This window comes from Tachypleus tridentatus, chromosome 13, assembly GCF_004210375.1.
Source record: "Tachypleus tridentatus isolate NWPU-2018 chromosome 13, ASM421037v1, whole genome shotgun sequence".
NCBI classification, from domain to species: domain Eukaryota; kingdom Metazoa; phylum Arthropoda; class Merostomata; order Xiphosura; family Limulidae; genus Tachypleus; species Tachypleus tridentatus.
Window position 1 is genome coordinate 274,790,660 of NC_134837.1, and position 72,089 is coordinate 274,862,748.

The 72,089-nt window shown below is 35.1% G+C and overlaps 2 long non-coding RNA genes across 3 annotated transcripts; one reads left to right on the forward strand and one right to left on the reverse strand.

The window, feature by feature from the left end:
- Positions 1-1,913: 1,913 nt before the first annotated feature.
- On the reverse strand, positions 1,914-2,631 carry LOC143239777 (uncharacterized). The gene is made up of 2 exons (XR_013021364.1): positions 2,403-2,631; positions 1,914-2,109 (listed from the first exon to the last, which is right to left on the reverse strand). It is a non-coding gene; the product is annotated as an uncharacterized LOC143239777 (long non-coding RNA).
- A 20,542-nt stretch (positions 2,632-23,173) lies between these two features.
- LOC143237536 (uncharacterized) lies at positions 23,174-38,382 on the forward strand. Of its 2 annotated transcripts, XR_013020127.1 has the most exons (3): positions 23,174-23,577; positions 28,048-28,123; positions 28,396-29,484. It is a non-coding gene; the product is annotated as an uncharacterized LOC143237536 (long non-coding RNA). The 2 variants fall into 2 exon arrangements; XR_013020126.1 differs by lacking the exons at positions 28,048-28,123; positions 28,396-29,484 and adding an exon at positions 37,488-38,382.
- The last annotated feature ends 33,707 nt before the right edge of the window (positions 38,383-72,089 follow it).

The following is a 72,089-nucleotide window of genomic DNA, read 5'->3' on the forward strand; positions in this document are numbered from 1 at the left end:
TTCACATATATGTTTCAAGAAATCATTCTCTTCTTTAAGGTCGATTCTTGACAGTGTTTCGAACTCTTTGGCTGACATGCTGTACATAACTAATTTTTCTTAGTGGTCAATGTGGAGCCCAAGACGTTACCAAAGATGTGGGAAATGGCTTGTGTCCATAAAAACTTTAAACACAATACAATAATACTACGAAATACTTGACAACTATAGTTACCTAATAAACGGTAAGATTAATCTTTCACTGAATATCAAAATCAATACTCATGAATAAACTAACTTTCATTTAAACAAAACTGTTTCTTAAATAAATTTGTCCCGACGAAAGTTTCGAAATTATTCAACTGAAACTTAGGTTTAACGTTGAAATTATGCCTCTTTTTAGAGTAAATTGGTAGACATTACGAAAAACCATGAGGTTTTAAAAGTCTCGTTGTAAAAAAGGGTTTCATATGCTCAATAATTACAATGGTCAACACATTCAAGAAACATTGATATTTTTTGTCACAGAATTCATTTGACTGACGTACAATAACGTTCTCCATTTTTAAACTGTTTTGACCACTTTTGTATTTACATGTTTTAACGCTCTGGCGTAGTATTTATCTGTTATTTACAGATGAAAAAGTTGTTCTAAATGTCTGTTCATAGATCCTACACAGTCTCCTGTGTATATATGTTTCTGCTTAACAACAAACAAATCAACTAACTACTCACAGGACCAATGGTTAACAATTTTGTTGGAAGAAAGTCTTCTTTTATGAGCTAGAAACATCAAACAGGAGCAGCACCAATGAAAATAGGTATAACAGATGAAAGATAAAGACCACTATTGACACACAGTCAATAGTGTTCACCACTTGTTCACCAAAGTGTTAGTAATTAAAAACTTTGTAAAGTGTTCTTTTTTCCTTGAAAAGTCCTAAATTACAGACAAAGAAATCTCAAAGTAATAACATGTTTTTGGAATTATTTTGAAGTCTTTGATGGGAGATTTCAGTTATAGAAGTTTGAAGTCTTGGATGTGAAGCAAATTTGATGTGCTTTATGTTGGTTTGAAATTAAGGCCATTTCAAGTAGTGTAAATATACAATGTTGGACGTTTTTATGTTGAAGCAACCCTTTTGCTATGGGTGTCCATTACTACACATGTCATAAGGATTTTCTTAGTGAGTTACTTTCCCAAAATTCAGGTCCTTTGTAAAGGTCAGTTTTATATTACTGTATATAGTAGCATGAGCACACATGCACCGTGTCATTGTAACTTCTATACTGTTATCCAGGCACAGTTGAAAGATCAATATAATAAAATAATAAATATATAAACAGAGAGTGGACAAGAAAAGTGGCCCCCTTGAAAATGCTGTTAATTTGTTATATATTTTATTAGACAACAGAAAAATGTGTAAAATGCACTTCATGAGATCTGTTCAAATATGATATCAAATAAATTAACAACATTTTCAAGGGAGGGGCACTTTTCTGTCCTCCCCTTGTATATAAATGTATAATGTTATCAAATTTAAGCTATTTTATATGAGTTATAGTTTGCAGTTATTTCAGAATGAAAAAAAGCATTCTTTATATTAATTTCCTAATTGTTTATAGTGGTCAAATCTATCAAGCCCATACAGAGTTTCATCAGTAAAAATAACAGACAAAACATTAAGTTTTGTACAAAATTGTACAAAAATGTTTCATAATTATTTGGAGGTTATAAAAATTTTGTATGTGAAATTTTAACATTTTCTAATGCATACAAGTATTTTTAATCATAAAATCAAAATTACTATGCATGTTGGATAGTCAACATGCAAAAAGAAAATAGTTACAAGAAAAGCATTACTTAAAAAAAAGTATTAAAACTAAATAACAATTTGATATTTTGTGTATGAAAGTTCTAACAGAGTCTGAAGTAGATAATAATATTTATTCAACTTTAACATGTGAATCTATATAATACTTTCCCCAGAGTGACATAAAAACAGCAAAAAATACAGCAGCACCAATGTCGAAAAGATGAGTTATTCTGACAAAAGTGCATGTCTGTCCTGATATTCCATATCTACATCACATAAAATGGTGTTCTTGTAGTCTTCACAAATGTCCTTACTGTAAAAAAATTCAATTTTGTTTCAAGTTTATATAATAAACACAGTACAGCTGTACATTTATATCAATCATAATATACAACTATCAATTTCAATGATAATGACACATAAAATAACTGATTAACTGAAGTTATGTTTAAATCAATTTATCACAAAAATTATTAAAATATTTTAATGGTTCAAAACACATCAACCAATAAAAATTAATGGTTCCAATTATTATTCTTTACAATTATTCCAGCTACAAATAGCTTGTGTGAAAATAATTAATTAGTTCAGCGATTAATCACTTACCACATTCCATCAATCACATAGCTCTAAGTAACTGATTTATCTGAGGTATAAATTAGAAAATGATCAAACATGAGTTATAAAAATAATAAACTGTTTGGTAACTCTTTTTTTCTCCCCCTTATTCAAACCTGTGAGCATCACCCATCAAGGTGAAGCATACAGAAAACACAACACTCCTACTACTGAAGCTGGAATCAGCATACAGGTGTAATATCCAAACCAAACAAAGTACAGGGCAATCTTAACAACAAAATACTCCCTGAAAAAATTGAAAGGAACAAACACTGAAGTGATTCTTATCAAACAAAATATAGTGCATACAATAACTTATGAGAAACTCAAAAATATTCATCCATAATAATTTTTTTATAAAGATTTGTCTCAATTTTAAACTTTGACTAGTATATGAGCAAGGTGATTTTCATGCTAAAATTAATACAATTTATATATCTTTAATATTACAGTTTCCAAATTCCATTTGCAAAGCTTCTAGAATCTTCTAATTGAATATCAACTTATTTTTTGGTAAATATTTATATGTTATGCATTATTTTCTTTACACTTACACTACATGAGCTTAGGCCATTTGTTTAACCTTGTAACCAAAAAAAATATGAAATAATATTTTTCCTTTCTAAAATCCCTGCAGATTACAATAAAAGCTTATCATTATTTATCCTGACTATCATCAGGCTTGCATCAGTTAAATACGACAACTTCCAATATACTAAGCCTATGTAACAACCCAGGAATCACCTTGTATACACTTAGTTCAAATTACAGCATAAAATTATGTAATACACACGATCTTCATACTATATACACATATTGCAAAAAAATTAATCTATTTCTTCATTTATATTTTCTAACGTTACCTAATAAGTATTTTTTTCATTTATAACAAACCAAATTTGTACATAAAAATAACAAAAATCTAGTACTTAATTGTGAATGCTGTAATTCTTTTTGTTGTCAAAGATTTAAAGTGTTGAGATATGCTAACACAAATTTTCAATATGATGTTTTTGGTTTTTTTCCAAAATTAGTTATTAATTTCAAACACAATTTAGAGCACAAATAATAATAAACACAAAGCATACAATGTCCTATAATTATTACAATTTAACTGTTTTTCTAACCAAACATTGTGGATCAAAACAATTTCCTTAGCTGGTTAAAGAATGTCGTCGGTGTTTAAGTAATAAAAGTTCATACCCTGGAAAGTTAAGTTCTCTATCACCTCTTCCTCCTCTCCGTACTTATATTCTTGGCTGATTGATATTTATGACTGTGAACTGAATATTATTTGGTCCTTTTCAGGGCAATGTCCATGTATTTTGGCTCGTATACAGTTATTATTTTATTCTATTAGCAGAATGTCAAGTTTGCTGGTGGAATTGTTTTTTAAATACATAAATAAATAAACTATATATTTTTTATTATTATTTAAAGTTTATATTTTTATTATTATTTAAAGTTTATATTTTTTATTATTATTTAAAGTTTATATTTTTATTATTATTTAAAGTTTACATTTTTTATTATTTAAAGTTTTTATATTTTTTATTACTATTTAAAGTTATATATATATATATTTATTTTTATTTATTTTTATATTTGAAATATAAGTTAACTGGGGAGAGATATTTAGGACTAGCTTCATCATGTATGAGGTACCTGTCTAGTTCGCATAGTAATTCGTTTTTCATCCAATTCTTATTAAAGTACATTATTGTAATATGTAGGAGTCTATCTGGTATGGTTGGTAGGTTCTAAGTATTTGTGAATGAGTTGAGATGATATAGTTCTTGGAACTCTGTATGCAGTTGTTAGGAGTGTATTTTGGATTGTTTGTAGTTTGGTTATAATTATTTTATTGCTCACAGTTATCCATGCTGTAGCTACATAATCTATTACAGGTCTAATATATGTTTTATAGATTTTTAGTATGTTATCTGTAGATGCTCCACTGTTTTTATCAGTTAGACTCCTAGCATAGTTAGTTCTTCGCCAGACTTTATTTTTAATTTCGCTCACATCATTGATCCAAGTTAGTTTTGAATCACAGGTCAGACCTAAAAATTTTGCCGATGAGGCAATCTGGAGTAGAGTGCCATTCATATATAATTCTGGCTGTTGTTTTTTGTGTTTTGTTAATTTCGTAAAGACTACGAGTTGTGTTTTTGCTGTGTTTATTTTTATTTTATATTTCTGACAGTATTCACTTATTCTATTTAGTTGCGGTTGTATGTTAGTGGCTGCTATCGTGGGTGTTGCGGCACTTTACCAGACTGCCACATCATCTGCGAACTGTGAAGAGAATCCATTATTTGGTTCCTTCAGTGGCATATTGTTTACATACATGATGAAGAGTATAGGGCTAACCACCCCTCCCTGAGGGACACCAGCTTGTGGAGTAAAGTATTCAGAAAAAGTTCCTTCAACATTTACTCTACATTTTCTATTTTTCAAAAAGTTAGATAACCAGCGAATAATTCCTCGCGGTAGTTCCATTTCATTCATTCGGAACCTTAGACCATCGTGCCAAACAGTGTCGAATGCTTTCTCGATATCAAGTAAGCAAGCGACTGTACATTCTTTTTTATTGAAGCTATCTATTATGGTTTCGGTTAATCTGATTAGGTTGTCTGTCGTTTGTCTAAATTTTCTGAATCCATTTTGTTCTTTTGGTAATTTTCATGTTATCTCCAAGAATTTGGAGAGCCTATTACTGATTATTCTTTCAAGAATTTTGCCTACACAACTGGTCAGGCTGATTGGTCGGTAGCTATTAGGTTTATTCGCTGGCTTTCCTTCCTTATAGAACATTAATATATTTGCAAGCTTCCAAGAAACTGGGATGTATCCTGAGGATAGTGATAGGTTAAAAAGTGAATTTAGGTGGTCAAACAATTTCGGAGTGCCCTTTTTAGGAGGATAGCTTGTATTTCGTCTTCACCTGGTGCTTTGTTTTTTGTGTTTTTTATTGCTTCTAGTAATTCTTGAAGGGATATTTCATTTGTTAGTAATGTGCTTGCATAATCTGTATCGGATCTTGTATTTGTATCAGTTATGTTTACTGGAAAAATTGGTTCAAATTGATGTTTATTGTTTACTCTGTGATTAGTGACTTTAGTGTAGAAATATGTATTCATATCCGGATCAGTGCGAGTTTTAAATGTATTTTGAAGTTGATCTTTGAAAGCTTCGGCTATTTCTTTACTTGTGTGTGCTGTAGTATTATTATGTTCTGTCTGTGTTTTCATTTGTGAGTCTTTTGAGATGTGACCAGAATTTTTTCGGGTCAGTTTTATCATTTAGTTTAGTGCAGTAATTGTCCCATTTATTTTGTTTTTCTTGTTTTATTTGTGTTCTGATGTGATTTCTAATGTTGTTTATTTGCGTTTTAGCTAGTTAAAGTAAACTTAGTGATAGCAGATTTAAATCTATGTTCCGAAAAACTTCAAAACCATCCTGTGAACGAGATGGCATTATACATAAAACAGAATATTAAATATTTATTTTCTGATGGTTATCAATAATGTAATATCAAATGTCAAAGACAGAAAGATATGTTGTATCTTGTGGCGAAATATTATTATGAAATGTTTGTGTATAAGGAAGGGGACACACAAAGAAATCAAGTCAGCCTTCAAAAACATGGTTGTAAAGTGTCGTCTGAAGAAAATACAGAAATATCCAAATTCTCTTTGTTAACCTGAAGATGACATAAGAAGTTTGAAGCCTTTTTGTCTACTTTATTTTAATAAAAGTTTTAATACCCACACTGGCCGTATTGAAATACATTGTTACATCAAGTAGGTTTCTCGTGATCACGAAGTACATTCTGTTGAAGACTCCAAAGAAAAAACTTTAACTTTATATGACAGTCTGATGGCAGCAGTAGAAGCTTGGCCAAGTTGTTGCTCTATGAAGTTTGTAGCGATTAGAGGAGCTGGATATATAACAACCAAATTATCATTCTGTTTGTTTGTTTGTTTTGTTTTTTTGGAATTTCACACAAAGTTACTCGAGGGCTATCTTTGCTAGCCGTCCCTAATTTAGTAGTGTAAGGCTAGAGGGAAGGCAGCTAGTCATCACCACCCACCGCCAACTCTTGGGCTACTCTTTTACCAACGAATAGTGGAATTGACCGTAACATTATAATGCCCCCACGGCTGAGAGGGCGAGCATGTTTGGCGCGAACCCGCGACCCTCGGATTACGAAGCGCACGCCTTAACACGCTAGGCCATGCCAAGCCCTTATCATTCTGAATGATGCTTCTTTCCTCAAACAGATAATTAAAGAAAAAACGTAACATAAGTTATGTGGACGCCACTCTACGAACCCAGAATACGTTTCAGAGACGAAGTATCTATGATGATATTTATTAAACATTTATAGAAATATAAAAGAACATTTCAAAAACTGAAATGTCACAGTAACAAAAAATAATAGATTAACGAAAGCTTACATTACTTATATTATTAGTTTGTTAAATGATTTATGCTTAAGTTTTGGATGCTTTTCTTCTCGGTTTATTGGTAATTTAACTGAGAAATGGACATGTTAAGATGCTGGGTGCAAAAGTATCTTAACAGCAAATAAAGAGATAGACATGCATAAAGTGGGAACATGTAGTCGGTTTAGGTTCGAATTTCTGTCACACCAAACATGCTAGCCGTTTCAGAGATGGTGGAGTTATAATGTGACGTGCAATATCACTATTCGTTAGCAAGTTGGCACTGGGAGGTGAGAACTAACTACCCTCTACTCTTATACGATTGAAGAAGGGACGGCTATCGCAGGTAGCCTTTGTGTAACTTTACGAAAAACTGAAAACAAAACAAACATATCACTTTTCCAGTGTAAAAGTACTTTTTTATATAATTGTTTAATTATGCTGATGGTATGAGATGCTAAAGTCTTGGATTTTTTTTTTAATATAGCGTATGACCGGACATAAAGAATTAAGAAACTAAAATAACTACACGATTTTTTAAACAGATTTGAATTTTTTGTAATAAGTATTTAAAAACTTGAATAACTCTGGTAATCAATTAATTTTTCACAATTATTTTTATTTTGTAGTGCAGATTTCTGAATTCAGTACAATTCTATAGTGGGCTAACTGCGCTTTGCCCTCGGCGAGAATACAGTTGAGAAAAGCTCTTTCGATAATGAAATCCAGCTATTATTACATTGTCTACAGAGTACGTCTAGAACGTATTAACAATAAGTAGTATTAGTAAAATTAAAACACTAATGTGATTAACAGCGATACTTCACTTAGAAACAGAAAAGAAAGTTAAATATAAGGCCTTACAGTGAAAACAAGAATAATTATATCTATGGCTATTTTAAGTGAATTAATGTACATTTACATTAGTTTACTGCTTGCTTCAGGGTCTACAGTAGACCACGAAATTATACATGGTTCTACTGTTACAATAATCTGTTCAAAAGATGTTCATAATAAAGAAGGAAAACTGATAAATTGGTACACACCTCTGAATGAAGTAGTGACAAGTAGGGAGAGAATACAAAGGAAAGATGGCGGCGAATTATTGTTGACTGATGTGCAATTTGAAAACGCGGGAATTTACACATGTGGAAATGGTGAAGGTGATTACAAACATAATGTCATTGGTAAATAAAAGTTTTTTATTTTATTTTAGGTCTTATTTTCGTTTATTAAACCTTATTAATTTAACACAAATAACATTTAAATCGAAATCACCCTTCTCGATATTGAATGTACTTCAGCCGTTACCTATGAATTTAATGTCACCCACAATGTGTATTGATTAAAAATGAATTCCCTCTATATTTACTGTTCGGAAAGCATTTGAATTAACTGACAATATTGATTATTAATGTAACCATATGTTTGCGATATTTTTGTTTAAACTCATTTGAATGCGTTGGTCAGTTATACAAAATATGATTCTTCTGTTTAAGCAGTTAACAATGTTAAAAGTAAACATGATGCTCTTCGTAAAATCAACCTCACGAATACAATGTTTTCTTTAAACTTTCTAAACCTAAGAATGTAAGGTATCTCACTTATACAGACCATGCTCGATCTGTCTTTAGATTGTATAATATGGTTCCAGATTGTTAATACAATTGCCGTACGACTCTTATTTTCTGAATTAGCTCTACACTTATATTTACGTATATAAATTAGATATTTTTAACACAAATGTTTGTTATCTTAATACTATAAAGAATTGATGGAGAGTCAGAAGTGAATGAAACCAAATATTTATTATTAAAATCAGATATGTTTGCAGATATTTATCCCACATTTTTCTTAATTTGTTCATTACGGATTTTAAATTAGTGGTACGCCAAAATCGAATTTTACATCTAATATATTCTTTAATCCCAGAACCCATTTGTAGGGTTTGACAATAGTAACGGAATTTTTTTATGCATTATAAAATATGTATAGCATGGGTATTAAATACTTAGGTTTGTGAAGCAAAGAAGGTTTTCCGATAATAAAAGAGTTGAACAACCACTTCAAGCGAAGATATCCTTTGGGCTTATTCCTTTCTAAATGATTTTACACTTCTTATGATTTAGTGTCTGAATTGGACTAAATACGACAAAAAAACAGTAGTTAAAAGTGATTTGAATTGAAACTTTTAATTGTAATCTCATTTGTTAAACAACACATTATCGACCATGTTATTACTGACGAGGCCTCTTGTTATCACTAGAGATTGTAAAAACAGCAAGATTCGTAATGTTGTTTATGAATACCAATGACAGTGAGGAGTGTAGCTCAGTGGTAAAGCGTTAGCTTTGCACGTGGAAGGTTCCGGATTCGACACCTCTACGTGTACATTTTTAAGGCCCGGCATGGCCAGGTTGATTAAGGCGTGCGTAATCTAAGGGTCGCGGGTTCGCATCCCCGTCGCGCTAAACAAGCTCACCCTTTCAGCCGTGGGGGCTTTACAATGTGACGGTCAATCCCATTATTCGTTGGTAAAAGAGTAGCCCAAGAGTTGGCGGTGGGTGGTGAGGACTAGCTGCCTGACCTCTAGTCTTACACTGCAAAATTAGGGACGGCTAACTCAGATAACCCTCGAGTCGCTTTGCGCGAAATTCAAAAACAAAAACAAATAATTGTACATAAAGCTACGTCAGAGAAACAGGGAAAAAAACACCCACATAAACGAGCACAATCATCAACCTTGCGTAATTGAATATAAATACGACTCTGGTCACAACATCCCCTTTCATTCATTTTACATTACATTTACAAGACGTAAAATCCCTCTATAAACAAATAAGCTGGTTCTTTACTACATCCGTTCATGAATGGTATTTCAACTCATTTATTATTGGCACGCTTAAACTTTTATATTCCAAATGCAGCTCTCAAACCATAACTCGTACATTGTAAATAATTATTTTTGTTTTCTCTCTATTTTTTTTTTCGTACAAATCCTTCAAAACTTTCTTAAAAGTTTAATTTGCTTTGGTTCAGACTGGAGAATATTGTGTACATTTAACTACCACAAACACCACAGGAATTAAATAATAATCTGATTAACATTTTTTTTTTCTACAAGTTTTTCAGGTAACGTAAATATCACTTAATAGAATATTCAATAACAAGTGAAAGATACATTTATGTTAAAGCGATTCATTGATGACTGTTGTTTATGGTAAATCATCTTATTTTTGCTGGTATTATTAAAACAAGGCTGATTTGATAAGAATTAGCATAATTCGTTATAATCCAAAGTAAGACTTCGAATCCCCATCACACAAACCTGTTCGCTCATTCAGTAGCTGGGGCCTTGTAAAGTGACAGATAACCCCAGTATTCATTGGTAAAAGAATAGCTAAAGAGTTGGCGGTGGGTGGTGATAACTAGCTGCCTTTCTTCTAATCTTACACTGCTAAATTAATTAGAGCTAGCGCAGATAGCCCTCGTGTAACTTTTCGCGAAATTCAACAGACAAATGTATGTAATATAAGTTCAATGTTTTTCAATAAGTGCAAAGTATATAAATTCATCTCAAAATATAAAAATTTCAAGACTTCCAATTTTGGATCAAAAGTGTTGAAGTAATATACTTTATTAGGAATTTACAGACAGTATAAAGTATTTCACTAATAGTTTCTTTCATCTCACAGAAATTAAAACGTCTTTCTAAAGAAAAGAAAATAGTTTTTATGGCTTGAACGGTAATGTCGATACATATCAGGAAACGATACGTTTTGTTTTATATCATGTAATTCTAATAATATATGAACTATCACATTTTGATATGATAGAGGTTAACAACTTTAAAATTTCTTATTACTACTATCTGTCTATCTCTTAGTACTTTAATTCTCTGATTCGTTAAGGTTATTATTCCATCACTTTTATCTGGTTTCAGAATCTTTCACTGGTCTGTTTTATTAAATGATTATTCGAATGTTATTAATTCACCTAAAAATAGAATTGATAATATGAAATATTCAAGAAATGGAATATCCTCGACAACTGTATTTATCAAATGATAAAATAAATTTCCGTCTTCAATAAACACCAGTTCTACCTTGTTGTCTTCACGTCCTACCAAAATTATTATATTCTGTTTTAACGGATTCTGGCACAATTGTTTGTTTTTTAATTTCGCACAAAGCTGCACGATGGCTATCCGTCCCTAATTTACAGTGTAAGAACAGAGAGAAGGTCATCACCACCGACCTCCAACTCTTGTTTGCAAGACACCTTCAAATCGTATACTGACACATTTTACCGGCGTAATATTCCTAAAAGATCCTGTATTTTCATAACTGACATTAGAATAAATAGTTTTACATTAAACTTTGCCAAATACAAATTTTACAAGAGAAATAACAAAGTAAATTTAACGAACCTTAAGGTTTAACCTAATTGATAGAGATAAATTCTGTGATTAGTTGAATGAGTTGATTCAGTTACTAAGTGTTTAAAGAAATAAAATTTTGCTGTTAAGAAACCGTTTTGAAGAACGCGTTTTATTTTTCTCACGAATCTCGCACTGTGTAAAACTTTCTATTCCTATCGGTGACAGTAAATGAGCTAAAAAAGATTTAACTTTCTCTTGTTTTCTTCACTGTATGTTCCAGCAGAAAACCTCACTTGCCCTCGAGAATACCGAAGATATGCTGACAGGTGTTGTAAGTATATATTACACACAATAAGGTTAATAGTTTCCATCAAACACAAAAAAGATGAAATACTTTTAATATCATGTAGTTTTGATACAATAAATTTGTTTTTTGATAATAAACTCGTTGATAGGACTATAAAAATTAACACTGGATAAATAAATGTTTAGCTTTGTACTTTTAACGCTTTTAGATCCATGTCCTCCTGGTCACTATGACAATGGATTCCAAACTCACTGCCTGCCGTGTCCAGGAGGGACTTACATGGCATCTTTTGCTGCTGACGCCTGTATACCTTGTCCTGGAGATAAAATTACTGATGAAGAAGGAGCTGATAGTAAAGATCTTTGTAGACGTATTGGTTTTCTTTTATTGTTTCTTTGAAAGTTAAAAATGTTTATTTTTGTTGAAACACATTGTTATAATGAGATACATCTTCATAAGTTTCATGGTTTTTATTGTATTAAACAGCTTTGGTTTTTACAGAAAAGCTTTTCCAGGAGGTTTGAACAGTTGTTGTAACGATTTAGTATGTTAATATTTTTTATCAAAACTTATATTTACAGAAAAACATGTATTGGGTTGAGGAATAATTCGTGAGCGTTTTTTCAAGTTAACAAAATATATTTAAAAATGAAACGCTTTCGCAAAATATTTCATGTCATTTGGTAGATAATTTTTTGCTCTAATAGATGGTGTGTTTGATTTTCATATGTCTTTAATTTTTGCTTTCATTTTCAGCTCATTAAATGGAATGTCAAGTGGACAAAATCGAGCGTTTTCGACACCATCTGCTTTTCGCATTTAATTTCTTGCAATTTCGTTTAAACCAATGCATACTATATACCTAGGTATTACATGAAATAAAGTATCGTAATAAATGTTTTGGGTGTAATGTGTTCATGCATTGAAGTATTGTATAGTCTTGCATGTAATGCTTGAATGAAATTATTTAAAAACGCTCACGAATTATTCCTCAACCTAATATATGACAGAGTGGTATTGTTTTGGTAAAATAGTTAACAATTACATATATATATACAGTCAAACATCGATATAAGGCGCTAGTTGGGGTCCAAAAAATTCGACCGCGTTGTATCTGATTGCGCCTTATACCGATATAAGCGGCGGCCTCTGTAGAAACCCCAAAAAATTTGGGGCCTAAGACCCCATCGCGCCCAACTGATTATCGCGCTTTATCGATGCGTTTTATATCGATGTTTACCTGTATTTACTTTTCTAGGATGTGTCAACAGTTGCTGTAACGATTTAGTATGTTAATATTTTTTGTCAAAACTTATATTTAAGTGTTCTACTCAATTTGTTGTTATATAACTAGACAATATGAAAGTACGGTTATAATTAAATGTTAAGTGTTCTACTCAATTTGTTGTTATATAACTAGACAAGATGAAAGTACGGTTATAATTAAATGTTAAGTGTTCTACTCAATTTACTGTTATATAACTAAACAAGATGAAAGTACAGTTATAATTAAATGTTAAGTGTTCCCTCTAGCCTTATACTGATAACTTAGGGATGACTAACGCAGATAGCTGTCGTGTAGCTTTGGGCGAAATTCACAAACAAACAATGTGCCAATAATCAAATGTTTGCAACAAAATGTCTAAATCCACATGATACACATACTACTCTTTATGTAATATAACAACGGGAATGAAAATTTGGTCTACGTGTAGTTGCTTTTAAGTTTAATATTTGTTTTTTTATATTACGTGGTCTATACACCGCTGGGATAGCAGTAAGTCTTCAGATTTACAAAGCTAAAATCAGGGGTTCGATTCCTCTCGGTGGACAGAGCAGATAGACTGATACAACTTTTCTTTTAAAAACACACACACACATAGTTACGTGGTCTGTTCTTTTCACTGAATAATCTAATATCCGACCTGTCAATATCAACAATTGCGCTATTTATTAGGTATTACACAATCATTATTAGAGCTTAATATATTTATTTGTTGTTAGACCCAAAGTTACAACACGATGGATTATGTATGTATTGCACATCCTAGTTATCTAAACCGATTTTTGGCTTTCTAAGCCTTCAACCTTATTGCTTAGCGAATGGAGGGCAGTTTTAATATAACCATACAGCTTGAGGTTGCTGTCTCACGTTACTGCCTCAAAAGTTCCATAAAAATAAATCTGATAATTCATAGTCACTATCTTAAATCTCCGTTTATTGACATCCAGCGAAACATGTAACAAACCGGGTTATCAATGTCAAGCATTATGTACATATTTACTTTAACCTCACTAATACCTTGAGGCATTAGTGAGGTTTACGTTTAAAACAGTAACTTTAAACTGACAATTTTTAAATCCTTGACCTCTGAAGAAACCCCTCTTTGTTTTTGTGCTTTTTTTTACAAACATTTGAATGTCAATGTGAAATAGACGTTATAAAATAATTAGTTAAAACAAATACAATAATTAATAATGTTAATAAAAGTAGCTTTAAAACTGACACTAGTGTTGCTGGAAAGTAAATAATATTCACCAGCTCTAAATTTTGTTAAAGCTGAGAGAGCTACCCATTATTAAAACATAGACTACACTCTTATAGTACGAACAGTCATTGTTCATTATTCCATTGTAAAATAACAGAGAAGTTACGCCCTTTAGATATCACCTGCTCTTTTAGTTTCAAAAATGGTTTTGTATCCATGAAACTAGAGTGAAAGAAAATTAGCTTTGAAGAGCTCGCTATTGTGGAAAAAAAGGGGGAAAATGTTTGAAATTGTGCATACGCTATTTGTTTTTTAAAAAAATAAACTTCAAAAGTTCAGTATACTAGATAAAAGTAGGTAAGAAATATTGTGTATGTGCCCTCATGCTATATAGAGTAAGATTGAAAAATATGCATTAATAATATTATAATAAGATATTTAAAAATGGAATCAACGAAATGGCAAATCTGACAAAGAAGTGTGAGAAGATATCTAACGTAAATAAAAATATAATGCTAGAGGAAAAACTCAGAAGAAACGGGTGGGAGGAGGAGAAACGTTGTTCGTGAAACGGTAAATGAATTTATTAGGTCTGATCCTGAAATAATGCAATATTGGATAAACTTTGAAATAAGCAGTAAGCACAGTAACATAGCTTTTATGGATTCGGAAAATGTGAAGCTTATAATGAAAAATTTATAATTTATTGTAAACTTTGAACGTAAATGTTTGAATGACGATGTGGGCATACAAATTCAGAGAATGCACTTTGTTATTAGTAAAATATATATTTCATAGTGAGGTTTTGTGAATAAACCTGTTTGAAAATGCCAATAAAACCTTGACAATTAAGTTAATCAATTACATTAATATCTTTATGATTACAACTCTTTACCGTAGTTTTTATTAGGTTTTGTAATCTATGAAAATTCATGTTCAAATAATTATAAATCTGAGTGAAGTCACCCCTCTTAGATAACTCCTGAATTTGTTGGAAAACATGTTTCAAGAATTCAAATGGTAATGATGAATTTAGTATCAAAAGTAATCAATCATAAACAATTACTCGCGACGTAACGAAATGTCCCAGACCCGTATGTAGTTATACTGGGAACATAAGCCGATAATGTCTTTAAATATATTTATAATAATTCCACAGACTTATATTATTGTCACCTGTAATTAAACTTAATACAACAGCGACGCAGTACCAGGTAATTCCACAAAGCTACGTGCTGAGGCTGAAATTACTGAAACTTGACACAACATCTCCGGACGACCATGATAGCTGTCTTATTCTAAATGTATTGATAATCCTAAATGAATATTCTTATAATGATTTATTTATATTCCATTATGTTTGTATCTTTTGCCCCCAGTAGCATAATGTCTGCGGACTTACACACTAAAAACCGGGTTTCGATACCCGTGGTGGGCAGAGCATAGATAGCCCATTGTGTAGCTTTGTGCTTAATTCTAAACAAACACTTTGTACCTTTTATATTCATCAAATATTTCTGTAAAAATATCGTTTGTAATTAAAATTGATGAGCAATTTGGAATTCTCTGTTTTCTCTCACGTTATTATAAAGAAACTTATGACATATCAAAATATAACTCACTGCTATTCGAATACACATTTGTTGTCTTATGAAAACATTTAATGTGATTAATAAAAAATTTACACGATGTTATTTTTTAATATATTTCATGTGTATGGAAGTACATTATGCTAACATCACAGTAAATAAACAGAAAAGGGTTTGTAATGGAAATTAAGTGTTTTTATTGTTTGGGAACATATTACATGTGTCAGCAGAAGTTTGGTCTGTTTTATTCTTGCTTGTAGAAAATAGGTCAATCTTCTTTTGAAACATTTAGCATAATAAAATAAAATAAAAATAATTTTAAAAATAATTGTTCTTAGATAATATTACTCTCAACAGCGTTTCAGCTCATAATTATCAATGTTTATTTTTTTGCGTGGAAAAAATTATTCCAATAGCTTGGAATTGCTCTCTATATAGGTTATTTTATGCATAAATTATTTCCAGGAAACAACATGATATGCAAAATAACATTGAGAGAAAAACCTGTGTTCTAATACTAATTAATATACGGCCCGGCATGGTGAGAGAAAAACCTGTGTTCTAATACTAATTAATATACGGCCCGGCATGGTGAGAGAAAAACCTGTGTTCTAATAGTAATTAATATACGGCCCAGCATGGTGAGAGAAAAACCTGTGTTCTAATACTAATTAATATACGGGCCGGCATGGCCAGGTGGGTTAAGACATGTGACACGTAATCTGAGGGTCGCGAGTTCGCATCCCCGCCGCACTAAACCTGCTCGCCTTTTCAGCCGTGGGAGCGTTATAATGTGACGGTCAATCCCACTGTTCGTTGGTAAAAGAATAGTCCAAGAGTTGGCGGTCAGTGGTGATGACCAGCTGCCTTCCCTCTAGTCTTACAATACTAAATTAGGGACAGCTAGCGCAGATAGTCCTCAAGCAGCTTTGCGCGAAATTAAAAAACTAATTAATATAGAGCACGTGGCAGCTAATACCAAATATTTCTTGTTCCGCTTCCAGACCGTGTTTTATTTACGTGTGTTTGTTTTGAACATGAAACTATTGTAACTTATTTAATTGACTTTTTTGTATATTATTCTCATTGATTCCCTTCAGTTTTATTTTTTCACGAACAGGAAGTTTTATTTCTGAAAATGGTAATCACCTCATTAAATATGGATGAAACTTTATATTAATAGATATAACAAATGTGACCTATAAAATAGTCATCCATTCTTGTATTGGATAAGTACTTTAATCGCAGGGATATTTTAAAAACTAGACACTTAACGGACATTTTGAATCGGTGGTGACATACACCGACACGGACCCCACCCAAAGAAAGATGCTTCATAAGTTGTGCATACACTAAACGTACGCATGAACAAACACATAATGGAAATCTTAATAAGCATATTATTTTCTGAATTAAAACATTTCGATCGAATAAGGATCATCTTTGTATGCCTTAATATAATAATAATATTATACAAATATAATTGTACCTGTTTATATATATAAACACACACACACCTATAACTGTGCACTTTCCTTCCGCCTTGGAGTCAGACATGGTTTTATTTTTATCGAACTTTGACTGCAAAACCGTTTTTATTTTCTTTTGTTCTTCCTTCGTTGCTGCTAAAATAAAGCGCTATAGACTTAAGAGCTGTGGGTACGCTGTAAAAGTGACAGTTAAATTTCAATATTCGGTCAAACAATAGTCTCCCAGGAATTGATGTTCTTAATCAGCTGGCTTCCCTTTAGTCTATCAGGTCAAACTTAGGGCGGCTACGCAGAGATGGCTTTTGAAATAACCAATAAAACTTTCGTATAATACTGTATGACTCTATATTCGCAGACAGTATATAAATATACATAAACGTTTGACACTCCGTGTTTCAAGAACTTCTCAGTTAAATGAATAAAGGTGTGGTTTCATTGGAATTTCGTGCAAAGTTACACGAAGGCTGTCTGCACTAGCTGTCCCTACTTTAACAATGAAACACCACAGCTAGTCTTCACTATCCCCACCGCCAACTGTTGGGGTATCCTTTTACTAATGAATAGTGAGATTTACCATTATATTATAACGCTCTCAAAGCTGAAAAGGATTCGAACCAGCAAGTGATAAGTCAAGCGCCCTAACCACTGAGCTGTGTCAATAAATAAAGATGGTATAACTGATTTAGAACTAAATGATGTTTTACAAATAATAAAATGAGCTTTAAGTTGAAGTTAAATAGAATTAAATGTAATTTCAAAAGTTAAAAATTAATGAACATACCGTTACTGGATTATTCTGTATTCCATGTTTAGTTAAAACGATTAAGTACACTGTCGTTAAGTTTCTGTGTTGTTTTTGTATTTAGTTCAAACCGATAAACATAATAATCAGCAACAGAATTTCTGTTTTTCTCTGTAGTGGATCAGTAGTAAGTTTAAAAATTTACAAACCTAAAATCCAGCATTCGACTTCCCACGGTGGATAAAACGCAGATAGTCTGTTTGTTTGTTTGTTTTTGAATTTCGCACAAAGCTACTCGAGGGCTATCTGTGCTAGCCGTCCCTAATTTAGCAGTGTAAGACTAGAGGGAGAGAGAACAGCTAGTCATCACCACCCACTGCCGACTCTTGGGCTACTCTTTCACCAACGAATAGTGGGAGTGACCGTCACCTTATAACACCCCCATGGTTGAAAGGTGAACATGTTTGGTGCAACGGGGATTCGAACCCGCGGCTCTGAGATTACGATTCGAACGCCTTAATCCATCTGGCCAGGCCAGGCCCTTGTACAACTGAAAAAAAATGTAATTTACAAGTATGTGTTGAATTACTCTGCGTGGAACCTAATAACTGTTAAAAATTCGTACAGTAATTTTAAATTTGATAATTATATCGGTGGTGTTTCAAACTTTAATGATCGGACGTTTAGTGACAACTTAGTTGAATTAATCACGGTAAATGTTACGCTCCACCTCCACGAGTAGCACAGCGCTAATTAAATCTTTGGACTAATAACTCAAGAAGTCGGGTTTCGATTCGATACCCATGGTGGATACAGCACAAATAACTCATTGTGTAGCCTTGGACTTAATCACAAAAAAATCTAAAAATTAAATATAAGTAAATGATTATATTTACACTTCAGTGCAAATATTATTCGAGGGCTTATTCTCAAGTTACGGTATGTGTATTAGATCAAAAACGAATTTTAAAATGAAAAGTACAGTGAACTTAACTACAATGTTAGAAACTGGGCTGAGGCGAAAGAGTTTGGAACTTTGGCCATGTCCTTAGAGAATGATCCTTCTCTTCATCCGTTGAACGCACACAGACATTATTTAATGTGTAAATACCGTTGTAATCCTTAACCCCATTGGATACTCTCGTTTGAAAGAACACTTTACTTACAAGGAAGGAAATGGAGTTTCAGTAACTTGTTTAAAAATACACTTTATTTGTATGGCACATATATTTCCACATTTATACGTAAACGTTCAACCTATGTTTCTTTACCAGACGCATAACTAAAATCTATTACCCGTATATCAACTTATGATTTTTTTTTTAATATTGGAAAATAGTCTCTGTGGCATAGACAAAAGTAATAATTTATGCTTTTCTTAAGCAGAAATATACGGTAGCCTAAAAATCTATTGCTATAGCTGCCAAATAGTTAAATAGTATAAACTGATTCAAGCATTCTATATTTTAATAATTTCGTTTTGAATTTACTTTTTGATCAATCATGTAACGTTAAAATTACAGCTTTTACAAAAAGTAAGATTTGTTATCAGGAAAGGTACGACGTTTTGATTACTGGTTCGATCATTCTCAAATACACAAGTTTTAACGGCAAGAAAACATCAATAATATCATTAGTCCACAAAAACTTTGGTCGTAAGTAGTTTCGTAAAATGTTATTATAAAATTGATGGAATTATACCCGATCAGTAATTCAATAGTTAGATAATATAGTATATTCATAAATATGTGGATGCTTTATAATAATATTTGTAAGGATACAGGTTACAACAACACTTAATGCTTAAATTTTACACCGATACTAAGTGGACCCTCAGGGTGTGCGCGTAGGTATTATTACTTATCTACGTGCTTACGTGCATGAGCGTGCGCATCTTTTTATGTGAAAAAAAAAACATATAGAAAGGAAATGTGATTGCCGTAGCTTTAAGAAGGAAGAATCTAGAAACCTGAAATTTTGCATCCATACATGAAGTAGAGCTAATTACATTTCACCTGGTGAAACAGGGATTGTACAAACTAGTGTAATTTATTACCCATCTTATCAAAAAACTTTACCATTAAAACTTGTATATTTTAGAATTATCATATCAGTGATCGAAACGTCATATCTATTCTGAAAAACAACTGTAAAAGTTGTAACTGTAAACAGTATTCTGGATTCTACTTCCTGTTTCTAGCGGCTCATAGAATAAATTTGAGGTTGTTTTGTTGTTTTTTTCAAGTACAAACTTTTAGCTCATATTTCCATCTCTTGACCGATTTGATATCTAATTACAGTCGCTACTATTGAGAATTCTCTCTTGTTAGATTTACGAATACTATGAGCTATTAAAACATAATCACAGGCTATTTCTCTATTGTCTATCAGTTCTTTCCCTGTTAGTTAAGTTTCGAATCCGTTAGGTGTGTGTGTTCCTAACTGCATGTCTGGTTAGAAATCCTAATAATTCTTAATCTTATTTCGCATTTTAAATAATCGTTTACGCGTACTCTGGATAAATTACAGAATCGTTTCGCTGCCATATGTTGTTAAGTAACACTGTAATGCATATTTTCTCGAATATTATTTTGAAGCATATACAAAATTATGAACATAATATTTTAACTAACCACTGAATTATTGATGGGGTCACATTTTGCTAAATTATTTGTGACCAAATTGTTTGTAATCCAATGACATTACTGGGACCCTAATAACAAAAGTAACACTAAAGAAAAAAGGAAATCATAATATTGCATTACATGTGAGGTTTCCTTACATGTTTATTTGCAAATGACTATCAACACAAGAAAACTAAGGATTATAGAATGCCCCATTAAGATCCTGGTTTAACTTTAAAATACGTCGTTATTCTTACTTTAATCTTTGCACCATGTAGTTGTGCAAGAACCAGTTTTCTCTTCACCCCAGCAGCCAGCTATAGTCTTATTTCAAGATGTCCTGTTAACTAAAGATATATTGCGTTGTACAAATAGTTTTTATTAATTTGTAAATCTGCATAATTCTACTTCCTTTGTTGTTCTTGTTTGAAATATCACTCTGTACATTATTTCTGGAATGTACATTTTGCAGATGTTTAAAGACATTAGATCCCCTTGTTAGCACAAAGGTCAATATTACTGTGTGAAATCTTTATTTTTATATGCTTTACATAGAATAACGAGTGGTCTCACACCGGTTGTAACTGATTTACTGTTATGCATTTATGTTAATGTTTATGTTTGTTTCAGTTTGATGCATGTGAATTATATTGTTGTTCTCTAAATTTGTGGAAGATTCTCGAGAGCAAGAATTAACGATATAAGGTTCCCGAAAACACTAGCATGTCATTGGACATTCGATAATAGGTCATCTAAGAACGTCGAAATGTTGTTCTCTGCTTTATTAGTAAAAGTGTTAATACCCATACCAGCCGTCCTGAGATATTTAGATATTGCGAAAGTAAGCACAACTGTATTTGTGAGAAAATGTAATACTCAACAAGCTCTGGTTCGCCTTTTCTCTTTATGATTATCATCAGAAATGGTCCAGTGTGGAAAGTAATCAGAGAATACTGTCTTAGATGAATGATGTTATGTTATGCACCATCGGATGCAAAGAGCAAGACGAAGATGATAAAATTCTTCAAATTTTGCTGATTGCAATATTTATTTTTTTCTTTTAGAATTTCGCTCTCTGTCATATTTTTACTTTAAATATGGCTCGACATGGCCAGGTGGGTTAAGGCGTTCGAATCATAATCAGAGGGTCTGATTTTGTTATTTTTTCTTCAAATTATGCTGTTTGTGTTATTTTATTTTCATCAAATGTATAAGTATTGTAAAATAGTAAGTTGAGTTTTGGTGTTTAGTTAATAAGCACAAAGCTATACAAAGAGCTATCTGTGCTCTGTCCATCTCGGGTATCGAAACTTGCTTTTTTGCAGTACGAGCCCTCAAATATACCACTGTGCCACTGGAGGATCGTAAATAGAAAGTTACAATGAATTTGAATATTATATATCATATTATATATGTATATATATTATATATGTTTTTAATTAATTTTAATTTAAACTTTCAAATGTGTTATGGTTTGATCTTCGAAAAATGGCAAATAAATGTTACAAAATAACTACTTTCTACATATATATCTCTCACGTTCAGTTCTGGACAAATAATATTGTTTACACGACGTTCAAACTACGCTTAAAGTAAAAATCGTACTTATACTTCACGTATTTTTTTTACCACATACACATTGGAACGAATTAAGAGAAACATGTCAAAAAAACAACAACAAAAACTTTGAGTTTAATACAGTTGTTGATCTGTAGAATTATAGATAAGTTATAGCTTCAAATTGTTTACAGGTTGTGATGTCATATTTTCGAACTACTTCGTCCAGGGTATATATATACATATGTAATGTAATTACTGTACATGCGTAAAGTAATTTAAAATATCTGTGCGAAAGGGCTTTATTTTTTTTCTTACTTTTACAACTTTATTCTATATTAAGCGAAAAAAGAAATAATCCCTGATGAAGAGAAAAAAAAGGAAATACATGTACAAGACTGAATGGAAGAATGACCGTTTTTATTATAAAAATATATAAACAGTTGTGAACTTTGTGACCTTCCTAAATTGATACACACTTCAAATGTTGCTTAATACAACTAAGAACACAAGTACATGATACAAGTATACAGTTGTATAAAATGACAAAACCAGATTTATTTTATTCCAACCTTTCTCTTCAAGCTATCTTGAAGGTTATCATCCCTTGTTCACTTGAGCGTTCTGATACTTATTCAGCAAAGGGGCAGAATGAACATTCATATTCATCTAACATACTCCATCTTTGTTATTTTGTAAAAATGACATCACAACTGGCCGATTACGATGAATTCGGTATTGTAGGTTAAACCGCTTTCACACAAAGCAGGTTGAGACCTTTTTGAAATCATAGTCAATGCAACACAAGTGATTAAAAATATAAGTTAATGTCATACACTGCAGGGAGGAGCCATGACACAGTGTTCTGATTCAACAGTTAGCGCGTGCTGTTTTACAAAAGTATGACACAACCCAGAAGTTGTGTCAGGTTTTACCCTTTGATAATTTATAAACACCCAAACTATACTCTTGTCTGTCAATGCCAAGCGCATCAGCGAGGATCAAAAGCAAGGCCGTTGCTATAGAAACACTCCCTGAACCAATGAGGAAGCACAGTTGAATCAGCGTCCGTCAACTAGAAATTTTATCGGCATGCAGCGTAAAGTTTACAACATTTGAGAGTAACGCTCGTAGTGGGGTGTGGGTAAGGGACAATAAAAGGTGAGGTGTTGAATGTACGTCCATAATATTGGTGATGTTTGTGTATCGGAACCAGAGCGTTTTGCTAAGGTCTGCTTGAAACATCATTTGCATGGTGTTCTCTTTCCACGTGGTTTTTAACTAGTCATTGATCAATACGAACATTTTGTAGACTAAAAGCTCTTTGGCGTTTCACATGTGAGGATGCTAAAGCACGTGCATTTCTCCAGTTCAAGTTTGGTGCCTTATCGTTGTAAGACGCCAACAAGGGACAATATTAGCCTTAGTTCAGTATTGAGTTTTGGCAGCAGCTTGGGTCCTGAGCTGACGTCGTCTTGGTCTTCAAGCACCTCAAGCCTCCAGGAAATGAGTTTTCCACCAGAACCACCCAAGGTACGATATTAATCGTTTATTAATCAATGTACATACCGCTGACCCATTCCCTTGAGGACGTACAATAAAACTAAAAATATATATATAATTTATCGTGTGTGAAAATAGACAACAAACTTATAACTTCCATCTTATCTAATAAATATCTATGTCATAACCTGATGAAATACTGTAAAAGAGTTACTGTAATCAGTGTAGAGAACTGGTGAATACGGACACTGGAGTACATGTTACTTTCAGAATGCTTTGTGCGTTGTTAACACTAATAGCTACCAGGAGATGATTTCAAAATTAACCACTTGTTAAGAATATTAAAGGTCTTGAATGGGTAAGGAAGATAACATTATTACATATTTATGATAATAACAAATATACAGTGTTTCGACAGCAATTTGTTGCCACTGGGTGCTTCGACCATGTTCTAGAAGCGTTGTTCATTTGTTACCAGTTCGACGTGTAATGAAGTTTTCTTATAATTTATTCAAAGACTTAAGCAGTTTTCAAACTTTATTAGTCTTAACGCGCGGTTCTTTATCCTTAAATTTATTAACATGTTTTGTTTGTTTGTAGTCAACTTTAAGTGTTTAAAAGTTTTACTTTTAGTGTTATAAGCTCAGTACTAAACTACGGTGGGCAGAGGGATAAAACGTAGTTCTTAAAACGTCTGGTAGGTTAGAAATAAATTGAGTCATAATTCAAAAGTTCTATTAAATATATTGGTTATTAACATTAACTTCCTTTGTCTTGCCGTCTGCAGTCTTAAATTAATACTTATATCAGCGTGTTAAACTGATATAAGTATTAAGTTGAAACTGCAGATGGCAAGATAAAGGAAGTTAACGAGGTCATCCTGTTTTCTGGAACTTTATCTCACTGCTAAAGTACCTCCTAAACATTTCGTTACAAGCTCATCTTCCTGTTTTCTGGAACTTTATCTCACTGCTAAAGTACCTCCTAAACATTTCGTTACAAGCTCATCTTCCTGTTTTCTGGAACTTTATCTCACTGCTAAAGTACCTCCTAAACATTTCGTTACAAGCTCATCTTCCTGTTTTCTGGAACTTTATCTCACTGCTAAAGTTCCTCCTAAACATTTCGTTACAAGCTCATCTTCCTGTTTTCTGGAACTTTATCTCACTGCTAAAGTACCTCCTAAACATTTCGTTACAAGCTCATCTTCCTGTTTTCTGGAACTTTATCTCACTGCTAAAGTACCTCCTAAACATTTCGTTACAAGCTCATCTTCCTGTTTTCTGGAACTTTATCTCACTGCTAAAGTACCTCCTAAACATTTCGTTACAAGCTCATCTTCCTGTTTTCTGGAACTTTATCTCACTGCTAAAGTACCTCCTAAACATTTCGTTACAAGCTCATCTTCCTGTTTTCTGGAACTTTATCTCACTGCTAAAGTACCTCCTAAACATTTCGTTACAAGCTCATCTTCCTGTTTTCTGGAACTTTATCTCACTGCTAAAGTACCTCCTAAACATTTCGTTACAAGCTCATCTTCCTGTTTTCTGGAACTTTATCTCACTGCTAAAGTACCTCCTAAACATTTCGTTACAAGCTCATCTTCCTGTTTTCTGGAACTTTATCTCACTGCTAAAGTACCTCCTAAACATTTCGTTACAAGCTCATCTTCCTGTTTTCTGGAACTTTATCTCACTGCTAAAGTACCTCCTAAACATTTCGTTACAAACTCATCTTCCTGTTTTCTGGAACTTTATCTCACTGCTAAAGTACCTCCTAAATATTTCGTTACAAGCTCATCTTCCTGTTTTCTGGAACTTTATCTCACTGCTAAAGTACCTCCTAAACATTTCGTTACAAGCTCATCTTCCTGTTTTCTGGAACTTTATCTCACTGCTAAAGTACCTCCTAAACATTTCGTTACAAGCTCATCTTCCTGTTTTCTGGAACTTTATCTCACTGCTAAAGTACCTCCTAAACATTTCGTTACAAGCTCATCTTCCTGTTTTCTGGAACTTTATCTCACTGCTAAAGTACCTCCTAAATATTTCGTTACAAGCTCATCTTCCTGTTTTCTGGAACTTTATCTCACTGCTAAAGTACCTCCTAAACATTTCGTTACAAACTCATCTTCCTGTTTTCTGGAACTTTATCTCACTGCTAAAGTACCTCCTAAACATTTCGTTACAAACTCATCTTCCTGTTTTCTGGAACTTTATCTCACTGCTAAAGTACCTCCTAAACATTTCGTTACAAACTCATCTTCCTGTTTTCTGGAACTTTATCTCACTGCTAAAGTACCTCCTAAACATTTCGTTACAAACTCATCTTCCTGTTTTCTGGAACTTTATCTCACTGCTAAAGTACCTCCTAAACATTTCGTTACAAACTCATCTTCCTGTTTTCTGGAACTTTATCTCACTGCTAAAGTACCTCCTAAACATTTCGTTACAAGCTCATCTTCCTGTTTTCTGGAACTTTATCTCACTGCTAAAGTACCTCCTAAACATTTCGTTACAAACTCATCTTCCTGTTTTCTGGAACTTTATCTCACTGCTAAAGTACCTCCTAAACATTTCATTACAAATTCATCTTCCTGTTTTCTGGAACTTTATCTCACTGCTAAAGTACCTCCTAAACATTTCGTTACAAACTCATCTTCCTGTTTTCTGGAACTTTATCTCACTGCTAAAGTACCTCCTAAACATTTCGTTACAAGCTCATCTTCCTGTTTTTTGGAACTTTATCTCACTGCTAAAGTACCTCCTAAACATTTCGTTACAAGCTCATCTTCCTGTTTTCTGGAACTTTATCTCACTGCTAAAGTACCTCCTAAACATTTCGTTACAAACTCATCTTCCTGTTTTCTGGAACTTTATCTCACTGCTAAAGTACCTCCTAAACATTTCGTTACAAACTCATCTTCCTGTTTTCTGGAACTTTATCTCACTGCTAAAGTACCTCCTAAACATTTCGTTACAAACTCATCTTCCTGTTTTCTGGAACTTTATCTCACTGATATATATATACCTTCTAGAACTGTAGCTGTAAAATCATAGTTCGTTTTAAAAATAATTTATTACAATCTTCTCGATAAAAACTTTCTCAAAGTCTAACCATAAGGTTTGCAAAATGACACAAAATTTGAGGCCTCTCTCTTTCACTGGTCTTCTGATACCGAACTTTGAAGACAGGCTACAAAATATACAATTAACACATAAATAACACATGACCATAGTCTTGGGTCTGATGTATCTACATAAGGTTTATGTAATTGGGAGTGTATTTCTTGAAGATAAATTCCTTACAATTATCAAAATATATAAGTAGTTCCTGTTGCTGCATTTTGGAATAGAACGTGTATTTGTTATGAAGAACACTTGTGACATAAGAACATTATTTTATCTTCTTTCGTATGTAAATTGATACGACTAGACAATTTTCCAATATTAAACTTAACACGTTCATATAGCTGGAGTAAAACAAATAAACAGTGCTGGGAAAGAAACTGGTTTTAATCAGTGAGTCAGTTCTCTGAACAGTAAGTCGAACTTATGAATTAGTGCACAGGCTTGTGGTATAGGTTTAAAAAACATGGGCCGCCGTAGTGGAGAAGGGGGACAAGTAACGTGGTTGTGCATCTATATGTGAACTTTTGGAAAGCAACCTATTAAAACGACAGTAAAGAAACCACTACACCTGGCTTGGCTTATAATTTCATGTCGGCCATTGGTTGAAACGTGTGGCTTGTGAGACATGTTAATTTCATTGTTTCACTAGATCAGCGGTTCCAATCCCTTTTAGTCTAAGATCCTCTTGATAGAAAAAAAGAAAATTTGAGGCCTCCCAACTTATAACTACAGCAGGAAGATTAAAAAATAACAATGCTGTGGTAGAAACAACAACATCTCATTTCGACACGCTGTGTCATACAATTAATTTAACATAATTTTCATGGGCTTTTTGTTTGTCTAAAAGTAAAATTAATTCAGCGTTTTTTATTTCACAGATATCCTTTTACTTTTTCTAGCACACTTTGAAAACAAAACATTATATAAATTGTTGGATTATAATCAGATATTTGCTGTCAACAAAAATGTTAACTTCATGTTTGATTTCATGGCTAAGTTCAGTCACTCGTGTGTGTTAAAAAGTACGATTTTGATAGCAGTGAAAAAATTATTTACTGAAAAAAGTGACTCATTATCCATTAAACAACAGGAATGTTGAAGATGATCGCTGTTTAAGGGTTAAAAGAAAACAGAGATTTGGTAACATCAGTTCAACATTGAACTTCTTTATTTGAATTAATTATACATCACCAATTTATATAACATTTAAATATTTACTTGTTTTAATTACTAAATTTTGAAATACGAACAAAAATAATCAGTTAAATACTTATAATTAATGTAAATAAAAATGTTGACACAAAAACAAACAAACATGGTATTATGGTTGGAGGTTATATGTTAAAGTAGACCTCCTTGCTGTTTTTAGGGGTACAAGGATTGCCCAGTGGAATCTTCTTTGGTTCTTCTATCAGATACCTACCTTCACCCTTTATCGTCATGAGGTAAGAAACGTATGTCACTACAGAAATGACACACACGAATCCAATTACTGCTTTTATAATCAGAACAAAAAGTTTTTTACGCTTCTAAGCTATCGAAAATGAAGATTCATCTTCATATTGGTCCGTAATAATGGTTTCATTCTCAAACTCCATATCAGTAGGAATGACTGGATTCACAAATGTTTCTTCTTTAAAAGGTAGCAGATTGTTTGTATCTGGTTCTTTACTAACTGACGAAATAACATGTGGGATTCTATTTTCCTTCTTTAAAGAAAAACGACCGTACTGTTTGTTGTGGCCTGAAGATGATGAGTTGGATAACTTACTGGAGGACTTGGTCTTGCTGGTTGATATTTTATTGGAAGAAGTCTTGACTCCTGGATCTTCTGATACAGTTTTTATGACTGAGCGAAAAGTAGTCTCATCATCCCTTCCTCTTTGAGCTGCATAACCGTCATTATAAATAGGATCTTTTATTGTCGCATAATCTGTATAAGTATTCCATCTTTGATTCAGAAGATGTTTCCCAGTATAAAAAACAACTTGTTCAGGCTTACGAATACTAAGAGCATTAACAACTTCAACTAGCGACAACATTGCTTGTGTTATCACAAGTACAGATATGGCTGATGATAGCATACCATTTATCTTTAATAAAATTGACATGTTGTCGTATCGAAAACTTAAGAAAACGTAATCACGTATCGTTATTTATGTTCAAGGCGCTGTGTTACTAAGTCTAATGCGTGGTCTCTAAGAATTTTTAACAATATCGGTTTCTAGGACAATACTATTTATTGCATGGTTTCTAAGCGTTTTTAACAATATAACAGTGAATATTCACTTATTTAAAATTCAAAGAAAAATCACCATTGGACATATAACGTCTGTGATTAAAAATCTGAAATTATGAGAAATTTTCTCTTACAATAAAAAATTTCAAAAAAAATATATTTTTTTTATTTCGCACACAGACACACATGCGCCTTCTACGCTGGCCGTCCCTAATTTAACAGTGTAAGACTAAAATAAAAAGAAGACAGTTTGTCATCAACACCCACCGCCAACACTTAGGCTTCTTTCTCACTAGCAAATAGTGGGAGTGTTCGTAATGTTATATCGCTTACCGGAGTTTAATGGCGAGTGTGTTTGGTGTAAAAAGCATTCGAACCCGTGCCCCTCAAATTGCTAGTCAAGCGCTTGAACCCCTTCGTCATACCGTGACATTTATCGTACCAAGCACTTCGTTTTTTAAATATTAAAGTTTGTTTTTACTTTTAAAATGTAGTAAGACTTTTATTATATAAGTCACACTTATTAAAGTCAATGAAATGACTTCAAATAAAAAGAATCATTGAAAATATTGTCAGTCTATTGAATTGAACCAGAATTTGTGTTGAATATGCACATTGCTACATGACAGAAAAAGAGCTGACACTTAAACCTATCATACTGTACATTACGTAATGGAAAAACTATTTTTTGTCCTCTTGTAACACATATACCGAATCTAAAATTGCGCTGTTTTATGATGTCAATGGTTACAAATGGTTTCTACTGGTTGGTATACGTTTGGTTGACATCGTAATAGCGTTTGAGATATAAAATTGGACATGTTTAGATCCTAATTTATAGCTTTAATATAAATGTACGAACTATCTCTATGAAAATATCATTATGAGGAGAGGATAATACAGATGTTTGTTCAGTCTGTAAAATAATTTTCCTCTTGACACCATTGGGGTAAAACATGTTGACTACTAAAAGGTCTTTGATAAAGATAAACTTTACATAAAACACCATATCTTGAAGGAAGGTTAAAAACTTCTTCTGTTGTTAATTTGTTTGTTGTTGTTGAACAGATAAACTTTATATAAAACACCATATCTTGAAGGAAGGTTAAAAACTTCTCCTGTTGTCTAATAACCTTAGAATTTGTTTGTTGTTGTTGAACATCATGGGAAACATGTCTTTTATTGTCCTACTTCTTTTTCTCTAAAATATCAAATAATAATAATTATTTTTATTTGTTTATTAAACTTAACTTATGCAGATGAGCAGAAAAAAATATAGACATTTGCTTGATAGAATACAAGGATATATAGTTACAGAAAGTACTGTTTATTTCAGTTGTAGGTATTGTAAGCAAAGTGTATAACTTTGCATTTTATACGTTTTGCTTAGTTTGTACACATATTAACTGCTATACGAAGTTTTTCTCCATGTACATATGTTGTTACTTCAATATAATTTTTTTTTAAATATAATAAGATATACACTTTAGTAGTGAAGGAATTTTTATGAAAATATATACATTAGTACTGAAGTTAGATTGAGAATAACACATGTTAGAAACTCCGCATTTGTCCTCAAGGTTGGTTAGGAAGGTCGACTCGTAATCAGAATCTCACGACGTTCGACTCCCCGTTCTACCAAATATGTTTGTTTGTTTCTTTTGGAGTTTCGCACAAAGCTACTCGAGGGCTATCTGTGCTAGCCGTCCCTAATTTAGCAGTGTAAGACTAGAGGGAAGGCAGCTAGTCATCACCACCCACCGCCAACTCTTGGGCTTCTCTTTTACCAACGAATAGTGGGATTGACCGTAACATTATAACGCCCCACGGCTGAAAGAGCGAGTATGTTTGGCGCGACCGGGATGCGAACCCGCGACCAAATATGCTCGCCGTTTCAGTCGTGAGGGCATTATAACTAACGATCAATCTCACTATTCGTTTGTAAACAATAGCCTAATCGTTGGCGGTAGGTAGTGATGACTAAGTGCTTTTACTGTTTATTTGTGTGAATATATCTAATATTTGTTGTGTTTTTAATCATCATAGTTTTGGAGACGCTTTTTCCGAACGCTCTTTTTCCTTCCGACTAACACGTACGATTGTACGTACATATACATATATATAATAAGGTGTAGATACTGATACTTGATGTTTGATGATGTTTGGATTTTCAAAAACCAGATTTATTGTTCTTGGTGCCTACTTTTATCAGATTCTGTCATTTGAAGAACGTCACGTGCAACGCTTTGAACACCGTCTGCGTAGGGCCCGGCATGGCCAAGCGCGTAAGGCGTGCGACTCGTAATCCGAGGGTCGCGGGTTCGTGCCCGCGTCGCGCTAAACATGCTCGCCCTCCCAGCCGTGGGGGTGTATAATGTTACGGTCAATCCCACTATTCGTTGGTAAAAGAGTAGCCCAAGAGTTGTCGGTGGGTGTTGATGACTAGCTACCTTCCCTTTAGTCTTACACTGCTAAATTAGGGACGGCTAGCACTGATAGCCCTCGAGTAGCTTTGTGCGAAATTCCAAAACAAACAAACAAACCGTCTGCGTAAGTGTGATGTGTCGTTTAAAACTGTTAATCAGCTCTAAAAATGCTTTTCTGATGATACTAATGTCACTCAGTTTAACTATATAATACATAGACCAGTATTTAGTAACATTTAAGTAAGCTTTTTAAAATACAACTATGATATACATTTTATGTAATATTTAGTAACAGTTAAGTAAGCTTTTTAAGATACAACTATGATATACATTTTATGTAATATTTAGTAACAGTTAAGTAAGCTTTTTAAAATACAACTATGATATACATTTTATGTAATATTTAGAAACAGTTAAGTAAGCTTTTTAAAATACAACTGTGATATACATTTTATGTAATATTTTGTAACATTCAAGTAAGCTTTTTAATATGCAACTATGATATTCATTTTATGTAATATTTAGTAAGAGTTAAGTAAGCTTTTTAAAATACAACTTTGATATACACTTTATGTAATATTTAGAAACAGTTAAGTAAGCTTTTTAAAATAAACTATGATATTCATTTTATATAATATTTAGTAAGAGTTAAGTAAGCTTTTTAAAATACAACTGTGATATTCATATTATATAATATTTAGTAAGAGTTAAATAAGCTTTTTAAAATACAACTGTGATATACATTTTATGTAATATTTTGTAACATTCAAGTAAGCTTTTTAATATGCAACTATGATATACATTTTATGTAATATTTAGAAACAGTTAAGTAAGCTTTTTAATATGCAACTATGATATACATTTTATGTAATATTTAGAAACAGTTAAGTAAGCTTTTTAAAGTACAACTTTGATATACATTTTATGTAATATTTAGAAACAGTTAAGTAAGCTTTTTAAGATACAACTATGATATACATTTTATATAATATTTAGTAAGAGTTAAATAAGCTTTTTAAAATACAACTGTGATATACATTTTATGTAATATTTTGTAACATTCAAGTAAGCTTTTTAATATGCAACTATGATATACATTTTATATAATATTTAGTTACAGTTAAGTAAGCTTTTTAAAATACAACTTTGATATACATTTTATGTAATATTTAGAAACAGTTAAGTAAGCTTTTTAAAATACAACTTTGATGTACATTTTATATAATATTTAGTAAGAGTTAAGTAAGCTTTTTAAAATACAACTATGATATTCATTTTATATAATATTTAGTAAGAGTTAAGTAAGCTTTTTAACATACAACTATGATATACATTTTATATAATATTTAGTAAGAGTTAAGTAAGCTTTTTAAAATACAACTATGATATGCATTTTATATAATATTTAGTAACATTCAAGAAAGCTTTTTAAAATACAACTGTGATATACATTTTATGTAATATTTTGTAACATTCAAGTAAGCTTTTTAATATGCAACTATGACATACATTTTATGTAATATTTAGAAACAGTTAAGTAAGCTCTTTAAAATACAACTATGATATTCATTTTATATAATATTTAGTAAGAGTTAAGTAAGCTTTTTAAAATACAACTATGATATATAGTTGTCTATAGGGGTCTAGAGATCCCTGGCCCTAGTCCCTGTTGTCCACCAAGGTTACTAAAGATTTCATTACTCTGAAACAAAATGTCTGCTTTATTGACATTTGTAACATGTTACATACGATATTGACACTGTAATTCATCATATGTCATATTTTAGTGACATTTGTAAATGATCAAATGTTACGTACATTATAAACATTTGTAATTCATCAATATATCACATACAATATTGACATTTGTAACTGATCAAATGTCACATACAATATTGAGATTTCTAATTACTCAATATATCACGTACAATATTGAGATTTTTAATTCATCATGTGTAGCGTAAGACCAAGTCGTATAAATATAATTTCATGTTTCGCTTGTTATTAAACACCCGAAACTAATGAGTTACAGAAATATTCTGGTTGTTTTCGTTAGAAAAAAAAATCAAAAAATTTGAACAAATAGTTTTTACCTGATACTTAGGCTGCTGCCTGTAGATTATGTGATCTAACGTTTTGTAGAACACACGAAGTTTGGCGAAGTTCTCACTAAAAACGATGAACTTTTATTTCAGTGCAATAACCCAATATTAGCGTCCAAAATTTTAATTAAATACAACCAAAACGTAAATGTTTGTATACATATGTAATTACTCACGAGTCTTATAATTTGTTGCATCTTTTTAATATAATTTCTCAAAAAAGTTTTAGTTGAGACGCTAATTTAACCTGACAACCTGTTAAACTTAGAATTCGAAGATAACAAAACGTAAGGAGAAAAAGCTGAAATGAACATTTCAATTATTTCACATTAACCTGTTCAGTGCCGTAAACGAGATAACTCGTCCAAGCCGATCGGTAACACAGTGCCACGGAAAAGTTAATTCGTTCTCAATAATGCCTAACTTCAACGCTAGATTTCAGAACCATACATGCATTTGACCTACTTACAAATTATTTCACTTTCGATCCACAATAACGTTACAAAAAAGTTACAAAATGAAGAAGCATTAGAGTTGTATTGTAGCAGCTGAAATACTTGGCAGTCTACAGGTTAATGTATATGAAAATTAATTATCTACCGAAATAATTTACTCATATTTATGTAGCCATACATATAGATGGATTTTCTTTCATAGTTTTTATCCAAATCGTCACAACCTTTATATATTATTTGAAATTGAAATATAATATGCATTCTTACTATATATTACACAGATATATGTACAGCCATTTTCTTTGCAGAAAGCCCTCTTGTGTTTTTTTTTCATCGAATAACACATCAAACTGTTTCCGTAGTTAAAGTAGGAACTTTCAACTAGTTGATTTTCCACGAACACTCGAGTGTTATTGACAAGAAACATCAACAGGTTCATGCTTATCATAAAATTACCCAATAGTCTGAAATTTAGTGAAATTCTTGAATCAACAAGAAGCGCACGTTATCGTGTGAACTCATCAAAACAGAATATTGAGTTATGACAGAAGTACGACATAGATGGCGATACGTACTATGATGCAAGGATTATGATAAATATTAAATAAAGAAGCATAGCGTACACGTAGAGCTTTTAATATCTAAAACATTAAAAGTAATTAAATATATCCAAGTCTGTTCATATTAGAAAAATCACAAACGTTTCAAGTAACTTACTTTGAAAAGGTCCAACTCTGACGCAAACCCTGTAAAATAAATGCACGTTTGTAATATTTTCAGTAGATAATATCATGGTAATGGTTCAACTAACAATGGATAAATATGAGTGGCATTGTTTTGCTCACTTACGTTAATTGCTACTTACAATAGATTAATCACCTAAACTTTTATTAAAACTGTCTCTAAATATAATCGAAATGCTTAAATAATGTGTATTTTTATTAAATACACAGGCTTGTGATGGTTTTATTCTTTTGACAGGTTTACACGTATTATGATATTTCCTGTACGCTGAATCCGAAAATCACATCCATTTTTCTCTGTCACCTATAAATTTTTATTATCATAACATGTATTGTTCCGTAAGTGAGTCATTTTCATCGAAATTGCGTCGTATTTTATTATGCTTAAAATATTGACAACCACTGGCTACGTACACATTTCTTTGGCCAGGTGGTTAAGACACTCGACTCGTAACCCGAGGGTTGCAGGTTCGAATCCCCGTCGCACCAATATGTTCGCCCTTTTAGCCGTGGGGATGTTATGATGTTACGGCCAATCCTAGTATTCGTTGGTAAAAGAGTAGTCTCGGAATTGGTGGAGAATGGTGATGACAAGCTGCCTTCCCTCTAGTCTTACACTGCTAAATTAGGGACGACTAACGCAGATAGCCCTCGTGTACCTTTGCGTGAAATTTGAAATAAACCAAACAGGTTTCTTTAGATAAATCGCCAAGTGAAAGTCTCATTGGTCGTTTTACAACCCAACAGAAACACACCCTTAGTATATAAACGGTTAACAGGTCACAGAATTTGTTTAAGGATGCACTTTGACATTAATATTTCTTTAGTGCCATCAGTGAAGAACAAAGGGAAGGTTTGATGAAAGCATCAGGGAGATGGAGAGGAGGTAACCGGAAAGATGAAACATTAGCATGATGGCTAATTGCTATTAGGCATTTAAACGAGACGTTCCGGACACAATATATAAAAGAAAAACCACAACGCGTACTTCTAGACCAGAAGATGTGGAGTTCGTACAAAATTCAGAATAAATGAAGAAAGATATTTGTTTAACATCAATGTTTTTCCCCTTTTCTTTCGTTTGTTTGTATTTTTGTTAATAAACAAAATAATAACAAATGTTCATTGTGGTAAACGAAATAATAATTTGATTCAAGTAAGTTTTATTTCTTCTCTATTCGTAGAAAAAATCCTTACATGATAGAAAAAAACAAGGATATTATTTTAAAAAATCTACGTAGTTGAATAAAGGAAAATCCGTTATTAAAACAAAAACAACTTTAATGAAGTTTAAATTCGCAGGCCTGTAATATTGATCGAACAAAAGCACGTGAACGAGATTCTCTGTTAAAAAGTCTGTCGTGGCTCAATGGTCAACATACCATGTTGTAAGAACCTGGGGTTTGAAACATGGTAAGATCACACAATTTTAAATATGAATGCGTTTTTAAAGTGGCAGCTAGTCTTGTTACTCAGTTAAAAGAACTGGATAAAACTTGTGGTGGCGTATGTTACTTGTTTATTGCTAGCTTTCCTCTCTACCCAGGCACCAGGGGGTTTTCTAACTTGGTCATTTAACCCATGTGCTTACAAAGTATCTTTCAAGTTGTAGATTAAAATTTCAGTTCATCGTCAAAACACCTGAACGTATTAGGTACTGATGATGAGAAAGGTATATTAGTCTGTTTGTTTCAGAACATCCTTTTAAAGTTCACAAGGGTTATATGCGTGGCCATCAGTAACTTTAAACCATGAAATATTCTTGTCTGACCGAACGATTGTATTTAACCACCATTCCTCTACTGGTTACAGTATAGCGGGGCAACGAGACAGAAATCACGAATGGTCGTCCCATATTAATAAGTATAAAAACTGTGCTTACGTAACGTTCCACAGCGTATCTCACAAACGTTCTTAAAACACACACAAACTGTGATTATGCATACCATCTACAATGATTTTCACCTACTGTACAGATCTAGGTAAACGTATTATTGTTATCGTATTAAAACATATGTTTAAGGAACTAATTTATATTGGTCAGTTTTTTTCAAACTTTACCGAAAACATCCCAGTGTCTTTTGAAATTCCAGGAAGGTCAAACGTCCGAAGTAAAAATTACATTTGTGATTAACACAGACAAAGACAGATACCAAAACATGTGGATTCACTTACACGTCTCGAACCTGAGTTGCTCTGGACTGTTTCCTGTGAAGGTTCTGGAAACTCTGACTCGTTCTGCTTGTTCAACAACATTGATGACGACAAGAACATATCAAACGTAGACTTTCTGAAAATAATATATGTAGTGATTAATGTACATGATCCATATAATAATGTTAAAATCCTGGATTTGATCCCCACAGTAAGTAGCCCATTTTGCACCTTTGCGCTTAAACAAAGAAATATTTTTGACCAACAGCCGATCTAGTTCACTAACAACAAACAGTACAATTAATAAATTGGAGTTCCTTCAACAATCCATATGCTATATTATATATGTAAAAACGGCTGGTTTGGGTTGAGAAATTTTTTTATGTAAAGGAGCGAACAACGTCATCATTGATCATATACCACATTAAACTAACACAGGTTTATTGGCTACATTCACTGTATTACTGGTTGCTTATACAGGTTTGTTAGTTAAGTTCACTGTACTGTATGTTACTAATACAGTTTTGTTTGCTCCGTTCACTAAGCTACGGGTTTATGGATTGTATAACATCCAGTGCTCTGTAATGGAAACTGACTCTGTGATTCTTTTAACTTTTACAATAAGTATTTTACTCATTAAAAGATATCTCAAAGTCTTATAGATTGTTTCTTTTCAACTTACCCGTTCAGGTTGCACACAGTGACAGCAGGAAACTCCAACTCCAAATTGTTCTCCACGTCCAAATTGACAATGACGGGGTACTCCAAATATGACGTCACGTAGCTGATGCTATGATAGATGCAAAATCCAATACACAAGCAGAAAACGAAGACCCAGATGCAACGACGACAAACAGTCGGTGACTTGGCAATTTGAGAAACCTCTGAGAATGAAGACTGCCCGAATAGGTATTTACATCCCAAACACCATTTTCGATGGCTACTGACGTAGGCTCTATCAGTTCGGCTCCTGAAGACATCTCAGCTGCAGAATTCTGAATTGTCGAGTTTAAATTATCGTCCAGTTCATCCTCTGGGGACTCATTTATCACAGAAACATTATGTGAAGATTCTTCTTCCTCCAATCTTGTTACTGTTCCTAATGTGAAAAACGAATCAGCCCCTGAATCTCTATTCGTCTAATTGTGTTTAATAACTATTATTAAGTTCTGAGGAATTTTTTTTTCCGCGCATTATTATCACACGTGATAATTCTGGAAAATAAAGTTGGTTTGAATTTTGCACAAAGCTACACGATCTTCCCTAGACGATTCTAATTTAGCACTGTAAAACTAGAGAAAAGGCATTACTAACCACTATTGTGTTACTCTTTTACCTAAGAATAGTGGAATTGACCGTAACATTATAACGTCTCTACGGCTGAAAAGGTTGGCATGTTTTGTGTGGTCGAAATTCAAACCCGTGACTCTCAGATTACGAATCGAGTGTCTTAACCATCTTGAGATGCCGGGCATGGACAATAAAATCTGTTGTTAAAATAGAAACATTTACTACAGTAATTATCTTCTACAATAGAATCTGTTGTTAAAATAGAAATATTTACTACAGTAATTATCTTCTACAATAAAATCTGTTGTTAAAATATAAACATTTACTACAGTAATTATCTTCTGCAATAAAATCTTTTGTTAAAATATGAACACTTACTACAGTAATTATCTTCTACAATAAAATCTGTTGTTAAAATATGAACACTTACTACAGTAATTATCTTCTACAATAAAATCTGTTGTTAAAATAGTAACATTTAATACAGTAATTATCTTCTACAATAAAATATGTTGTTAAAATATGAACACTTACTACAGTAATTATTTTCTACATGTTTTCAGTGAAAAAAATGAAATTAAAGAAGCTGTTCTAAACCTAACTGTTTCAAGTACGTATCGCTGCTTTATTAAAACGTAAAGAAATAAGAAAAGGTTTTTATTGATATCAAACGAAACATAGTTCATATGTTTAGATGAAAATAGAACTACACAGAAACACGTTGGAACTGTAACACATACGTATATATACAAGTGAATACCATATGACGTATGTCTAATGCGAGTTGGAAATCTGATTTGTTGCCCACTAGGCCACGCCAGATCCATTTATTTGTTTTATACTAATATATGATACTGAATGTTGAACCTTATTTAAGTTGGATTGGTGACCACTTTAATTTTGCAATGTCCTACAATACACATGGAATAGGGACATTTTGTTTTAAGTATTATTTAGGTCATCGGTGGATTATTTACTGAAACTGAGAAAAAAGTATATGTATTACATGATGTATTAGTGTATTTACCAAAGGGTACATATAAGGCTTCTCATTTGTGACGGCATGTTATATACACTGTGTGGTACATCTTATTACATTGAATTACCCAGAAATACTGTTTTAATTTTTGGTTTATAATTATAAGTCTGAACGTAAGAGCAATATATATATATCTATTTAGTATCAGAAGTTAAACGTACTTTATAACGATAATGGTGGCTTGGTTCACTGAGGTAAGAGGAATCTGTTTCGTGCCTTCATTTATTTCGGATTAACTATTTCATTTATCAATTGTTTGATATTTCTGTTATAAAGAAATGAAAAGAATCAAAGGCTAGAATGTTGAAAATTTATGATTTGTGGATAACATAGCTCAGCGTCCTCTACATATTTATTATATCTTATGTAAATATAATCTATTAGATGCGTTTCTTAAACATAAACAGCACGTGAAATAATCCTAAATTACGTTTTGTGATTTACGTATTATACATAACGGTTCAAATACACGACGATGGCCTGTAAATACTAAAACTAAACCCTAAACTAATTACCCATAATTCAACATCAAAGCAATAAACATACATAGGCTAGCATTAAAACTTTGGCCAAGTATATAATGTGAATTAACCTGATCTAACTTGTATTATACAACGTCACAAAATTAAAACTTTTAATTTAGGATGTATTGATTCCCAGTTGGGTTCCCTCGCTATTAACGACATTTTTGGTCATAATCCAAATATTACCTCACGAAATACGGCCAGAGAAGAAAGCATAGATTATTTTAAATACTTATACAATACTAACAACACAAAACAATCAACATTAAACAAAGTGCAGACAGAGCAACTTTTCTATCTGAAGAATATCATAGTAGATGGTCTTGTGGTGTCTTGAATATATGTGCAAATAACGTTTTTAGAAAGAACTTAACTCAGGAGAATAACCCACGCAATGCACCAAACTTAGAACTTTTTGATCTATTTCTTACGGGTTTTTTAACGTTACGCCAACATCATGGACATACGAGATCTGTTCAAAAAATACGCGGACTGTTTGAATTGCGCGGCTCTAGTTGGTTCCAGGGGAATCCGCTTGGTGTTGCTAGGTCTTCAGCAAGCTCCCTGACAGTCAGACGTCGATTTGCCCGCACCAGGGTGTTGATTTTGTCAACGTATGGGTCGTCAGTTGACGTGGAAGGACTCCAGGACGCTCATCATCTTCAATGGACTGTCGACCATCCTTAAAACGTTCATGCCACTTGAAACATGCCGTACGCTTCATAGTAACATCACCTTAAGCCGTGTTAAGCATTGCAAAAATATCAGTCGCAGATTTTCCAAGTTTAACACAAAATTTCACAGCAAGTCGTTGCTCCTTCAGGTCATTCATTCTGAAATCCGCCAAACTAAAAAATCGCACTTTACTTGAAACCACGTAGCTAATACACAAATGAAGATATCTGCAATCGGGAAATGGCGTCGTAATCAGCTGATCTGTGCAAACCCAGCGACACCAAGCGGATTTCCCTGGAACTAACTGGAGCCGCGCAATTCAAACAGTCCGCGTATTTTTTGAACAAACTTCGTATATTACACTGTGACTGAATTACGTGTGAAAATTTTAAAATAATTTTAGGTGTAAAGTACTTTGTGAATCATTAAGGTCAGGCGGTCTTTAGCTATAAATAGACTTATTTAATGTAAAGGTCGAGATCTGAAGATCCTATAGTGATGATAGATAAACTGTTAAATGAAATATTGTGACCTTTGTTTTAGAATGTGTACGAACGGTTGAGTGGTTGGGTTTTAGTTGTAGATGGTTAGTTCTGTTATATACTCCTAAATGTCCACAGACACTAGTTTTTAAGTGTCGTTTAGTTTTGCCAATGTACGTGATCTTACAGTCGCTATTCGGCCCGGCATGGCCAAGCGCGTTTAGACATGCGACTCTTAATCTGAGGGTCGTGGGTTCGCATCCGCGTCGCGCCAAACATTCTCGCCCTCCCAGCCGTGGGGGCGTTATAATTTGACGGTCAATCCCACTATTCGTTGGTAAAAGAGTAGCCCAAGAGTTGGCGGTGGGTGGTGATGACTAGCTAAATTAGGGACGGCTAGCACAGATAGCAATCTAACAAACCGAGTAGCTTTGTGCGAAATTCTAAAACAAACAAAGAGTACAGTCGCTACACGTTCATTTATACATGAACCATGAATGTATAGGTTTAGGTATTTGATCTTTGTACTGAAATAGGTGTTTGATACAGAGATTAGGTCTGTATTATATTGTATCTAATTAGGTGTTTGATACTGAGATTAGGTCTGTATATTATTGTAGTGAAATAGGTGTTTGATACGAAGGTTATGTCTGTATATTATTGTACTGAAATAGGTGTTTGATACGGAGGTTAGTTCTGTATTTTATTCTAAACTGAATTTGAGGGTAGAAGGTTTTGTTAGAGACGAGAGTTGTTTTTTTAATTAAAGGAAGGGAGATAATAAGGGAACCTTTTATATTTTGATTATATATTTATTAATTATATATAAATATATTTATTATTCTGCAGCATAAAAAATTACGGAAAGAACTTCTTATGTTTCTCTTTTAATTTATTACGTTTTAACAAGCAAAGATGCTACACGTTTAAAAGAGAAAAAAACCCTAACAAAATACTCGTAATAAAGAGGAGAAGGTGTCAAAGGCAGTCACATTTGACATATATCAATCTACAGTATTTCACCCTTGGTATAAAGTGAAGTATCATTTCACTGTACTTCTCCCATGGTATAAACTGAGGTATCAACATATGGTACTTTGCCTTTACTATAAACTGAGGTATCAACATATGGTACTTTGCCTTTACTATAAACTGAGGTATCAACTTACGCGATGGTTGGGATGCCTTCTCTCCAGTCTTACTCTGCTAAATTAGTCCTCGTGTAATTTTACGAGAAGTTCCAAAACAAACAAACTATCCTCAATAACGTTAAGTGTCCAGTTAAAGAAGAATAACAAACGTTGTGACACAGGGTGGTTTATTTCTAATGTTAACATGAATTTTCGTTCCATATATATTTGGAACGCATTTTGTTTTAAATTTATGACTAAAGAAAGACCTCGATCTCCAAAGATTCCTTGGTGTGCTAATTTAGCGTGTACTATCTCATAGTAAAGCCACATCGGGCTATCTGCTGACTCCACTGACAAGAATGGAACCGCTGATTGTAGCGTTGTAAATTTGTAGACTCACCGCTCTACCAGTGGAGGACGTTAATTTAGCGTTTGTAAAGATCACCTAAATGTTGCCCCCACCCCGTGATATCTGCAGACTTGTACTGCTAGAAACAAGGTTTTAATATCAGTGATGACGAGAAAACCAACTTGTAAAGAAAAATATATACGCAAAAACATGTGGTTTAAATTTTCGCAAACCAAACGAGCCATTTTCACATATATATATATAATGTTTCAATATCCGTGTTGAGGAAAGCACAGAAAGACCATTGTGTAGCTTTGTGCTTAATAACAACAACAACAAGTGAATGTTTAATTTCACTGAGAAAGGATTGGTTTGGTTTCTTGTGAATTTCGCGCAAAGCTACTCGAGGACTACCTGCGCTCGCCATCTCTACTTTAACAGTGTAACATTAGAGGGAAGGCAGCTAGTCACCCCCCGCTAATTTCATGGGCTACTCTTTTACCAACGAATAGTAGGATTGACCGTGAGTTTATAACGCCCCCACAGATGAATGGGCGAGCATGTTTGAGTGACAGGTATTAGAACTTGAGACTCTCAGATTGCGACTCGAGCGTCCTAAACACCTCATCATTCAGAAGTGTGTGTAAAGTGAAACGTTGAATATCCAGTTAAAACAAACTTAGTGCTATAAGACTGTCACACCAAACATGCTCGCCCTTTCAACCGTGAGGGCGTTATTACGTAACACTTAATCCCACATTTCGTGGGTAAAAGAGTAGCCCAAGAGCTGGTGGTGGGTGGTGATGACTAGCTACTTTCCCTCCAGTCTTAGACTCCTAAATTAAGTACGGCTAGCGCAGATAGCCCTCATGTAGCTTTAGGCAACTTTCAGAAACAAACAATAAGATTGTTTGCTTCCATTATTAAAATGTTTAAATATACACTACATGAATTATTTAAAAATCTAATTTATTTTGAATATTAAGCGCTAATCTGAACTAGTCTGACAGGGTAATTTTCTTATTCACTTGGTTTCAGCCAATCAACAGTGAGAAGCCAATTTCGACTTAAGCATCTAAAAAGTAATGTTAACGTAAGTAATAACTTGTTGGTTTATGTTTTGCTGTCAACTTAGCTAAGTTGATTTAGATTTAATTTCTATGAATTATCTTGGTTAGTTCTACAGTGATGGTCAAATGTTATTTAAAATAAATAAAATTCTGTCATTTTATTATGAAAATTGGTTTGTTTTGAATTCCGCACAGAGCTACTCCAGGGCTATCTGTGCTAGCCGTCCCCAATTTAGCAGTGTAAGACTAGAGGAAACGCAGCTAGTCATCACCACCCACTGCTAACTCTTGGGCTACTCTTTTACATACGAATAATGGGATTGACCGTCACATTATAACACTCCCAAAACTGAAAGGGCGAGTATGTTTGGTGTGACGGGGATTCAAACCCATCACCCTCGGATTGCAAATCAAGTACCTTAACCACCAGGCCATACCGGGCGTATTATGAAGATACATTGACCATCTGTGAGTAATCAGAGTAAAAAATATATTTAATATTATTTTACCTACTTATAATTGACTTAGTAAAGCACAACCAGTATAATGTACGTTATATACCTATATATATATACATAAATTATATTTTACGTAACGGTTAACTTCATTGAGGAGAAATTATAAATAATTTTTAAAAAGAGGGTAAAAATGAAAAAAATATAATATTTTATCACAAAATATAACTAAAAGTATTTAACATATAATATGAAAATATGTTAATTTGTTATTTTGTTTATGGGTCTTTATGTAGTTAAGCACATAACTATTCAATGGGCTATCTTTATTACGCCCACCCTGAATGTTAAAACCTGGTGTTTGAAAAATAAGCCTTCTGTCTTACCACTGAGACAGTGGGAGCTTTATTATTACTAGTACGGTATAAAACTTGACAATCCTTAATTAAAATAAGCCTTCTGGCTTACCACTGAGACAGTGGGAGCTTTATTATTACTAGTACGGTATAAAACTTGACAATCCTTAATTAAAATAAGCCTTCTGGCTTACCACTGAGACAGTGGGAGCTTTATTATTACTAGTACGGTATAAAACTTGACAATCCTTAATTAAAATAAGCCTTCTGGCTTACCACTGAGACAGTGGGAGCTTTATTATTACTAGTACGGTATAAAACTTGACAATCCTTAATTAAAATAAGCCTTCTGGCTTACCACTGAGACAGTGGGAGCTTTATTATTACTAGTACGGTATAAAACTTGACAATCCTTAATTAAAATAAGCCTTCTGGCTTACCACTGAGACAGTGGGAGCTTTATTATTACTAGTACGGTATAAAACTTGACAATCCTTAATTAAAATAAGCCTTCTGGCTTACCACTGAGACAGTGGGAGCTTTATTATTACTAGTACGGTATAAAACTTGACAATCCTTAATTAAAATAAGCCTTCTGGCTTACCACTGAGACAGTGGGAGCTTTATTATTACTAGTACGGTATAAAACTTGACAATCCTTAATTAAAATAAGCCTTCTGGCTTACCACTGAGACAGTGGGAGCTTTATTATTACTAGTACGGTATAAAACTTGACAATCCTTAATTAAAATAAGCCTTCTGGCTTACCACTGAGACAGTGGGAGCTTTATTATTACTAGTACGGTATAAAACTTGACAATCCTTAATTAAAATAAGCCTTCTGGCTTACCACTGAGACAGTGGGAGCTTTATTATTACTAGTACGGTATAAAACTTGACAATCCTTAATTAAAATAAGCCTTCTGGCTTACCACTGAGACAGTGGGAGCTTTATTATTACTAGTACGGTATAAAACTTGACAATCCTTAATTAAAATAAGCCTTCTGGCTTACCACTGAGACAGTGGGAGCTTTATTATTACTAGTACGGTATAAAACTTGACAATCCTTAATTAAAATAAGCCTTCTGGCTTACCACTGAGACAGTGGGAGCTTTATTATTACTAGTACGGTATAAAACTTGACAATCCTTAATTAAAATAAGCCTTCTGGCTTACCACTGAGACAGTGGGAGCTTTATTATTACTAGTACGGTATAAAACTTGACAATCCTTAATTAAAATAAGCCTTCTGGCTTACCACTGAGACAGTGGGAGCTTTATTATTACTAGTACGGTATAAAACTTGACAATCCTTAATTAAAATAAGCCTTCTGGCTTACCACTGAGACAGTGGGAGCTTTATTATTACTAGTACGGTATAAAACTTGACAATCCTTAATTAAAATAAGCCTTCTGGCTTACCACTGAGACAGTGGGAGCTTTATTATTACTAGTACGGTATAAAACTTGACAATCCTTAATTAAAATAAGCCTTCTGGCTTACCACTGAGACAGTGGGAGCTTTATTATTACTAGTACGGTATAAAACTTGACAATCCTTAATTAAAATAAGCCTTCTGGCTTACCACTGAGACAGTGGGAGCTTTATTATTACTAGTACGGTATAAAACTTGACAATCCTTAATTAAAATAAGCCTTCTGGCTTACCACTGAGACAGTGGGAGCTTTATTATTACTAGTACGGTATAAAACTTGACAATCCTTAATTAAAATAAGCCTTCTGGCTTACCACTGAGACAGTGGGAGCTTTATTATTACTAGTACGGTATAAAACTTGACAATCCTTAATTAAAATAAGCCTTCTGGCTTACCACTGAGACAGTGGGAGCTTTATTATTACTAGTACGGTATAAAACTTGACAATCCTTAATTAAAATAAGCCTTCTGGCTTACCACTGAGACAGTGGGAGCTTTATTATTACTAGTACGGTATAAAACTTGACAATCCTTAATTAAAATAAGCCTTCTGTCTTACCACTGAGACAGTGGGAGCTTTATTATTACTAGTACGGTATAAAACTTGACAATCCTTAATTAAAATAAGCCTTCTGGCTTACCACTGAGACAGTGGGAGCTTTATTATTACTAGTACGGTATAAAACTTGACAATCCTTAATTAAAATATGCCTTCTGGCTTACCACTGAGACAGTGGGAGCTTTATTATTACTAGTACGGTATAAAACTTGACAATCCTTAATTAAAATAAGCCTTCTGGCTTACCACTGAGACAGTGGGAGCTTTATTATTACTAGTACGGTATAAAACTTGACAATCCTTAATTAAAATAAGCCTTCTGTCTTACCACTGAGACAGTGGGAGCTTTATTATTACTAGTACGGTATAAAACTTGACAATCCTTAATTAAAATAAGCCTTCTGGCTTACCACTGAGACAGTGGGAGCTTTATTATTACTAGTACGGTATAAAACTTGACAATCCTTAATTAAAATAAGCCTTCTGGCTTACCACTGAGACAGTGGGAGCTTTATTATTACTAGTACGGTATAAAACTTGACAATCCTTAATTAAAATAAGCCTTCTGGCTTACCACTGAGACAGTGGGAGCTTTATTATTACTAGTACGGTATAAAACTTGACAATCCTTAATTAAAATAAGCCTTCTGTCTTACCACTGAGACGGTGGGAGCTTTATTATTACTAGTACGGTATAAAACTTGACAATCCTTAATTAAAATAAGCCTTCTGGCTTACCACTGAGACAGTGGGAGCTTTATTATTACTAGTACGGCATAAAACTTGACAATCCTTAATTAAAATAAGCCTTCTGTCTTACCACTGAGACGGTGGGAGCTTTATTATTACTAGTACGGTATAAAACTTGACAATCCTTAATTAAAATAAGCCTTCTGGCTTACCACTGAGACAGTGGGAGCTTTATTATTACTAGTACGGCATAAAACTTGACAATCCTTAATTAAAATAAGCCTTCTGTCTTACCACTGAGACAGTGGGAGCTTTATTATTACTAGTACGGTATAAAACTTGACAATCCTTAATTAAAATAAGAACCCTGGTTCTTATCCTGTTGGTTAATAAATTCGTTTTGATTTCAGTCATGGATCTTGTATAAGAAAAAAATTCCAATGTTTAAATCAGTGAATATGTTCGTATTACATCTCAGTTTAACTAAAATAACCTTAAAAGTTGAATAAGGTTTGTCATATCTATCAGGTATTTGGTTAAGGTCAAGCACCCTACCTTCTGATTTTCATTTTCTCTGGTCAACCAGAACTTCTCAATACTGAAGAAGTTACTCTCGATTCAAAGGATCTTTGAAGATTGTCAGTGGTAATGAGACAGCCATGATTAACCATTTAGATAGGACCTCACGAGAGAACAGATCAGCTGTACTCAGCCATTTCTGGCTTTTCAAGACTAGGTACAGACAACAAAATTTTCTTAACCTGGTTTCTGATCAGCCAGACGGTGGCGACTCTCTCAGGACAGTAAGTGACGTCTTCAGCTACACAGTAAACCATTTCTCTCTGTCCACAGAGAAGAATTGAATCCCGGTTTATAGAGCTGTAAATTGATAAACCTATTACTGATCCACTGAGATATTGTTTCGCTTTAAAACTCAACCGATTTCACTTAGAATTCAACAGCGTTCTTAGTTCTTTCCAATATATCAACACGACCAAAGTAACCAGAACGATCTATACAGATTAGCTCATAACGAGATTTCCATTTCAGTTGCTAAAGGAACATTTCTCGATCCATGTTTCATATTTTAAAAAATATAAATAGCATTGAGTTTTTCCACATATCCTATGTGTTGCTAATTCCTATCAGGGCGTTAATAGAAACGTCCTATTAAGGTTATTAGCAACAGTAAACTCTAAAAGCACTTAAGAGAGGAAATGTGAGTTAAAATGAAATTTCGGTGGGATATTTACTTCCTTATTTTGTTTTGAATTTCGCACAAACCTACAAGAAAGCTATTTGCATTAACCGTTCCCAATTTAGCAGCGTGAGAATAGAGGGAAAGCAGCTATCCATCCATACCCATCGCCAAATCTTGGGCTACTCTTTATCAATGAATAGTGGCATTGGCCGTCACATTATAACGCTCCCACGGCTGTAAAGGTAAGAACTTTCGGTGGAATGTGGATTAGAACACAAAACCCTCAGAGTACGAGTCAAACACCCTAACCATCTGGTCATGCCGGGCTGGACAATCACTACCCAACAATCATTCAGTTCTGGAACACCACCTACCCATTTCTCTCTTAACTATTCTTTGCAGTTTCTCACTGCCTGGTAGAAATAGAGGTTCATATCCTGTTGTATACAGACGTTTAATTCATGTGTGAGTTAACAAAATACCACTTAGACACTTCTAGTTAGCTACGGTGGGCGTTACCCTAATGTTGCTGATAATAAATAAAACTACAGTATGGTGTTCTCAAAGCGTGTTCACCTGGTGTTGTATTAAAGAACAAGACATATAAATTGCATTAGATTGATTATAAATGAAGTTACATAACCAGATAACAATCTGTACGAAAGTACTGATGATGTGCAGTTGTTGTTACATGTAACTTATAAACGTTTTAGAACTGACACTAAGGTACCAATGATGTATGTCAGTTGTCGTTACATATCAGTTATAAAAGTGAATTTGTGGCACAAGGCATCAGTTGTATAGATTAGCTGTCGTTACATCCTAATTTCTGACACAATGCACCAATGGTGAATATTAGCTGTCGTTACATGTCGTTTGTGACACAAGGCACCAATAATATAGTTCAGGTGTCGTTACACGTTAGTGTGTGACACAAGGCACCAGTATTATAGATTAACTGTTGTTACATGTCAGTTTGTGACACAAGGCACCAGTGGTGCTATATTTAATTGTTAACCGAAGGTTTTTGGACATGTGTTTACTAAAACTCTCGTAAAATGTGGTCTACTTTATTTAATGAGTGAAAAACTTTTCAAGTAGATTTTTAAAAATAATAAATAAAAGTTAGAAACATATTCCTTTTAGAAGATAAATATCTGGGATATTATCAAGTCCCTTTGACAAAAGTCTCCCAGTGAGTATACAGACTCGAAGGTCTAAAAATCCAAGCCAAACCTTCCCATAGTGGGCCCTTACAAGGGGTTTTACCTGTTGTTGTTTCGCGAAAACGTAGTACACAACTGAATATAGAGCAAAAATAGCGGTTATTTCTTCAAAACTCAAGAATTCTGTTCTTAACACCTATCGGCGATAACCTTAAAAACATTGTTGTTTCTTTGAGGCATCATAGGATACGTCTAGAAGGCGAGCTTTGAGCTGCAAAGGTATTTTATATGCAAAAACGGCTCGTTTGGGCTGAGAGAAAACACTTTACATAGAAGAGCGAACAACGTTTCGACCTTCTTCGGTCATCGTCAGGTTCACAAAGAAAGAGGTAACTGACCGGAAGCTGACCACATGTTTGAAAGGGGTTGTGTAACTGTGTGTCGAAATGTAGAGGGCGGTATTAGATGTTTGAATATATAATTTTATTTATTATATTAATATAGGTATAAAGGCGTTCCTTTATATTGGTTTATTTTGGGTTTAAGTTGTTGTATAAGTAAGGCTTCTTTAATTTTACGTTTGTTTATGTTTGTTTCTTTATTTAGTATTTGAGTGTTTTCTATGGTTATGTTGTGTTTATTTGACTTGCAGTGTTCGAAAACGTGTGAAGGTGACTTTTATGTTCTTTGAATCTGGTTTCCATTTTCTACTTGTTTCTCCAATATAGAAGTCGTGGCAGTTATCACATTGTATTTTATAAATAATGTTGGTGTGGTGTTTGTCAGTGTAGTTTTTACATAGTATAGACCTCAGTTTTGTGCCGGGTTTTGAATAAATTTGGTATTAATTGAATGTCATATTTTGTTACTAATTTTGCCAAATGTTGGTTATTTGTTTGCTGATGTCGGGAATATATGGTATACAGCAGTATATGGTTTCGTGGTTTTTTGATTCGTGAGCTGTATTTACTTTAGTTGGTTGATTTTGCTTTCTGTCTAGGTGTGTGCGTATAATGTTTTCTACGGTTTGTGGAGGAAACTTATTGATGTTGGTGAAGTATTGTTTTATTTTGTCTAATTCATCGTTAATTTTATCTGGTGAGCATAGTTTTATGGCTGTGTTTATTTGGTTTCTTAGTATGTTGAGTTTTTGTTTTGTTTCATGTGCTGAGTCCCAAGGAATGTATAGTCCAGTATGGGTGATTTTTCGGTGGATTTCTGTTTGAAATTGTGTATCAGTTCTTGTAATTTTGAGGTTAAGAAATGATATTTGATTGTTTTCTTCCTGTTCACATGTGAAGTTGATGTTGGGATGTACAGAGTTAATGTGATTGAAAAAATTAAGTATGTGCTCTGTAGATTTGAATCCCGCAACCGTGTCATCTACATATCTATACCAGTATAGTGGTGGATGTAATGCTGTGTTAATTGCTTGTTTCAACTTGTGTCATAAAAATATTGGCTAGAACTGGTGATACTGGGTTGCCCATGCTTAGGCCGTTTGTTTGTATATAGTTTTGGTTGTTGAACATGAAGTTTGTCTTTATCGTGGTGAATTCTATGAGGGTTGCTAACTGGTTACTGGGAATTTCTATAGTTGGGTTAGGGTCTCGGATATAGAGTTCTAAGGCTATCTTGCAGGCTTCAGTGGTTGGAACTTCTGTAAAGAGGGATATAACATCGAAACTGGCCATTAAGGCTTTATGATTAAGTTGATTTAGATTAGACTTGAAATTAAAAGAGTCTTTGATAAATGAGCTGGCTGATGTTACATATTTGGAGAATGCCCATGCTATGTATTTACCAATATTTATCAAAGACTCTTTTAATTTCAAGTCTAATCTAAATCAACTTAATCATAAAGCCTTAATGGCCAGTTTCTGATGTTATATCCCTCTTTACAGAAGTTCCAACCACTGAAGCCTGCAAGATAGCCTTAGAACTCTATATCCGAGACCCTAACCCAACTATAGAAATTCCCAGTAACCAGTTAGCAACCCTCATAGAATTCACCACGATAAAGACAAACTTCATGTTCAACAACCAAAACTATATACAAACAAACGGCCTAAGCATGGGCAACCCAGTATCACCAGTTCTAGCCAATATTTTATGACACAAGTTGAAACACAAGCAATTAACACAGCATTACATCCACCACTATACTGGTATAGATATGCAGATGACACGGTTGTGGATTCAAATCTACAGAGCACATACTTAATTTTTTTCAATCACATTAACTCTATACATCCCAACATCAACTTCACATGTGAACAGGAAGAAAACAATCAAATATCATTTCTTAACCTCAAAATTACAAGAACTGATACACAATTTCAAACAGAAATCCACCGAAAAATCACCCATACTGGACTATACATTCCTTGGGACTCAGCACATGAAACAAAACAAAAACTCAACATACTAAGAAACCAAATAAACACAGCCATAAAACTATGCTCACCAGATAAAATTAACGATGAATTAGACAAAATAAAACAATACTTCACCAACATCAATAAGTTTCCTCCACAAACCGTAGAAAACATTATACGCACACACCTAGACAGAAAGCAAAATCAACCAACTAAAGTAAATACAGCTCACGAATCAAAAAACCACGAAACCATATACTGCTGTATACCATATATTCCCGACATCAGCAAACAAATAACCAACATTTGGCAAAAATTAGTAACAAAATATGACATTCCAATTAATACCAAATTTATTCAAAAACCCGGCACAAAACTGAGGTCTATACTATGTAAAAACTACACTGACAAACACCACACCAACATTATTTATAAAATACAATGTGATAACTGCCACGACTTCTATATTGAGAAACAAGTAGAAAATGGAAACCAGATTCAAAGAACATAAAAGTCACCTTCACACGTTTTCGAACACTGCAAGTCAAATAAACACAACATAACCATAGAAAACACTCAAATACTAAATAAAGAAACAAACATAAACAAACGTAAAATTAAAGAAGCCTTACTTATACAACAACTTAAACCCAAAATAAACCAATATAAAGGAACGCCTTTATACCTATATTAATATAATAAATAAAATTATATATTCAAACATCTAATACCGCCCTCTACATTTCGACACACAGTTACACAACCCCTTTCAAACATGTGGTCAGCTTCCGGTCAGTTACCTCTTTCTTTGTGAACCTGATGATGACCGAAGAAGGTCGAAACGTTGTTCGCTCTTCTATGTAAAGTGTTTTCTCAGCCCAAACGAGCCGTTTTTGCATATAATTTCTCAACAAGTGGGTTTCTCGTCATCACTGCAAAGGTATTGTTTATCTGAGAATCAAGAATCATGTTGACGGGAGCGGGGACAACTCTAAAACTGTAAATATTATTGTAAATAATAAATGGAACTAGTGTATAATACTCAAGAGAATGTAAAGAGAGAGTAGGCGGTCCTCACTTACTTACAAGCGAAAAAAAATGTTATTACATGATGAACTAATATCAAATTAACGGACAATTTAATATCATTCAGTTGTTAATAAATATTAATAGGTATATATATATATATATCACAACGTTTTCATCCAAATTTAACGAATTGCGTTGTTTGTTTCTATTTCGAAACAGTATGTCCCCCCTAGTGGCTCATTGGCAAGAATAACTGTGGATTGTAATCGAATAATAGTCTCTAGTGGCTAAGCAGTATGTTTGAAAATTTATATTTCTAAAGTTTATAGTCGATTGTTGCGTCAGGGAGGGGGTGTATCGCAAACAACTTATTAGGCATCTTTGCGTTTACGTCAGAACATTTAAAACATGTAACTAGCACACAATGCTCTCTGTTGGCTAACATTCACATTCGTGAAAACGAATGAATATTAGTATATTTTTATATTAATTTTTAATACTTCAATAACAATATAGTAATTCTGTACGTTATTGTCAATGAATAAAAAGGGCTATTTTAGACATTTTATCACATTCTTAGGTTATACTGGTGAATTAGAACAACTAAGCAGAGGTTCTTAGTGCTAAAATGTGTTAGATTACCTTCATTTCTCAGCATGGGCAAGCGTGTTAAGGCGTTCGACTCGTAATCCGAGGGTCGCGGGTTCGCATCTTCATCGCGCCAAACATGCTCGTCCTTTCCGCCGTGGGGGGCGTTATAATGTGCGATCAATCCTACTATTCGTTGGTAAAAGAGTAGCCCAAGAGTTGGCTGTGGGTGGTGATGAGTAGCTGCCTTCCTCTAGTCTTACACTGCTAAATTAGGGACGGCTAGCGAAGATAGCACCTCAGTAGCTATGCGCGCAATTCTAAAACAAAACATATCAATAACCTCAAGAAGCTGGAATATTATTTTCATAACGTCCTTTACTGGATCACGTAAATACGAGTCCATCCTGTTAGGCTCTGGTTTGCATTTAAGCACAAAGCTACACGATGAGCTATCTGTGCTCTGCCCACTACAGGTATCAAAATCTGGATTCTAGCGTTTAAGTCTGCAGACATACAGCTGTGTGACTGGGAGAGGCTTTGTTATATTATTCATGAAAATTATAATTTTCATTTATGGACAGGGAAACGTCTTAAAGTCACTTGATCGCAACTGCTTCGATTTGACTCTCCTAGTTTGAAGCAACACTGAAGGTAGTTGATTGTTTCGGAAATTCACGCAAAGCTACAAAAGAGTTGTTTTGAGCTAACGATCCCTAATTATGAAATGACAAACTAGAAGAATTGCGCTTCCCAGTTGGTGATTCTGAAGGTACGACTTAGATAGACCATTGTATGGCTTTCTGTTTAATAGCAAAAAAACACAAAAATAATCTATGCAACTAAATTAAAGGCACCCATTGTTAACTCTTTGGTTCTTGTGCCAATTTAATAGAAGCTATATATATATAATTTTTAATTTGAAAGTGCAAGTATTGAATTAGCGAATAAAATAAAAGTTATAAGTGTGATCAATTAGTTTTTTTCTTTATCAGCTGAGGAACTTTGAGTTTTAATTCATAAATCACAGATTTCGAATCAGTCATACTTTTTGAAAACTAATATGTTAATAAAATTGAAAACTTTAATTTTTTCTACACCTTGAAGGAACGTACGGCATATTCGATACTCAATTTACTAATATAACGCTTATTCTTAACTCCAATTTCCAGTGACATAGCAACAAGTCTGAAAACTTATAACGCTAAAAAAGTGGATTTTGACACCAGTTGCGGGCACTGATCAGATAGTCAATTGTGTTGCTTTGTATTTGACTGTACGCTTCTCGGCCTTTTGGCTCAGATCGAAATGTAGTACCGGATTGTTGGTAAGACGTTGTTTTCATTATCGTCCAGTTAAATTTGTTCCTCGTGTTTTAAGTATTGCTCTTATTTTTTGACCTTAACGGTTTTTTCACATTTAAGTGTGTTTGTTAATGTACTATTGTAGTCGGAATGTCTACGACCATCCGCCCGTATTCTCCTAGGCCGTAGTTCATTCGTCTTGTGGTGCCCACGGCTTAGCATTCTTTGCAGGTGATACACGCTGTCGAGGCTAGCCATGTGAAATGTTTGTAACATTTTGGCAGCGGTCGATAAGTTAAGACACTGACGTCGGCCGCTCACGCCCGTCACCTGCTGGACCAAGGATACTTTCCCTTCGGCGATCAACGTGTGTTTGTGGAACCGGCTGGGATGAACATTAAGTGAATGACTATCTGGTCCATCCCGTATAAGATGTCCCATGACGTCATCAAGGACGTGTTATTGAGGTATGGGATGGTACGAAAGATTGAACACGAGGCGCATCAAAGTGGCCGTCTGTGTACACTAGGAACCGGCAAGTCTGTATGGACATGAAAAAGCCAATCCCAAACTTCATCTTCGTGAAAGGGTTCCGGCTGATGGTTAACTGCCCGGGAATGACACGACTGTGTCGCCGCTGTGGTCTCGAAGGTCACCTGTCAACTGCATGTCAGACCCTATGGTGCGGGATATGTCTTACCTTTGGACACACCGACAGTGACTGTACTGTCACGTGCAATGTTTGTAGTGGCGGCCACACGTCCTCGCAATGTCCGAGGCGTGTGGCAAGTTACGCTGCGGTGGCTGTGAGGCCGCCAACGGTTGTGCGACCCAAAGGGTTTCCTTCCTTGCTAAGGATGAGGTTGGAGACGAATTGTTAGCCCTCGTCCAGGGGCTATGTTCTGTTGAGTCTGTCACTGAGTCTTGGTGGGCGAGTCTCATGGAAGCCTGTGTTTCCTGGCTGAGGCAGGCTGGCATGCGGATTTCACAGGCCCTCCGTCTGACCTTGCGAAGCAGGCAGGACGTCTTGGCTGCTTTGCTTTGTGGCAGACCGATGGACTGCTGGGTCTTCTCGGACATCGAGAATTTACGTAGGGTAATAGACTTGGATTATTCCAAGCTATTCCATGCTACGTGTGTCTCTAGTCTGATAAAGTCACTCGATCTCAGAACCATTACTAGAGTTTCTCTGTGCAAGGCACGGGAGATAGCTAAGAACAGACAGACACGTGTCCAGTCTGGTGTTGGAGAATGATCGATCGTCATCAGAGATATCTGATTTCTTAGATACGTGCCACGGCTATTATAACCGTTTATATGCGGCTACACCAGTGGATGAGGAGTTGTGGGACGACATTACTATGTTTTTGCCTTCTTTCGACTCCTCCTTTCACGACCAGCTGGTGAAACCAATCAGTTTGGGAGAGTGTTGGTCAACCCTTTGGTCCTTGCCACTCGGAAAGTGTCCTGGGCCAGACGGACTGCCAGTAGATATAACCACGTGTGGCTGGTCGTCGGATCCTTGTTTGTGAGGCTCTTCAATAACTGTCTGACTGCAGGGACTATGCCTCCGGGAACGTTGGATGGGATCATTACTCTAATTTGTAAGGATCTCAGCCAGTCAGAAGATCTTTCCTCGTGGCGTCCCATATCGCTCCTTAATGTGGACGGCGAGATTATTTCTAAGGTCCTGTGTGCCCGTTTGGGTGCAGTTGTGCCTTCCTTGGTTCACTGCACTCACACTTGAGGCATCCGGGACAGAAGTATTCAACAAAATTTGGAGCTTCTCAGGGATATGTTCCACTACATCACGGATCGGGATATCTCTGCTATCTTTGTGTCCCTCGGTAACAGTAAAGCGTTTGATCGAGCTCACCACGGCTTTCTGTGGTATGTTCTGGAGAGGTATGACTTCCCTCCAGTTTTTATCCAATATGTGCGAACCATGTATTCGACTGCTTCGAGCAGGCTCTTGGTAAATGGGTACCTGTCGTCTTCCTTGCCCATTTTACAGGGAGTTCGCCAAGGTTGCTCACTGTCTTCTACGCTTTATGCGTTGGTTATAGAGTATCTGCTCTCTTCCCTGTATCACTCGGTTTCGGTACGTGGTCTTCAGATTCTTGGGGTTCGAGCGTGACTTATGTTGCGCATGCAGAAGATGTGAACCTGTTCCTTGCCAACTTTACGTCTTTAGGTTCGGCGTTGGCCATTATCCATAGATACTATCAGGCCAGTGCTGCCCAGCTGAGTTTTACTAAGTCTCGTGCGAGAACGTTTGGCAAGTGGGCCTCATCTACCGATTCCCCGTTTGGTTTGGTTTGGACCTCCTCCCCGGTCACTTGCTTCGGGGTTTGTTTTCTTGCGGGCTCTGGGGCTGATTTGGAGGGGGTAATTCAGCAGTACACGATTACAGCTACTGCCATGTTAACTTGTTTGATATGGCGGAGGTGGTAAAGAGGAGAATACTCCCCTTGGTATGGTACCTTGGGGCTGTTCTTCCTCTTGGTGACTGCACTGCACGAGCCATTGAACGTCATGTCTTCACCTTCCTGTCGGATGGCAAACCAGAGAGAGTGTCTAAGATTTCCTTAACGCGGCCGTCTTGCAGGGGAGGTCCGGGCGTACCATGTGTCCGGACCCAGTGTCTTTCTCTTCTACTCTCCTCTACGTTTCGTTGTCTGTCTGTGGAGGGTCATGTTTGTTGCCCCCTCGTTCGTTTCCTGGTTGGCACGGGGTGCAGGCTCTTTGGTGTTCTTTTGGGCCAGCAGACACCAATGTGTTTTGATCATCCTTTCTGGTATATTGACGCTGCTGCTGCGATTCGGCGGTGTCGTGCTGTGGCTGCAGACGGACTCCCGTTTCGTCCCCAATGTCGGGAGATCTGGGAGAGAGTTGCGCTCCTTTTCCGAATCCTGCCTCTCACGGTGGAGACTGTTCTGTGTCATGTACTGATCCCTGTTCCCAGTCATCTGGCCTTTTCCTTTCAATATACACTAACTATTGTTAAGTATGTCATCTGGCTTGCTTGAAACAAGTTAGTTTACGAGCAAGCACCGGTGTCGTACTTTAAGATATTGGGAAGGGCCAGATATAGACTATTACTCCGACTTCAGACGGACTATCATCGTTTGAGTCCAGGGATATTTTATCATCTGTGGCGACCGGACGTCTCGGCTCTTTGTGCTTTGGTAGGGGTCAGGTGGAGATTGGATTCTGAGCTATCCTGTTTCTGCCCTTGCTTTGTTTTAGTTAACTTTTATTTACCTTATTTTATTTTTGTACATTAAATTTTGTTTAACACGCTGTTTTTAACTTGTATAATTTTGCTGTGTTTTTACATTTCTACTTTTGTACATCTTGTTGTACATTTTGCTATATTTAACTTGTGTTTTATTTTTAATTTCTGCTCACATTTTGTTCATTCTACATGTTTATTAAAATTGTATCTTTTTTGTTTAACTTTAATCTACTTTGTTTAACTTTTGTACATTTTTACTTTGCTTATTTTCCCTTGTATTTCTACTTTTTTGTATAATTTTGCTGTGTTTTATTTACTTTGTGTCTTTTTGTCATTTTTGTTTTGTAATTTCTGTACATTTTTCTCACTGTCACCATTTTTGTCATTATTTCATTGTACATTTTGCTTTTTGTACAGTCCCTTGTTTTGGTTTTGTACTGTTCCTTGTTTTTTCAATAAACACAAATTGGGCTTTTGTTTTAATTGTACATAAACAAAGCTTGATACGTTCTTTATTTTAAGTATATAGTTAATTTCTTTTCAATAGATGTCGCCAAAAATGTGAACACTATGAAATTAGCTTAAATACTAACTGCTCAAGAGTTTAAGACCATAACAAAAATAAGTCCTAAACAGGGTAGGAAATGCCCAACAAGAGGTCTCAGTAGTGAGTTGCACGGCCGTCATTGCGTATAACTGCAAACACTCGCTTTGGCATGATCGATAGAGGCGTTTGCAAAAGGCTGGCTGGAATGTTATTCCAAGTGGTAAAGATGGCTTCACGAAAATCATGCACTGTTTGAAATTGATATCCATTTTTATAGACTTCCTTGCCATCCACCCCCAAACATTTTGAATGGGGTTCAGTTCGAATGAACACGTTGGATGGTCCAAAAGTATCACGTTATTCGCCAAGAAAAATTCCTTTGTTCTGTGGGCATTGTAGATTGCAGCGTTGTCCTGCTGAAAGATCCAGTCATTTCTACACAAGCGAGGACCTTCAGTCAATAAGGATGCTCTCTCCAACATGTCAATGTAGCCGACTGCTGTTTGACGCCCCTGTATAACTTGAAGCTCCATTGTTCCATGGAAGAAGAAAACACCTCAGATCATGGTGGAACCTCCTCTACTGTGTCGTGTAAAAATGTCTCTGGTGGGATATCCTTATCGTGCCAGTAATGTTGAAAGCCATCTGAACCGTTCTGGTTAAATTTTGTCTCATCAGAGAACAAAACCTTCGTCCACTTTTCTATGTCTCATGTTTGGTGCTTCTCAGCAAAGTTTAACCGAGCTGTTTCGTGGTGTGAAAGGAGGCGTGGCCTTTAGATACGTTTACGGTTTTCAACGCCCTTCTCTCGTCGATACCCTTTTATTGTTCTTCAGCTGCATTCTGCGTCCGTAAGTACCTTAATCTGATTCGACGATCGCCTGGTGTCTTGCCAGACAACCCGTCGAATCCTCCTGATCGACGCCGGCGAAACTTTCTTGGGCCGACCACTTGAAATTCTCGTTCCGTATTCTTCAGGATCCTTTAAGAAATTTGCAACAGCAGTTTTACTACGCCCAATTTTACTAGCGATGGCACGCTGAAAGAGATCTTGCTTTTGCAGCTCGACAATTCTGCTATGTTCAAATTCTGTCAACTTTTTAGCCTTTGCCATGTAACATAGGAAATGTCAGTGGATGATGTTGATAACGATAATGCTTGAACACAAATGACTAAATTTCGTCACGTGTTTACCGATTAACGCTTCGTTTCAGTATTATCTTGAAACTTTTAACTAGCAAGTATTTAGGCTAATTTCATAGTGTTCACATTTTCCATATTAAATGCTAAAAACGTTTTTTATTTTTATTTTCTCTTTTCTTATTTTCATCTTTCTAAGCTCTTCTCAAATAAGTGGTTGAGTCTAACAAAGAAAAATGCATTTTTTATGTTCATTGGCCTTAAGATGTTGGTAAGCAGAGTATGTGTATAGAAACATGATCCAGTAAATCATGAATATTTTTCATAAAGAAACAGTCATATCTCTGTGTGATGACATGTGAGGTGAATTTGGTTGAAGGTGTTCATACTCCAAACAACAAACATAGAATTTATTTGTTTTAACCAAAATCAGTTCAGCTGATCGTCACATCTTCGAGGAGAAAAAAGTGAACGTAGTCGGCGATGTGTTTCGATCCTATAATATCAGACTTTAAGTATACAACATTGATCTAAATATTTTCCCCATTTATTATAGTTATAACACAAAACAACCGTAAACTCGTTAGAATGTACGTTTTGTACAGGCTGTATAGTTCATTTTTTCTGTCCCGAAGCAGGTAGACATTTTGTTTGTTTGATTTTTGAATTTCGTTGAAAAATACAGAAGGGCTGTCTGCACTAGCCTTCCCTCATTTAGTAGTATGAGACTAGAAGAAAAGCAAGTAGTCTTCACTACCCAGCGCCAGTTCTTGGGTCACACTTTTATAAATGAATAGTGGGATTAACCGTCTTATTATAACGGACCCACGACGAGCTCGCGACACTCAGATTACCTCATGACCATACTGTGCCGGTAGACATACACTTCGTCAACAGTAACGAGATACTTCTCTTTCTTACATGACAGAATGCTTGGTGTGACCTGTATTACACTCAGATTACCTCATGACCATACTGTGCCGGTAGACATACACTTCGTCAACAGTAACGAGATACTTCTCTTTCTTACATGACAGAATGCTTGATGTGACCTGTATTACACTCAGATTACCTCATGACCATACTGTGCCGGTAGACATACACTTCGTCAACAGTAACGAGATACTTCTCTTTCTTACATGACAGAATGCTTGGTGTGACCTGTATTACACTCAGATTACCTCATGACCATACTGTACCGGTAGACATACACTTCGTCAACAGTAACGAGATACTTCTCTTTCTTACATGACAGAATGCTTGATGTGACCTGTATTACAATTACCTCATGACTATACTGTGCCGGTAGACATACACTTCGTCAACAGTAACGAGATACTTCTCTTTCTTACATGGCAGAATGCTTGGTGTGACCTGTATTACACTCAGATTACCTCATGACCATACTGTGCCGGTAGACATACACTTCGTCAACAGTAACGAGATACTTCTCTTTCTGACATGACAGAATGCTTGGTGTGACCTGTATTACACTCAGATTACCTCATGACCATACTGTACCGGTAGACATACACTTCGTCAACAGTAACGAGATACTTCTCTTTCTTACATGACAGAATGCTTGGTGTGACCTGTATTACACTCAGATTACCTCATGACCATACTGTGCCGGTAGACATACACTTCGTCAACAGTAACGAGATACTTCTCTTTCTCACATGGCAGAATGCTTGGTGTGACCTGTATTACAATTACCTCATGACCATACTGTGCCGGTAGACATACACTTCGTCAACAGTAACGAGATACTTCTCTTTCTTACATGACAGAATGCTTGGTGTGACCTGTATTACACTCAGATTACCTCATGACCATACTGTGCCGGTAGACATACACTTCGTCAACAGTAACGAGATACTTCTCTTTCTTACATGACAGAATGCTTGGTGTGACCTGTATTACACTCAGATTACCTCATGACCATACTGTGCCGGTAGACATACACTTCGTCAACAGTAACGAGATACTTCTCTTTCTTACATGACAGAATGCTTGGTGTGACCTGTATTACACTCAGATTACCTCATGACCATACTGTGCCGGTAGACATACACTTCGTCAACAGTAACGAGATACTTCTCTTTCTTACATGACAGAATGCTTGGTGTGACCTGTATTACACTCAGATTACCTCATGACCATACTGTGCCGGTAGACATACACTTCGTCAACAGTAACGAGATACTTCTCTTTCTTACATGACAGAATGCTTGGTGTGACCTGTATTACACTCAGATTACCTCATGACCATACTGTGCCGGTAGACATACACTTCGTCAACAGTAACGAGATACTTCTCTTTCTTACATGACAGAATGCTTGGTGTGACCTGTATTACACTCAGATTACCTCATGACCATACTGTGCCGGTAGACATACACTTCGTCAACAGTAACGAGATACTTCTCTTTCTAACATGACAGAATGCTTGGTGTGACCTGTATTACACTCAGATTACCTCATGACCATACTGTGCCGGTAGACATACACTTCGTCAACAGTAACGAGATACTTCTCTTTCTTACATGACAGAATGCTTGGTGTGACCTGTATTACACTCAGATTACCTCATGACCATACTGTGCCGGTAGACATACACTTCGTCAACAGTAACGAGATACTTCTCTTTCTTACATGACAGAATGCTTGGTGTGACCTGTATTACACTCAGATTACCTCATGACCATACTGTGCCGGTAGACATACACTTCGTCAACAGTAACGAGATACTTCTCTTTCTTACATGACAGAATGCTTGGTGTGACCTGTATTACACTCAGATTACCTCATGACCATACTGTGCCGGTAGACATACACTTCGTCAACAGTAACGAGATACTTCTCTTTCTTACATGACAGAATGCTTGGTGTGACCTGTATTACACTCAGATTACCTCATGACCATACTGTGCCGGTAGACATACACTTCGTCAACAGTAACGAGATACTTCTCTTTCTTACATGACAGAATGCTTGGTGTGACCTGTATTACACTCAGATTACCTCATGACCATACTGTGCCGGTAGACATACACTTCGTCAACAGTAACGAGATACTTCTCTTTCTGAGATGGCAGAATGCTTGGTGTGACCTGTATTACACTCAGATTACCTCATGACCATACTGTGCCGGTAGACATACACTTCGTCAACAGTAACGAGATACTTCTCTTTCTTACATGGCAGCATGCTTGGTGTGACCTGTATTACACTCAGATTACCTCATGACCATACTGTGCCGGTAGACATACACTTCGTCAACAGTAACGAGATACTTCTCTTTCTTACATGACAGAATGCTTGGTGTGACCTGTATTACACTCAGATTACCTCATGACCATACTGTGCCGGTAGACATACACTTCGTCAACAGTAACGAGATACTTCTCTTTCTTACATGACAGAATGCTTGGTGTGACCTGTATTACACTCAGATTACCTCATGACCATACTGTGCCGGTAGACATACACTTCGTCAACAGTAACGAGATACTTCTCTTTCTTACATGACAGAATGCTTGGTGTGACCTGTATTACACTCAGATTACCTCATGACCATACTGTGCCGGTAGACATACACTTCGTCAACAGTAACGAGATACTTCTCTTTCTTACATGACAGAATGCTTGGTGTGACCTGTATTACACTCAGATTACCTCATGACCATACTGTGCCGGTAGACATACACTTCGTCAACAGTAACGAGATACTTCTCTTTCTTACATGACAGAATGCTTGGTGTGACCTGTATTACACTCAGATTACCTCATGACCATACTGTGCCGGTAGACATACACTTCGTCAACAGTAACGAGATACTTCTCTTTCTTACATGGCAGCATGCTTGGTGTGACCTGTATTACACTCAGATTACCTCATGACCATACTGTGCCGGTAGACATACACTTCGTCAACAGTAACGAGATACTTCTCTTTCTTACATGGCAGCATGCTTGGTGTGACCTGTATTACACTCAGATTACCTCATGACCATACTGTGCCGGTAGACATACACTTCGTCAACAGTAACGAGATACTTCTCTTTCTTACATGGCAGAATGCTTGGTGTGACCTGTATTACACTCAGATTACCTCATGACCATACTGTGCCGGTAGACATACACTTCGTCAACAGTAACGAGATACTTCTCTTTCTTACATGGCAGAATGCTTGGTGTGACCTGTATTACACTCAGATTACCTCATGACCATACTGTGCCGGTAGACATACACTTCGTCAACAGTAACGAGATACTTCTCTTTCTGACATGGCAGCATGCTTGGTGTGACCTGTATTACACTCAGATTACCTCATGACCATACTGTGCCGGTAGACATACACTTCGTCAACAGTAACGAGATACTTCTCTTTCTGACATGGCAGAATGCTTGGTGTGACCTGTATTACACTCAGATTACCTCATGACCATACTGTGCCGGTAGACATACACTTCGTCAACAGTAACGAGATACTTCTCTTTCTTACATGACAGAATGCTTGGTGTGACCTGTATTACACTCAGATTACCTCATGACCATACTGTGCCGGTAGACATACACTTCGTCAACAGTAACGAGATACTTCTCTTTCTTACATGACAGAATGCTTGGTGTGACCTGTATTACACTCAGATTACCTCATGACCATACTGTGCCGGTAGACATACACTTCGTCAACAGTAACGAGATACTTCTCTTTCTGAGATGGCAGCATGCTTGGTGTGACCTGTATTACACTCAGATTACCTCATGACCATACTGTGCCGGTAGACATACACTTCGTCAACAGTAACGAGATACTTCTCTTTCTGAGATGGCAGCATGCTTGGTGTGACCTGTATTACACTCAGATTACCTCATGACCATACTGTACCGGTAGACATACACTTCGTCAACAGTAACGAGATACTTCTCTTTCTAACATGACAGAATGCTTGGTGTGACCTGTATTACACTCAGATTACCTCATGACCATACTGTACCGGTAGACATACACTTCGTCAACAGTAACGAGATACTTCTCTTTCTAACATGACAGAATGCTTGGTGTGACCTGTATTACACTCAGATTACCTCATGACCATACTGTGCCGGTAGACATACACTTCGTCAACAGTAACGAGATACTTCTCTTTCTTACATGGCAGAATGCTTGGTGTGACCTGTATTACACTCAGATTACCTCATGACCATACTGTGCCGGTAGACATACACTTCGTCAACAGTAACGAGATACTTCTCTTTCTTACATGGCAGAATGCTTGGTGTGACCTGTATTACACTCAGATTACCTCATGACCATACTGTACCGGTAGACATACACTTCGTCAACAGTAACGAGATACTTCTCTTTTGACATGACAGAATGCTTGGTGTGACCTGTATTACACTCAGATTACCTCATGACCATACTGTACCGGTAGACATACACTTCGTCAACAGTAACGAGATACTTCTCTTTCTGACATGACAGCATGCTTGGTGTGACCTGTATTACACTCAGATTACCTCATGACCATACTGTGCCGGTAGACATACACTTCGTCAACAGTAACGAGATACTTCTCTTTCTTACATGACAGAATGCTTGGTGTGACCTGTATTACACTCAGATTACCTCATGACCATACTGTACCGGTAGACATACACTTCGTCAACAGTAACGAGATACTTCTCTTTCTAACATGACAGAATGCTTGGTGTGACCTGTATTACACTCAGATTACCTCATGACCATACTGTGCCGGTAGACATACACTTCGTCAACAGTAACGAGATACTTCTCTTTCTTACATGGCAGAATGCTTGGTGTGACCTGTATTACACTCAGATTACCTCATGACCATACTGTGCCGGTAGACATACACTTCGTCAACAGTAACGAGATACTTCTCTTTCTTACATGACAGAATGCTTGGTGTGACCTGTATTACACTCAGATTACCTCATGACCATACTGTGCCGGTAGACATACACTTCGTCAACAGTAACGAGATACTTCTCTTTCTTACATGGCAGCATGCTTGGTGTGACCTGTATTACACTCAGATTACCTCATGACCATACTGTACCGGTAGACATACACTTCGTCAACAGTAACGAGATACTTCTCTTTCTTACATGGCAGCATGCTTGGTGTGACCTGTATTACACTCAGATTACCTCATGACCATACTGTGCCGGTAGACATACACTTCGTCAACAGTAACGAGATACTTCTCTTTCTTACATGACAGAATGCTTGGTGTGACCTGTATTACACTCAGATTACCTCATGACCATACTGTACCGGTAGACATACACTTCGTCAACAGTAACGAGATACTTCTCTTTCTAACATGACAGAATGCTTGGTGTGACCTGTATTACACTCAGATTACCTCATGACCATACTGTGCCGGTAGACATACACTTCGTCAACAGTAACGAGATACTTCTCTTTCTTACATGGCAGAATGCTTGGTGTGACCTGTATTACACTCAGATTACCTCATGACCATACTGTACCGGTAGACATACACTTCGTCAACAGTAACGAGATACTTCTCTTTCTTACATGGCAGAATGCTTGGTGTGACCTGTATTACACTCAGATTACCTCATGACCATACTGTGCCGGTAGACATACACTTCGTCAACAGTAACGAGATACTTCTCTTTCTTACATGACAGAATGCTTGGTGTGACCTGTATTACACTCAGATTACCTCATGACCATACTGTACCGGTAGACATACACTTCGTCAACAGTAACGAGATACTTCTCTTTCTTACATGGCAGAATGCTTGGTGTGACCTGTATTACACTCAGATTACCTCATGACCATACTGTGCCGGTAGACATACACTTCGTCAACAGTAACGAGATACTTCTCTTTCTTACATGACAGAATGCTTGGTGTGACCTGTATTACACTCAGATTACCTCATGACCATACTGTACCGGTAGACATACACTTCGTCAACAGTAACGAGATACTTCTCTTTCTAACATGACAGAATGCTTGGTGTGACCTGTATTACACTCAGATTACCTCATGACCATACTGTACCGGTAGACATACACTTCGTCAACAGTAACGAGATACTTCTCTTTCTTACATGACAGAATGCTTGGTGTGACCTGTATTACACTCAGATTACCTCATGACCATACTGTGCCGGTAGACATACACTTCGTCAACAGTAACGAGATACTTCTCTTTCTTACATGGCAGAATGCTTGGTGTGACCTGTATTACACTCAGATTACCTCATGACCATACTGTACCGGTAGACATACACTTCGTCAACAGTAACGAGATACTTCTCTTTCTTACATGACAGAATGCTTGGTGTGACCTGTATTACACTCAGATTACCTCATGACCATACTGTACCGGTAGACATACACTTCGTCAACAGTAACGAGATACTTCTCTTTCTTACATGACAGAATGCTTGGTGTGACCTGTATTACACTCAGATTACCTCATGACCATACTGTGCCGGTAGACATACACTTCGTCAACAGTAACGAGATACTTCTCTTTCTTACATGGCAGAATGCTTGGTGTGACCTGTATTACACTCAGATTACCTCATGACCATACTGTGCCGGTAGACATACACTTCGTCAACAGTAACGAGATACTTCTCTTTCTTACATGACAGAATGCTTGGTGTGACCTGTATTACACTCAGATTACCTCATGACCATACTGTGCCGGTAGACATACACTTCGTCAACAGTAACGAGATACTTCTCTTTCTTACATGACAGAATGCTTGGTGTGACCTGTATTACACTCAGATTACCTCATGACCATACTGTGCCGGTAGACATACACTTCGTCAACAGTAACGAGATACTTCTCTTTCTTACATGACAGAATGCTTGGTGTGACCTGTATTACACTCAGATTACCTCATGACCATACTGTACCGGTAGACATACACTTCGTCAACAGTAACGAGATACTTCTCTTTCTTACATGACAGAATGCTTGGTGTGACCTGTATTACACTCAGATTACCTCATGACCATACTGTGCCGGTAGACATACACTTCGTCAACAGTAACGAGATACTTCTCTTTCTTACATGGCAGAATGCTTGGTGTGACCTGTATTACACTCAGATTACCTCATGACCATACTGTGCCGGTAGACATACACTTCGTCAACAGTAACGAGATACTTCTCTTTCTCACATGGCAGAATGCTTGGTGTGACCTGTATTACACTCAGATTACCTCATGACCATACTGTGCCGGTAGACATACACTTCGTCAACAGTAACGAGATACTTCTCTTTCTTACATGACAGAATGCTTGGTGTGACCTGTATTACACTCAGATTACCTCATGACCATACTGTGCCGGTAGACATACACTTCGTCAACAGTAACGAGATACTTCTCTTTCTCACATGGCAGAAGACGTTTGAACCGATTCACATATTTAGATATTAAGAAATTTTCTTGTTCTAAGGTTGTCAGAGAACCGAGTTTTGCTCGTGCTTTGTGAAAATGGAAAACAAAAATATTTTAATGGGTACAGCAACATCGATGTTTGTTTGAAGATTTATGAAAACAAATAAGATTGTAATGTTTGTTGATTTGTTGGTTCTGAGTCGTAAAACTAGCAGACAACACAGCGACAGCGCACGTAAGAAAACACCACGAGCCTGTAAATCTAGTTCTAACGTCGTCTCCTGGAAACCGAATTCTCCGTCCAAGAAAAAACGATCACTACAAAGACCGATTTAATTGAAGTTATACACGACAATACATAGGTTGTTAACAATATAACGTGATAAGAACATATTTAACATTAACAATATTTGATAGAACTGTTGAACATATAGTATAATGTCTGTCTGCTGATAAAACTAATGTAAAACATAAATTGTCTAGTTAACATTGATGGCGAACCTATGGAACGCGTGCCAGAGGTGGCACGCAAGGCCACGATTGCTGGCACGTGATAGGATTCCCGCATCTTTGCTAAGAAGTATGTTGAATTTCAGGAAAACTATACTTGGAGTAATAAATTCTGTGCCCTGCGTAAAACACTTGAGAAAATAGAGTGTGGAGGGATCTTGGAAGAAAACGTTGCAAAGAGTTGTGAAAATGAAATTCTTAAAGTGTGGAATTCTTTGCCAATTAATTTTAAGTCAATGAAATTACTTGGAATAGCTCTTCTTACTTTGTTTGGATCATCTTACGCTTGTGAGCAGCTGTTTTCAACTTTGAATTTCATCAAATCAGACAGAAGAAACAAGCTTACAGATGAACTGAGTGCTGCATGTGTTGCTCTCAAATCAACAAGTTATCCGAGTGTTCACAACCGCAGAGATCGCATTGATTTAACAAAATTCAAGACAAAATATACAAATTTTAAGTCAAGGCTATTTATTAGTTGCATTGAAACTTTTGTAATTCGACTTTTAAAATTAAAAATACTCATCAAAAGTCGGTTTTATTGGAAAGTAACTGTCATCTGTATGAAAATCCTGGCACATTCGAATAGGCAAAATAATTTTGGGTCACAATTGAGGCACGCAATCTCTAAAAGGTTCGCCATCACTGGTCTAGTACATGAAGCGTAATATTTTAATGGTAAATATTATAAGTGTTTCACAGAGGACGCTAGTGTAGACAATTACTGATAGTGTGTAACAACCAAACAACATCTACTAAATCTTCAGCTCTACAATGTGTATAAAATATTATTTATTTTTGATTAACAGTTTAACAATAAAATACATCAGAATATTAACAACAAACTATAATGATTTAAGATAAATAAGCAACACTAGTTTATATGTGACTAAATAGTAACATTAATTTTAAACATCTTAACTTACACTTATTATCAGACATTTTACCGCGTGAGACATTCAATACAATGAAAAACACTTTTTCATTGTTTACCAATAATTGAAGTTGAACTATCAATAAAGATGAATCTTGAACTGTATATGTTTTAAAATGGACTCCTAACCTTGAAGTGTCTCGTTACTTAATAAAGTAGATATGTTGTCTGTGGTTAATCACTGCACTCTAACACTGCTATTCATTTTTTATCATTACTTACACAAAATAAGATACTAAACGACTTTCTGTTCTTTGTAATTTATATTTTGTTTACAGTTCCAACAGTTCAACCGTATAGGATTCTAGATAGACTAACACTAGAAAAAACATATTGTTATATCACAGTGTAAGAATATGTTTTGTATGTAATAACTGGTGTATAATAATACTGTAGATACTTCTGTATGAGAGACGTTTAATTAAATACCAGATGACTTCCTGTACTTGTTTCGTTGGTTTGTTTTGGAAATAAGCACAATGCTATACAATGGGCTATCTGTGCTACGCCCACCATGGGTACCGAATCCCGGTTTTAAGCGGTGCTTTTTGTAAACACATTGGTTTTATTTCATGTTCCGGCATTAAGATAATCACATGTAACTTGCTATATAACCAAACTCAGAAACTTATTATCCGTATAATAATAACACATTAAACTTGCTACCCATTATAAGACATTACACTGTATTTGGTTCAGTAAATGAAAACTCACAAATCCTTTAAAATGTACTATTTCACACTTATGTATGTCGAATTATATAAATATGGTCAGTGTCTGAAGAAACGTTTCCATGTGTAAACTATTTTCAGTTCCTACTCTAGGTCCTTCAGCGATAAACTCCAAACAACAAGGTTTGTTAAAAATCTGTTGGTTTTGTAAATACTTTATTAACTTCTAGAATCTACCATGTAAGCGTGGAAAGTTATCAGTGTTACGTTAAGTATTGTTCTTCAATCGCTCTCTTCCCAGAGTTAAGTAATTCAATATCAGCTTTAGTGTTTCTTCACATGATATGAATTGTTTTTTGTCTTCATTCAAACCTTTTTCATTCACAAGTCGTTAAGTGTCTCTGTTGTCGTTAAGAATCAACGATGGGTTCAATACACACGTTTTACTTCTAATATTTGTTTAATTCATGAAACTAAATTCTAAAACAGCTAACCCATCGTCTTCACATAGTCTCCTATGGCATAGCGGTAAGTTTATGTAGTTACAACGTTCAAATGCGGTGTATTATTCACAAGTGAACAAAGCAGATAGACCAGTGTGGCTTTATTCTTGTGAAAAAACAACATATTTTTATCGTTATGTCATATCAGAGAAATAAAATATTCTGTCGTTCAGCTTTAATTTCATGAAATAAGAAACTCTCTATTATTACAGTAAGTGGCGCTGCTTTTACAGTAGATGGCACTGCTTTAAATTATATTTATGAGTAAAGTTGACATTCAGTTTTCAGTATTATCATAAATATTGTAATTACGTGTTACAAAATACTGACTCCATAATGTTATATGAAATATAAATAAACATATTGATTCATGACAATAATATATAAGTATTATGAAATCCTTTGTCATTGTGTTATAATGAATTTTATTCGTCACTCTTTCTCCATTTGTGAACCTAGCTAATAAACATCACTTCAATAAAACTGTTAAAATTACTTCAGTACTCAGGTCAACCAACGATGATACTGAACACATCACAAAATATAATATTATTTCACACTTTCGTTAGTTTTGGGTTCGTCAATAAAAACCTCCTTCTATTTGTTTCTAAACCAATCTTCTTTATTGTTTTCAGGATAACATATTATGTAAAATTCAGTTATATATTCTAATTCGATACCATTTGTCAAGTTTAGTTATAACACTATGATTACATGTATACATTCCAGATAGTACATGAAAAACCTAACCATCAGAATGAAACACATTTAGACCAACTGTTGGATAAATATAACCAGGATAATAATACAAGGACAGTTGTGTAACTTGGGTAATAATACAATGGCAATTGTGTAACCTGGGTAATAATACAAGGACAGTTGCGTAACCTGGATAATAATACAAGGACAGTTGTGTAACCTGGGTAATAATACAAGGACAATTGTGTAACCTGGGTAATAATACAAGGACAATTGTGTAACCTGGGTAATAATACAAGGACAGTTGTGTAACTTGGGTAATAATACAATGACAATTGTGTAACCTGGGTAATAATACAAGGACAGTTGTGTAGAGAATTTCTTCCTTCATCGACATGTGATGGGTCTGTGAGAAAATATCCATTGAGGGAAAGATTTGTGCATTACATTAAATTTCCAGTCATCCCATCTTCCGTCTTTCCACATCTGAACACATTCACTGTCTACAAGCGGTATATTATTAATTCCTGTTTGAACTTTTATGTAACGAAATATCCCATAGTATAACATGAACTTCCGTTGCTGATTGTTTCATATTTGATGAAGCCATACTATACATGACAGTCAGTACGAACAGTACATTGGTGTCAGCTTTTAAGTATGTAGAGTTGAGGCTGGCATTTTCTTCTGTACTTAACTAAATCTGTAACTCGAATTAGTTAGAAATACCTTTGAGAAAACATCTTTGAAATGGTCTGTAGTAAATTTTAGTAGAATAAATAATACTATTTATTAGTAGAAGTTTGAAACCAAACTGACCAATAGTTCTTCCATTTGTAAGCAACATCAATAGATTAAATGCCAGTACCTCTGAAAACAGAATACATC